Source organism: Thalia democratica, chromosome 2 (assembly GCF_965202585.1).
Source record: "Thalia democratica chromosome 2, ktThaDemo2.hap1.1, whole genome shotgun sequence".
Lineage (NCBI taxonomy): Eukaryota > Metazoa > Chordata > Thaliacea > Salpida > Salpidae > Thalia > Thalia democratica.
In genome coordinates, this window is record NC_139166.1 from 85,039,346 (window position 1) to 85,111,434 (window position 72,089).

Below are 72,089 nucleotides of genomic sequence, written 5' to 3' on the forward strand. Positions count from 1 at the left end.
GAATTTTGTATTGACATAATAGTGTAACATCGATTTTAACTTTAAGGGTGTTTGTTGAACGAAAGTATTTTATTAAAATTATAAAACTTTATTTTCCTATCAATAATTAGATAATTTGTGATAGCCAATAACAGGCTTAGTTAAAATACACATTGTGAAAATTTTTACGGGTTATCAAATAGCTTAACTACTAAAAATATAAAAGTTATGCATTAAGCTTTACACTAAAAAATATTGTTTTTATGATCTTTTTAAAATTCAACAAAATGCTGTTTTACGTTTAGAAATAAATAACAAGTAAGCAAAGTAACTGATAATAAACTAAGCAGTAAAGGTTTTTCTTGATGAGGTTAAAACTAGTTTGATGAAAACTAAATATAATGACTATGGACTTAGTTCTTGGTAAGAGATTTAGAATATTGAGTTTTGTATATTACTATTTTTAGTATTAATTGTAATAGAAATAATGATTATGCATAAATAAAAAAGGACTGTAATGTTTTAATTATCAAGTTTACAAACATTTAACTGAATACGATTTTTTTTAGGTAACATTACAGGTTTTTGATCTCCGCTTAATAAAACCATTAACAATTAAAATAACAAAAACTAGCTTGTAGTATGAAAACAAAAATTATTTTTATTTGACTTAAAATTTTGCCAAGGAATTGATAGATAATTTCTTAATAAAATGAAATATACTTAACTATTTTACGTACTTTTTATTTTATACTTAAAAATGATGGATAAAACTAAAACTTTTAACGAGAAAGAATAATTGGAGAAAAAATAACATAACAATAATGAACATAACTAAAATTAATACTTCGAGGTAATAACTTTAACTGCTTATATTTAAGCCTCTAGCGAATAAAATAAAAACTAACTAAGTTTAATTGAAAACTTTGGTATAAATATTCTAAACATATTTCAACACGGTTGCAAAGGTAACTTTCTGGGGGAATAATTTATAGCTGTTGTAAATGCAGTGTTCATAAAAATTAGTTAGTTAACAATATAAGTTTAGTTTTAGCAAAGAGAAAAAGAATAATTTACTTGTACTTTATAAATTGCAGATTAATTTTGACAAACAAAAGCCATTTAAGCGGAAATTTAAAATATAGTCAAAATAACTTGAAAATAGATAGTTTTCGAAAAAAAAAACTGGAATTTTGAATAAAAGTCATTAAAACCCCGAAGTTTTGATCAGCTTTTAGATGTAAACTTTTGAAATTTAGTTTATATAAAAACTAACTGTTATACACTAAAAATTTTTCATTAAACACAATTTGAAAACTATTACTGTATACTTTCGGTAAAGTTGCACTACTAAACACAAATTTAAACTTAAAAAAAACTTGTACTTTGTAAATCTGGAAGAAAACTTGTAAGAATTTTTTAAAAACGGTTGGTAACCATAAATATTATTTACTAACAAAAGAGGATACAAATCTTTAAAAAACAATCTTCTACTTTATATGTGAATTTATTTGAACTATACAAATGTAACTACTGTTTATTGAGTTGATAAGATTATGTTTGAAAACATCGAACCTCTAAAACATTCAGGTATAAAACATGTATAAAACTGAACAAAAAACTTTCTACAATAAAGTTTGTTGATTAATTTTAATTAAAATATTTCAATCATTGACTAGTTGCATTTATTAGCAATAAATAACATTTGTTTTAATCGTGTAAAAATCTAGTTAAAAAATAAAGTTACCAATGGTAGTCTTAAAATTTTTTAAATATAAAAAACCACAAAAATAACTTTATGGCTGGAATAAAGATTAAATTGAAGAATAATTTGAAATTTTACAAAAAAATTCATTGTAATTGTAAGCTAAAAACATTTAAATACGAAATTTAACAACTTATTGTATTAAATATGAATTTTGAACACAGCACAGTTAATCAATATAAAAGATATCTTATGTTACACAGCTGTTGTTAATAAGATTGATATAAAAAAAGTATTTGGTTAAAATTAAACGAAGCAGCATTTAAGATTACTTGAAATTTTTCTAACAAGTTAAAAATGATCTATGAACAAAATCCAAGTGGAAAAATCTGGATATATAGAAAATAAATTATTTTTTAAAAGATTGTCACAGTAAATTGTTTTTTTTCTTTCACAACAAAACTAATAATAAACTTTAAAACGATTAATCACATACAGATTTTCTGCTAAATACAATAAAATATTACAAGTATAGACCAATTAAAATAAACTATTGAACATTTAAACCAATACAAAAAGTAAAAATATTTAAACCAATCAGAAGTCGTCGTTATACTCATCATCGTCATTCGAATCCCATTCTGATGTTTTCAGTGCAGACCCGCCAAAATCTACCTGTGAAAAGTAATAAGTTGTTTAATAAATCAGCTAAAATTAAAAAAATTATAACTTAAAAGGTTACTGCTTTTAAGAAAGTTTATAAAGTTACTTGTTTACTTTGTCAGTTAATAGAAGTTTTGTTTTATAAATAAATTATTAAATAGAACTAAATTTATAAAAACTAAAATTTTATACTTTTCTTTATAAAATAAAATGGAGTGATCATAAAGGTATATTTGAAAAAATATGTCATCTTTGAAAACAATTTTAAAAACTAAATTTAAATATCTTATTTACCTTTTAAACACTGTTTTAAAAATAAAAATTCAAACTTATATTACTAAGGTAAAGTTTAACTAGAACTGAACCTATATAAAATTTTAACATCATTTTCTACTTTTTTAATTATGAAATGAAGTAATCGTATAGGGATTTTTGAAATAAAAAAATTATGGACAGAAACATCACTTTTTAGCTTTACTCTTTAATTTCATTCATCTTTAAAAATAAAATAAATTGGAAAACTTAAACTTTGTTTTTAACAATAAGATATCATTATTAGCATTTGAAAGTAAGAAGTTGTATTTAGATTAAAATTCAAATTTTTAAACTTAGTTTTTAAAAACTTAACAAACATAAAGAAAACATTGTTTAATAAAATTCAAAAATTATAAGATAATGGATTTTCCAAAAGCATGTAATTAATAAACCTAAATAAGTATTTATTAGTCTTTGTTGTAAATGTTATATTGATTTTTAGAAAACATGAAGTAATTAATTTATTTGTATGTCATAATAGTAATAAAAGTTTTACTTTGTACTTTAAATTGCTTTTTAATGTCATATTACTTTTAATTTTTAAGTATTTTTAACAAACTGACTTGTACATCATATTGAAAGTTTTCATCATCGGGTTTTATTTGTTTCTTTTCAAACTTTTCATCCATTATTCTCTTTGCTTTCACCACCTTTTAAAATATTTCTATAACTATTGACACATAACGTTTGGATATATTAATGTGTACCAAAAAAATAATGAGAAAATTAATTGTAGAAAAAAATAATTACTTATTAACCACAAACTGAAGTAAAACTAAAAGTTTATAGAAACCAAAAACTAAGCTTTTTGTGTTTTTAGCTAAATTACTTATTTAACTTTGCAAGAAATCATTTAACTTCAAAGTTATGTCAACTTTAACTTATATAAATTGTAGCTAAAAAAAAGAACAATTTTTTCTAGATTTTTCAATTTAAAAATCAGGCTTTTCTGTTGCAAAAATAAAGGAATTGTACACATTTTTTAGGTATATATTAATGTTACAAAAAAAACAAGTATTTTAGCAAAGTTAGTTAAAAAACAAAAATAGTTATTTGGTGCATAAAACTTTAAAACTGATTTTCTTAAGTTAGTTAAATTTTACTTTTGTCAAATATTTTTTTTAGTTTAAAATATAAATGCAAAAACATTCTCGAAAAATACTTATTCTTTTGTCATCTGGCTTCTTTTTGAAAATAATTTTTTTAATTTAGAAAAACAACTTAACTAAGTAAATTTTCTTTTGGTTCATAAAAAAATTGTAGATTTTACGAGTTCAACTAACTTAAAGAATATGAAATAAAATAAAAGCTAATTTTTTACAACAACTAAACATATAAGTATCAAAAGTAAATTACTTCAGATGGATCAACTTTATTGAGGTCGTTGTCAGGATCAACCGACATTTCTTTGTTTGCTTTTTCTATTGACTCCCTCACTGAGTTGCCTGAAATTTTATAAAATGCTTAACAAATTATCAAACAAAAATCAAGCTATTTATAAAAACAAAGTGAATTATTATTCGAGTTGTTTTTGTTTATGAAAAAACTAAAATAGATATCGACATATATTTGTTAGACTTTTATAGTTTACCTAACAACTAATGAAGTTTCACATATTTCTTATAAAATTCACAATTTGGGTAGCTTTTAAACACTAGTTTTTTTTATTTTTGTATTTGTTTATTGAAGTAGTATAAACACTTTTAAGTAACTTTGCAGTGCAGGCGGTTCTGTTTATAAAAGTTTTTATTGTGACGTCATTATTCAAATATGTAACTTTATAAATATAGAACACTTCCAATAATGATGTCAATATAAAGTAATGAAATATTAACTATTGTAACAAAATTTAGCATTTAGACAAGAAGTTTTACTCAACAGTTCCCTTATCATTAATATTATGCTACATATACGTGTCGGTAATTTAATGTTCATGTGTTAGTTATAAAAAACAATGATTTTTAATGAAAATAATTTTACATTGTTTGTTATACCTATTTTTTATTTAAAAAAACTGCATCAACTATTTATGGTGTAAAACTAATTTCTTTAATGTAATGATTAGTTATTTAAATTTTGAAAACTGTTTACAGTACATTTGATCACTGAAGTAAAACTTGTGAATAAAAAAGGTAACTATAGCTTAGACAAAAAATTGCAATCACTAAGGTTTTTATTTCAAGTTGGTAAAAATATTTAAAATGTTGAATACTGCATAGAATTAAGATTTGATAAAAAATAAGAGAAATCAAATATGGAAAGCGAAATCAATATTATAAACTTTAAAGATAAAAAGTACAATTTGTTGTAATCAGATTCCAACTACGCTAAATAATTTTTGTACAGCGAAAACAGAAAAGAATAATAAGATCATAAAAAAAAACATAGTTTTTCTCATAAGTTAAAACTTAAAAAGCGAATTGTTGAAAGCTTTTTTACAGTGTATTTTAAAAACATTAAATCTTATAAAAAATAAAGTTTGAAATAGTACAAAAAAATAATAAACTATAAATAAGTGAATATATTAGAAAGTTTTTAATAAAGATTTGCTAATTAAACAAAAACTGTACAAAATAAGTTTGAAACATCGTTTCCTAAAAATAAAAAACTTTTTAATGTAGTCAAAAAGTGTGGAGACGCCGGGGATCGAACCCGGGGCCTCAAACATGCAAAGCTTGCGCTCTACCACTGAGCTACGTCCCCACTTGACAGTTAAAATGTTATTCGCTTTATAAACAAAACGTCACTAGAGTAATTTTCTACTTCAGAGTACTTATTGGTTTTATAAACAAAAAAGATGTTAATTCGCTTTACAGTAACATTACCGGAAGCAAGTAGTTTTCATTCACAATAAACTTGACAAAAGTTTAAAATGCCTTTTGTTTATAAATTTTTGTAAAAAAACTAAACATTATATTCTATTATACAACTTCGGTGCTTTTAAACTTATGTTGACAAAAATAAAACATAAATGTGTAACAAATTAAACAAGGTAATGACTTTATAGTAAGTTTTACTTCAAGTATATAATAAAACAAGTATCAAAATTATGATTATTACTACGTTTTAAAACTTAAATAGAAATATAAAAAGTTTTACATTTGAACATTGATAAAACATAATAATTAGAGAACAAAAGGAAATAAACAAAACAAAATAAATAAATGGTCAATTTGCCAAAACATTTCTAATTATTGTTCTATTATTTAGTTTAATTTGATTGGGTGGTAAAATGCTAATTTGAGAACCAAAACACCAGTAAAAGCTACTACAACTTCTGACCAAAAGAAACTGTAATTTTTTACAACACATAAAACATTAAAAACCTTTTACAAATTTATTCTAACTCAGTTTAGGTTCAAAAACAACTTAGTAAAGTGGCAACTAGAACTAAAAATCAGATTGTTAAATAGTGTTGAAATTTTTTTTTTCATAAACTTTTAAACAAAATTTATAACCAACCCAAAAACAAAGTATTATATAAATATAATAGTACTATAATAAAAATTCATTGAAAAACGCTTAAATACAAGATATTCTCGGTCTTAAAAAATGATAAACAATCTTATGTAATTAACAATCTAGTTTGATAGGCTGCAACAAAATTTAGTTGTAAATCATGATGCACTTATGTATGCTATTAAAGATACGTATTTATAAATAAGTTTAATAACAAAACATTGCGTATGGCTTACACTTAAAGAATATGAAAGTGTTTGGCTTGGTTTGTATTTTCCATAAAAAAAACCACTACATTTTAGCTGTAAAATAAACTTAATTAAGTAAATTAAAAAACTTAGTATTCCAAACAGATAGTTAAATATATCTAAAATACAACTATACAATATTTAAATATATAATTAATATAATAATAATAAATCAAAAGGGTTGCCTTTTTTTTTTTGTAAAATTCTACCAGGTTTTTTAAAAACATGCTTTTTGGTTCATTTTCAGAGTAATAAACACTAAAGGTAACAAGTTAAGTTTAACAAAAACATCTAAAACAAAAACTGTTTTATATAATATAACAACATTCAAAAGATACATTAAAGTTTACCATAAACTTAAAATGCGTTTTTTCATGTAAATTTTTATAGATAAGAATTTAAAACTGTTACAAAGTTTATAAAGCTTTTTTTTTCCTTTTTTAAACTTAATTTTTACATCTTTTAATAAGTTTACAAAGTATTATGTAAATATTTAATAGTTCTAAGTACTAATTAATAAATTAATAGTTATAAGTGTGCAAATACTAATACAACTAAGAATAAAATACAAACAAAATGATCTTGAGAATATTTAAAAGTTTATCAAATTGCTTTGATAAAATGAACAACTACATTAAAATATTTGTTTTTACAATTTTTCAAATAAAACACTTGATACTTAGAGAGAAATTTGAAGTTAAATTAGTTTGGTAAAACATTTTTAGTAACAAAATTTTATTTAATTATATATAATGAACAGCTGGTACATAATTAGCTTTTTATACTTTCTCATTTGATACAAATGGTAGTTAAAACAAATTACACATTAAATTCACAGATTACGTTTTAATAAATGCTAAACTGTGTTTTATGTTTTTATCCATACTTCTAAAGGTTTGTTTACCATCTAATAGCATGTTTATACTTTTTAATACTTGAACAACTAAAAAATGTGCAAACGCTTCCATTGGCAATTATAAAACATCAAGTTTATAAAAAAGAGTTCATAATTATGAAACATTAAAAATAACCAATGATTTGGAAAAAAATCTGAATATTGATATAATATTAAAGTTGACAATACTTAGACAATTTAATCAATTTAAATATTTAATTAAAATGTATACAAGATTTTAAAAGGAAACTATTAAAGTTTTACTTAAAAATAACTTAAGTTTTTAATAGTTTTATTTACAGGTTAATAAAAATAAGAAGTAAAATATATAACACAAATGTTTATACAAATTCAAATAACTACAAGAAAAACTGTTTTATTTTTTGTATAGTACAGATTAAACAACAGTATAAAATTTAAATCTAGTACAGGGTTTCCCAAACTCATTTACTAAATCGCCCCCTTTTTAGAAATCTGAAAAATAATCGCCCCCCACGATTTTAAAAACTATTTTTTCTCTTGAGTACAAACTTTTGAGCCTAAAAAATTGTGTTCGAAATGTAATTTAGTCTGGTATTTCTTATGCACGCACTTTTGGGCTTTGTTCAAAGTAGTTTACAGGGCTTGAAAAAATAAGATACTGTTTTTTTTCTTATAAGCCCAGTAAAGTGTATTAAAATACTTAAATATTAAAAAGCCTTGTGTAATCAGTAATCAATCCTGATGAAATATGAATTGTTTTAAAACTAATTAAACTTTTAGGGTAGTGGTGGACAACTGTTGTAGTCTGCAATTCATATTTACTAAAAAATATTTTCTAGTTTCAACTCGTAAAAAATGTAATTGCAGGCTGCATAATTAAAAAAATTAAAAATATGAAAATTAAGAAACTCCAGCAAAATTGAATAAAATGATTTACTATTATTGTGATCTAGGAAATACTAAAGTAACTGAAAACCAAATTTAAAGTGTATTTCAAAATCATAAGCATCATAAAACTAAATTTTGTTTACTTTGCACAAGTAGTTTTCAAGTTACTTAGCGGGTCGAAATTTGATTGGATCTGGACCTTACGTTACCCATCTGAAATCTTAACTCAAACCTGACATTATAACTATCTCTCATTTAACGAATTTCGGACATTTAGAAGCGATTACTAAGTAACTTATTTAAGCCGCACAAAATACTTAAATTATTTTATAAATAGGCATATTCTAAAACTAAATACCAGAGATTAAAAAACTAAAAAAGAATGAACAGCTTATTTTACACATAATGAAATAAATATTGAAACATCATTGCTTATATAGTTTTAGGAAGTTTGACCGACTCGTTTATTATCTCATGAATAAGGGTTATATCAATAGCTTCTGTTAATGTAGTAAAATTATTAATTTCAATGCTAAGATATATTATAAGCAAGTTAGTTGTAAAACTAAAAATATAATTTTGAAGTTTTTAAACTATATGTTTTGTAGTAGAACACCATTAAGTATTATTTGACTCGGAATAACCTTTAGGAAACTAAACCTTAATTTTATTTTTTTTTCTTAATTTAAATTCAAAAAAATCATATGTTTTACAGTTAATTCTGTGAACAGAAAGTAATCAATTAAAAAATTCTTTTATTTATGTTAAAACTTTGTTTTGTAACTGTAACAGTCTTTTTGATGGATTAATTAATACTGTTTAATTTTATTTTTTCTCTAGTTATTAGCCTATAATAATTTACCAGAAGAAAATAGTGAAAAAATAAAAGCTAGTGTTGAACTATTAAAATAAACAACAATAATAAATCAAGCTAGAAAATAAATTGAGTTTAATAATCTTTTAAATGAAAAATTTAAAGTCATTTCAAATAGAGACATCAAATCTATACTCTTTTAAAACCAAAAAATAATTTTTGAAATAAAAACTTTAATTGATATCAAGGTGTTTTTTATTTATACAGATTAAACAAGTAATAACAAAAATTTGTCAAATAAATTTCTTTCAAGCAAATACTTTAACAACTATGCTATAAAAACTTTTAAAGTAACGTAATTCGACAAATATATACTACAAAAATAACCAGGTCAAAACAAAGCTATTAACATATTTAAAACATAAACCATTTTATAAATACAGTAGACTTCCTCTTCAGTTCGCACTTTGAACAAAATCAAAAAGTTTAAACTAAAAAATTATTATTATTTTTTTTACAAAATGTTAAATTTAAATATGTTATATGCAATAACGTTATGAATAAACATGAAATCAACTAAAACATAAAACAAACATTCATAAAAAAAATGAAATCTATAAAAGCTATTAAATATTGTGAATTTCTTGTTTTATTAATAGTTAGTTAGTAATAGACTTTATTTAAGTTAAATTTAAGAAAATATAAGTTTGCACTTTTTTTTGGGTAAAAAGTGCGAACTCAAGAGGAAGTCTACCGTAATTAATATTTATTAGGCATTATGCAAACCTTTTATAGAATAAATAAGTTAAAAGAATTTTTAATATAAAAAGACTACTTAAATACAATACAAACCAGGTTAAATAAGAAGTATTTTAAAAGATCAAAAAAAAAAAAAAAACTTTCATAAAATATTGTCTGCTACTGAATTCTAAAATAATGCGAAGGATGAGGTTCAAGTTTTTCTAATCTGATTCTAAATCAGTCAAATAACGCTTCAAGTCACCTCCTTTACAAATATCTAGATTATATATTTTGCTTAAGATCTTGATAACTAAACTGAAAGCTTTCTCAACAACATAGCTAGGAGGAAAAACTATACACAATAATCTAAATTCCTCTCAAATGGTTGGATACTTTTGCCTTAGTGTTTGTTGAGTCAAAAAGTTTTTATATCGTTCTTTGGAAAAATTTACTTTAAGTTCAAGGTCAGTTTGTAAGTCTAGGAGGGTTTCCTGTGAGTCGTTTACTTCAAAAAGATCTGCCACGAAGGGATCCATATTTTTATCTATATGATAGCATTTTTGTGTCAAATCGAAATTTTACTACTTAATATGTTGAAATTGTTAAAAATTCCAGATTTTTTAGATTTTTTTTGTCTAAATTGTCAAATTCCAGGTTTTTCTAGGTAAATTGGCAACCCTGTATAGTTTTATTTCGAAGTCTAACTTAGTGACTTTTCAAAAAACAATTGAAAATATCATGAGGTGATAGTTAATATAGAAAACATAGATTTTTACAAACCATTTGTGATCCTAAATAACATATATGTAAGGTTAAAAAATAGTGAGAGGAATTCCGATCGTCTATGATCTATAAAATTGTTAAATAAGAAAATATATGAATGAAAATATGTAATTAACTTGAAAGTAGGAGTCATAAGTACTTGACTTATTTTTTCTATATTTTACATAAACACAATAAACTTTTTTGTTTAAGTTTTACCTCAGGGTCAAATATTTGTTAGCAAGCTAAAATTAGTAAAATAGCAAGATAAAAAGTAAAAATTTTATGACAACACCAAATTTTAAAATCGCCCCCTTTTCGCCCCCTTACTAGTTATCGCCCACCCTTTCGCCCCCTTACTAATTATCGCCCCCCAAATTACTAAAATCGCCCACTTTGGGAAACCCTGATCTAGTATATCACTTTGATTTAAAAAAAAATCATAATTCGAACAAATAGAAAGACAGTAAGTAAAATTAAAGAAAAGTATCATTTTTAAAAGCTTTAGACGGAAAACAACATATATAAACAATGAATTACAAGAACTCACCATTCAGGTAGTTTTGTATGATGAGAAGATTTTTCTCCAACTTGACGACTGAAACATCTGACAACAGACTTCTGTGGCGCTGATTTTTCTTCAACTCTTCTGCAGTGTCTTTTACGTCTGAAAAAATTGTTTTATTTAAAAGGTGTTTATGTGAGATAATGACTCGAAATCTATATTAAAGGAAAAAAAATCACTTTTAATATTTAATACTGATAATCAATTACAGGCTTGTGTGCATAAAATTGGAACTTATTGTATATAAAGTTTTAATATTAGTAAGCACAAAGCTGTAAGAACTTAAAAGAATCTTTTTACTTCACTATAAAATGAATAAAATTATCATCATGATTTAATACACTTAAATTTATTATTATATAAAACTTAAATTCACAAAGCTTTATCATAGACTCAACACCAAAAACTAAAGTTTAAATATTCATGTTTTTTAGTTAACAATTTCAAACTTACTCGAGTTTTTCCTGAAGTTTCTGACTGGCATAGACCTGTATCTGTTCTTGTTTGTTGACTTGTCATTGTAGGTTACTATCAATGTAGGAGGGTCCACTTTAACACCAATCTTTAGTACTTTGTACATTGCAAATTAAAATAATATCCAAATTTCTGAGAATTTTCAGCTGATAGTTGTATTACTACTTTAAAAAGTAATAATAATAATTTCAGTATTGCACTTTAAAAACACTTGACAAAAAAAAAAAAAAAAAAAAAGCACCAAATTTAAAAGAACCACTGAATAATCTGAATTTTTGTTACTTTAGTGAGTTTCATGTTTATTTTGAATTATGTTATATTTTAACAATATATTTTGTAGTTTAACTTTAATTAATAACATTTTATTATACTACAGTTGAAATATGTTTATGAAAAAGCTCATAAAAAATTAAGAACTGAAACATTTTATATTTAGTTTAAATAAATCGTTTTAAAGATTTAATATTATAATACTTTTACAAGTATATTGTTAATTCTAGCAATAGCATTTAATTATAAATATTAAACTTATTAAGTTTTTAAAAAACTAAAACTTTTAAGCAGTTGATCTTTTTTATGAAGCTATCACTGTTATACAAAATTTGAGTAATTTAAAGGCAATAGGGAAGATCCTTTTTTTTTTTTACAAAAAATAGCACTGGCTTTTATATGAAACATTCAAAAACAAACTACAAGTTAGTTTTTACAAAATTGAGAAATCATATTTACTTTATGGATATTGTAATTTTTTTAAAGAGTTTCCCATGCAAACATATGGACCGCAAATTTTTTGGGTCAATTTTCTCAGAAATTTAAAAACTTACTATAATCTATATTCTTAATTTTCTGAGCTAGAGACCTCAAACTTTCAGAAAACACTTTTTATAGTTATAAAAATTTCAAATGTTGCAATTTTAAAAAATGCTATAAAACAAAAATAATAGTTGTTGGTTTTTATAAATTTAAAATTTATATTTCAAAAATAAAAAAATCCTGCTTTCAATCTTTTTTTAATTCAATAATAGACTTTCTGTGAAAATTTGATGAATATTGGTTAAAAATGAAGGAGAAGATAGATTTTCAATAAAACAGTCTTTTTTTGCCTTCCATTAGGAAGCTTTTAAGGTCACCAACTTTGATTGCTTATATCTCAGAAATTACTTTGAATTTTATTTTTTTAAGCAGTCAAAAATGTCTGACAGGTCAGATAAAACACTATAAAATAAGATCAACTGGTAAAAATCAAGGTGGACCTCCCTATGCCAATTACAAAATGTTTACTTTTGTCTGATCCTTTAACAACAGGTACTACAAAGTGTAGAGGTAGTTAAAAATCCAAAATCCTTAGTTGGATGTATAATCTGGTATCACAATTAAAAGTTAAAAAGTGTAAAAGAAAAACAGTTATGTAAAATTTTAATGCCTAAGTTTCCAGCAAGTTTTCAAAAACATTAAAATAAGGTTTTCAATTGTTACTGCTAACAAAGAATACTCCGCAACATTTTTTGTAACTTTGCTAAATTATTTTCATAAGATTTTAAAATTCCAACATGTTTTGAGAAAACAACTTAATTGTATTTTTGGCTGGTAATACAAGACCATAAAGTAAATCAAAAATAATATTTCTTATGTAACTAAAAGTTAACAGATTAACAAATCAAAATGATCTGATTTGGTTGTTTTTGAAAGCCCAACCCGTTGATCCCAAATAGTTTTTAGTTTCTTTATCTGATCTGATTGTTGCTTTAGATCAACTTCAATAACTGATTGTTGCATTTATGACATCTTCAACTAAGCATTTGTTACTGAAAATACTTAAAAAGAAAAAACAATGAAGAAAACAAAACACTTTGCTACTGTCTACAAAAAATAAATGCCCTCTCAATAGCAAATGCTTATTAATAATTAAATTAACAATAATAATAATTAATTGAATTAACTACATTTTTTAAGCAATGTTTAATTTTTTAGTTAACTAGAAGAAAATAGAAAGCTCTATATAGCTTTTTATTGTTATTTTTGTTGTTATATTGATTTTAAAACTTATCTAAAATTTAAACTTTACCACAAACTCAGTCTTAATATTAAACTTTAATTTGTTTTGTTTTCAAGTAAAAACTTTAATTAATTGTTTAAATGCTATTTTCCATGACTGTTACATATCTTTTTAGATTTTTTATTTAAGAACTGACAAGGTCTTTGACCAAAACTTAGTTTGCAAAATAAAATCTTGAAAAAATAAATTATGAAATTTTTGTATAGTATATAATAGTAATAAATTTTTAGTAATAAATAATAATAATTTAAATACTAAGCTTATTAGTACATCAGCAGCTTTATATGCTGGTAAAAACTACTGTTTTTTTTTATAATACCATATAATATTATTATTTTTTATTTATACTATTTACTTAATCTTTAAAATAAACTGCTTTATGGCAATGTAAAACTAAAGAACCTTGTAAATTATAGATAAAGTTGCCAAAAATTTTTTTGAAACTTTTTTATGGGTTTTCTGGATTTCTTCCAGGTTTATTAAAGAACAAGCTATTTGGTCCATTTGTAGTAAAAACTGACTTAATTAAAAAATGTAAAGATACTGTGAAGGTAATTTAAATTAAATGTGTTTTTCAATAAAATATTTTAAATAGTACTTTTTTTATATATTTCCATATCTGAACAAAATGTCATTATTCTACAACAGCAGTTCTCAACCTTTTTTCATGTTTTACCCCTTTATGGGTGGTTAATAGAAATTTTATCCCTATTATTTGGAAAAGTGTTTATTTTTGAGGAAAAAAAAACAAGATTGATTGAACCTCAGGCTTATTAATTAAAAAGTTGTAAAACTTAAAAAGTTTATTTAAATTTAAATAAAACTAACTAATAAATTTTAAATTAAAAAATCAATTGATAAAAATTAATTTACATAACTTGTAATAAAAAAATTACCCCCTAAAACAAGAGTAATTTCCCCAAAGCTTTGCAAAGGATAGATTTACCCATAGGAAAGAGTCACTGCTACTCTACACCTTTATATAGTCTAAAACTCCTGGTTTTCAAAGTTATTTGGTTATTTATTTCAAAGTTCAAGACTTTTTTTTGAATTTTTCAAAATCCAGGTTTTTACAGGATTTCAGGTTTTTTGGCGTTTTGTAGAAAGCATTTTTTAATAAAAGTGCTTCTTTCTGTTTTAAGACATGTGTATATTCATAAAAAGTTCATGGTGAACAACTAATTAATTTTAAAACTTAACCAAACATTGCAAAAAAATCTATGATTTCACAGAAAAATTCTACAACAATTCAGGTTATTTAAAGTTTTTTAAAAGTACACTATTACATGTTTAAAAAAAATTTTCAACTAAAATTTTTTCAGGGTTTGACATTAGATGGAAATCCTGTCCTGACATTAAACTGTATCATGGTGTATTGCCGGACAACCAAAATGTTTTACTCTACACCAGGTCAAACATTCTTAGTGCCTTTTAAGTCGTACAATAAACTTGACTAATAAATAGAAGAAAAATGAGCAACATATTTATAAAACAATATAGACTACACTTTATAATGAATATTAGTAAAATAACTGTTCAAAATATAGGTTTAATTGTTTGCTAGAAAAAGATCCTAATGAAGTAACTTCACTGGAATATAAATAAAAACAAACTGTACAGTAATCTTCCTTTATTGTACCAACATATGTTTCTGTGTGTTAACAAATCAACACACTTCAACTGGGTTCTGTAAAAAATAATTACTGTAATGAAAGAATAGAAGCATAGAATAAAGTGGGTGTATACATGTTTTTCATTAAAATAAAATAAATTCTACAGATAATAGCTAATAATAGGTAAAATACTTAATATTAATTCCGACTGTTATAAAACTTTATATACTATAAATTACAAATACTATATAGTTTTATAACAGTCGGATTTAATATTAAGTATTTTACCTATTATTAACTATTATCTGTAGAATTTATTTTATTTTAATGAAAAACATGTATACACCCACTTTATTCTATGCTTCTATTCTTTCATTACAGTAATAATTTTTTACAGAACCCAGTTGAAGTGTGTCGATTCGTTAACACACAGAAACATATGTTGGTACAATAAAGGAAGAATACTGTACAATTTGGTTTTATTAGTAAAATATAAATATTATAAACATTTCAAAAAAATACTTTGTCTTAAACAATTGACTTGTTGAAAATCATTGGTTTTGTTTTATTAATACTAGATACTTTTTATTATTCTATAATTTGAGTAATAAGTTTTTAATGGTAGGGTCCATATAATTAAATAACTATTATGTGCATTAATCTGTAGGTATAACCTTGAGATCTTAGCTATTTCAAATGGGAACCAGTCAAAGTTGCACAAGGGGACTAAATCGCACAAAGATAAATTTGCACAAATGGTTAATTTTGAACAAAGATATTTTTGCACAAAGACAAATTTGCACAAGAAGACAAAATTGCACAAGGGGACAAAACTGCAGGAAGAAAATTTTGCACCAAGGTTCAATTTTGCACAAGTTTCAATTTTTTACAGAGGGTCATTTTAGCACAACAGTAAAAAAAACAGTAACATTACTGACCAAAGGTAAGGGTTAGGGATAACAGTGATAGTAGAAATATGAATTAATGATAAAAAAAAAGAAAAATAAATAAAAATAAATTAATTAAAAAGATAAATAAAAATAAATTAATTAAAAAGAAAAAGTTACCAACCTAGGGTAAGGGTTAGGGGTAACAGTAATAGTAAAACAAATAATTAAGAAAAAAAAACAAAAAAATAAAAAGTTCAACCCAAGCAAAAATGTCTCCATGCAAAATTGTCTTTGTGCAATTTGTCACTGCGGTCTTTTCAGCCTCAAAAAACCCAGCCTCAAAAATGAAAAAATACCCTAAAAAACATGGTTTTTGAATTTTATGAGTCTAAACTCAAAAATCAATCACGTTCACAGTTCTCAATTAATTTAAACAAAAAACGTCTTAAACGATAGTTTATGCTTTGTAGTTATCAGAACATTTACTTTTATTAATTATAAAAGCCGAAAAATATTATTTTTTTCCATCACAAAATCAAGCATATTTTTACTAGTTTTTCCTTATAAAAGCGGACATGTTTTTTCAAAAATCAATCACGTTCACAGTTCTCAACCAATTTAAACAAAAAAGGTCTTAAAAGATAGTTTATGCTTTGTAGTTATCAGAACATTTACTTTTATTAATTATGAAAGCCGAAAAATATTATTTTTTTCCATCACAAAATCAAGCATATTTTTACTAGTTTTTCCTTATAAAAGCGGACATGTTTTTTCAAAAATCAATCACGTTTACAATTCTCAACCAATTTAAACAAAAAAGATCTTAAAAGATAGTTTATGCTTTGTAGTTATCAGAACATTTACTTTTATTAATTATAGAAGTCGAAAAATATTATTTTTTTCCATCACAAAATCAAGCATATTTTTACTAGTTTTTCCTTATAAAAGCGGACATGTTTTTTCAAAAATCAATCACGTTCACAGTTCTCAACTAATTTAAACAAAAAAGATCTTAAAAGATAGTTTATGCTTTGTAGTTATCAGAACATTTACTTTTATTAATTATAAAAGCCGAAAAATATTATTTTTTTCCATCACAAAATCAAGCATATTTTTACTAGTTTTTCCTTATAAAAGCGGACATGTTTTTTCAAAAATCAATCAAGTTCACAATTCTCAACCAATTTAAACAAAAAAGGTCTTAAACGATAGTTTATGCTTTGTAGTTATCAGAACATTTACTTTTATTAATTATAGAAGCCGAAAAATATTATTTTTTTCCATCACAAAATCAAGCATATTTTTACTAGTTTTTCCTTATAAAAGCGGACATGTTTTTTCAAAAATCAATCACGTTCACAGTTCTCAACCAATTTAAACAAAAAAGGTCTTAAAAGATAGTTTATGCTTTGTAGTTATCAGAACATTTACTTTTTTTAGATATGAAAGCCGAAAAATATTATTTTTTTCCATACAAATACTTAGCTTAATACACATTATGTTAGTTTCACTTTTTTAAATAAAAAAATTCTTATTAATACGTCATAATCGATTTGCTAGCTTTCGCGGTTTTCTTTTTAGCCGCGGTCATTTTAAATTAGTTTATAGCAAGCTTGTTTGTGTACAATTCAACAGTATGCCTAAAACAAAAAATATTGTCTTTCATTTACTTCTTATTTTAAAGATTTTAACAAACTTGTTAATATCATGGTGTGTTCCAATTTTAAGGAAAACTTTTCAAGAGAAGCATCTAAAAAGATAATACAAGTTTACAAGGAGAAAAAATATATCCAAGAAAAAGAAATTAAGATGTTAAAAAACGGTTGGAAAAATAACACTAATGGAATTCATGATATGTATGAAAAGCTTGTTTTTTTGTATGATAAGATTTCATTGTATGAAAAGCTCTTTTTTTAAGTTGTGAAGTAAAGGTATTTAATATATTTTTCTATAGTTATCAAGAGAAAGAGTCAGACTAGAAAAACCAAATGCAACACACACAAAGTGTGCAACAATAGCAGATGTAAGTTATATTGTTTTAATATTAGTTTTTGCTCACTGTTTTACAATCTTAATTTATCTTTACGTTCTTTTTTATACAGATATATGTTATAGGTTAATATACTAAAAAAGTAGATTTTATTTAGAGAAACTATGTGTGGAGCAGAAAAAGTTCTTTTGTTTTAGCAAGTGTGGCTTATATAAACAAAAAGAAGTTTAGTTTAGCCCAGGAAGACTTCAAAACTTTAAAGCCTGGAAATAAAGCTAATTTAGAAGTTATTAAGTTTCTGTTAGGATACAAGTGCTTTCCATGTTAGTTAATATTTAGAGTATAAATTTTGACAATGTACTAAGTAAGCATTATTCCTAGATGTATAAAGTTTTTTTTATATAAATCAAATTATGATATGATTTTTTAGCGGAAAGTGTTTGCTGTTACAACGATTTTGACGTAATGTCAGGTTCAGCATTAATGAACTTAGATCAAAGAACTGCTGAAAGCCTTGTAGAAGGAAAATTTTGTATTTTTTTCATGGAAGCTCAGCAACCTAAATTAATAGTGAGTTAGTATGTTTTTTTTTAAATTATATTTTATACAATATATTCTTTTTTACAGTTTGTAAACAAGATCAAAAATGTCTGGATGTATCTCAATCCTTTTTACAAAGAAAACTATAATGAACAACTAGAAGAACGTGTTGAAGAGCTAACATGTTCTGTTGAATTAAAATTTCAACCAATTAGTCATAATTTCCTCAAACAAAGCCAAAAAAATAATGAGTATTTAGTTTTGTTCGATGTAAGTTGCGATTTAATTTAATAACTAAAAAAATTAAACAGTATTTGAAAAAAAAAAAAATTAGTTTGCAGAAAAACTTATTCAAAATTTGAATAATGAGATTAGTAGTTTGAAGTTAGAAGGGGATGAACAGCTACTAAGTAAAAGAAAGCTTATTGCAGATGAAATATTGTTAATTGGAGGTTAGTACTTAGTATACATACTAAAGGTAAATTAGTCTTTTCTAAAATAAAAGTTTTATAGCGTATATAATCTTTGTTATTCAGGTCCGCCAAATGTCGGTCCAGACCTAGACTATTGCTTTGATTGCGGTAATGAAGACTTGGAAACAAAAAAAAACAAAAAGTTTTTGTGGGTGAGTTCAACTTAAGGTTACAAATAACAATCATTAAAGATTTAAATAAAGTTTTTATTTATAAAATACGTAAACAATTTTTTTAAAGATTCAGTGCGGAATTGAGAAGTGCCGACGGTGGTTCCACTTGAAATGTGCCGGACTAAGAACCAAACCAGCAAAAGGGTTTAATTATAGCTGCTTAATGTGTCAAAATTTATGATTGTTTCAGTTTATGAATTTCGTTGTTTCGTTGCTACTATTTAAAGTTAAAATTAACGACAAGTTACTTTTAAATTTTATTTTTATCTACTGCTTTTACATTATTAATCGTTTGCTAAAGATCCTTTGCTTTAAATTTACTTAAGTGTTTATTTATTTGCAAAAATAAAATGCTAAATAAAAGTTTTAACCACTATTTGTATTTGTATTCTTAACTTATAACAAAATACTTAACACTAACTAAAATACTTGCTGTAAATTGACAATATTCGCTTTAAAAGTACTCCTGCATTACCAAAAAAATGCAAACAGTATATTTTAAGGCCATAATCTTTTATCAAGAAGGTGGTTTTAGGGTAAAATTATGTTTATTATGAAAATACTTCTTAAGACTTTTATTCTATTTTTAAAATATTTTTTAGTTAAGTTGAATGTTTCTTATAATTAGACTTAAGAACTCAGTTATAACTTATTAAAGTTTTTTGTATTTGTTTTAAAGCTTTGAATTAAGATTTAAACAACAATTTTAGTAAAACTTTCCTTGCTTTTATTAACATTAAAAACATATATTTGCAATTAGTGTTTGTATAGTTCAGCAATAGGAGTAAATATAATAAACCTGCTATCAGCCGAATTCCGCAATGCGTATTGTGCGTAGAGTGGTAAAACAATAATAAAAGCTATAAAACAAAAAACTGCAGTAAAACCAGTTATATATAGTATTTTTTTTTCTCTATCTTTAGTTCTTTTGTGTATAGTAGACTTCCATTTAACGCAGTCGTCTGCAAGCAACTGCCCTAATCAGTTTTTAAGTTATTTGTTGTTGTTGATCGTGCAGTGAAGTTCATTGTTTATTTTCGATGGCATAAAACATCTCAACTTGTTGACGATGGCCGAAATACACTAACCTCTCGCTTATTTACGCACATTGTGTCCACAGAAAAAGTGCGTAAAGATATGAGAGATCGTAAAGAAACGAGAGGTACCAATTATACTCACTAAAATGGCTGTTTTCAATAATGCTTCTAGTTAAAAGCAAACTGGGCACTTTCCCATTTTTAACAATTTGTTTACTTTATTTATAAATGTAAAAACAACAGATAAAACTATTTACATATAGAAAAAAGGATTTGAATTTCTATAAAATAATAATACGAACAGAAACAATTTTACTATTTTAATAATAAGTAGAAATTATCTTTATCTTTATTTATATGTGACATTTATACTTTATTCTACTTAGCAAATTCAATTTACAATTAATCATTTCTTTACAATTATAAAATGGTATTAATTAATATATGATGCAAAATTGCTGTATTATTTCTTTGTGTTTTAAACTCTCATTATTTCATTATACTTTCATAATTAAAAACAGTCATGTTTATTTCAGAATTTTGATTTAATCTCTTATTGTTTACAAAATTTCTGATATACTGAGGTATAAATAAATGTCTATTAGTTGTTGGTGTGTTAGCATTCATAAACATATTTTAATTTAAAAATATACATTAAACCTAAATTGTACAATATTGAAAAAAATTAAAAATTTTATTTTCTGAATTTTATAGAATTCTGAAATGCGTAACTAAACGAGAGTGCGTAACGTCGATAGTGCGTAAAGATCCGAGAGGACTTTACCCACAAACGGTCGCTCCAGTTCTTCGTACTAAAGCCCGCTTGGTAAGATCACAACAGCGGTTTCTCGCGACTTCCAGCCTCAAAAATGAAAAATTGTTGCCTTTGTTTTTTTATAAAGAAGGCTCACTTAAAAGCACACTTTAATTGTGAACAATGAGTCTTGATAATTTTCAGCACTTAAAATCATGTAAAAAAGTTGGTTGTCAAGGATTTGAGTATGTGAATAAAATCATTCAAAAAAGTTGCAAAATTTTTCATTTTTGAGGCTGGAAGTTTTAAGGCTGAAAAGACTTTGGTGCAATTTGTCCACTTCTGCAAATTTGACACCTACCCATTTTAAATAAATAAAGTGTTTGGCAGTTTAAGGTAATTATTTATTTAGCCTATAAGTATTAGTACAAAAACACTTGATTTACTTCTTGCAAAGTTATAAAGGAGTTGTGTTTAACTTTTTTTTATTTTTTAACCATAAGAAATTTAAGCCATAGATATGAGCTGTGGTAAATAATAAGTTTATATATTTGTTTGTTTTACTTTTTTAACACGTGTGGCGCTAAGTAGTCTTGAAAAGATTAGTTTTGTTTTATAAGAATGAGAAAACTGAAATATCAAATATAGAAAGTTTAAAGATGTTTTAATTTTTCGATGTAAAAAAAAATAAAAAAATACACGACATGTGAGAGCCAATTAGCACAACTTTGTAGTTTAAAAGACTAATAAACACAACTATATATTTTTTGACACTATTTTATTCAATTTACAAATAACGAAAGCAAAATACTTTGTTTAGATAAATATCATTTAACAAAAGAGTATAAAAAGTTTTCAAATTATGCTATACATGTTTTTAATAAAACAATTTTGATACAATTATCCAAGAACGAATATAGTTTAAGCTAAATTAGTTGAAAACTTTCAAAATAATGCTCTTATAGTATTTAAAAAAATGTAAACTATTATGTAAATTTGTACTATTATATATATTGTAAAAGTGTGTCGTTATTATAGAACAAAAAGTTAGTTACTCTTATACACAAAGAAAAACCATTTAAGGTTTATTATAATGTACTAAATTAAGTTACTAAAATATTTAACCAAATAATGAAAAATGAAGTAAGCGACTATAAATTAGTGTTATGTTTCATCTAAAGAACATACTTTTAAAACGTAACGTTTTGATAACTAAACACATATAACTTTAAATTATACTTCTATATTTACCAACATAGTTACTCGGTACAAAATATTTGAGGTATTTTAAGACAATAATGACAAACACCTCTTGCTCCTTTAAAAGGAACTTCAGACCATTTACCTTTACCAGTATCATAAAAAGCCACAGTTTTCGAATCTCTTCCAAAAACAACAATCCTTTTTCCAATCAAAACCGCCGTGATTCTAGCCGCATGATCCAGTTCAAACTTGAAAGATCGTGGCGCTTTCTTCAAAAGCACAAACTTGTCACATTCAACGTCGTACATTTCGCAGTTTGCGTGGTACCCGACCACAAACATTTTGTCCTTCACCGCGATCAAACTGTGACCGTGCCTGGGCTCGTTCATGCACGGCATGTAAGACCACGAGTTGCTCGCGTGTTCGTACGACTCAACTGTGTCCATGACGTCATTGCTGTTGAAACCTCCCGAAACGACGACTCTCCCCTGGAACACCGCGCACGCCGGACTTGCCTTCGCCACTTGCATGTTTCTGAGTTTCTTCCACTTGTAATTGTTGGTGTCCAAAGCAAAACAAGACGAAGTGGCCACTGCTATCTGGTAATAGTACCCGCCCATCAAAAACATTTTGCCCATGAAACCGCACAGGCGGAACGAATTGCACGTGATGTTGTTATTACCCGCCACAACTTTCCACGTTCTCGATACGGGGGAATATTTCTTCACTAACCAGTTAAACCCGTCCAACGCGTGAATGCAACCGTTAACGTTAGCCATGCCATAAAAGTGGTCGTATTTTGTTATTTTCGCAAACACTCGAACGTTGTTGAACTCAGTTCCGTTGTAGTAGAGCATGTTGTTTGAGTATTTGTAGTTGAACATGCAAACTCTGGCTTGGTTAAATATGAGACTAAACATTTTGTGATCACAATACCGATGTACCTGATAATGACAAGGTTTATTCTGATAAAATTGTTCTTTGTCATCCAGAACACTTTTTATTATCTTAAGACACTCTTCATTTTTGTGAAAAGAAGACTTTTTACATAACTTTTTACTGCAACTTAGTACATGTTTCAAAGCACTTTCCGGTAACAAAGGCATGCGCACTTTCAGAAAAATACATTTTGCAAACTTGCTTCTTTTTTCGTAGTTATACCTCAACCAGTTATTAGCTGCACAATAAACTTCTACTTCTGAGGTTATGTTGAGTTTAGAACTGGAAAGTATTTTTGACAAATTATAGAAGTTCAATTCATAAAAGCAATCCGTTTTACAAACTGTTGTGAAACAGCAATCAATGTAGTGTAACAAGAACTTTGAAGTTTCAAGTTGCTTGAAAGTATTAAAAAGCTGGTAAAAAGTTACTACATTTTCAACTTTTAGGATTTCTTTGATGCACTTGGTAATATTGTTTTCTACATTGCTATTTAAATGGAAACAGTTTTCTTTCAAAATTGTTATTAGGTTGTGTCTGCCTACGCTTGTTTTATCTATAAATGTTGATTGGTTTTTGTAATATTTATTATTATTTCAAACACATTATAAAGATATTGTGAAACTTGCTTTATATAGTATGTGCTTTTTCAAACTACAAGAATACTTTTCTAAACAGTTCAATTGACAAATAAAAATTGGGTGACTATAATTATAGGTTCAATAAGAGAAGTTAAAATAATTTAATATGAAATTAAAGCTGAATTTTAAAATAATTTTTAAGCTTTTTTATGATGAACATTTTCTGTTGTTAGATACAGTTGTTTTAAACAAAAATAAGAATAATTGTTCTTAACCTGATCGTTTAGCAAAATTTATAGGTTTCAATTGCGATGCCTTCAAACACTGTGATAAATTTCCTCTACATGATACAACAAAATTGAAGTTTTCATTACAATTTGTAGGTTCCAGATCTGCATAGATTTTATTGTTAGGGGATACTTCTGTGTTTTTGTGTTTGTCATCTGACAAATTTCTCTTGCTCATGTTTTGAACCTTTTTTGACTTATAACTAAAACTAAATTTAAGTTTGTTATAAATAGCTACAAAACAGCTAGAGAACCTAAAAATTTGAAGTTTACTTGTAACAAAAAAAATTATTATTTAAACAAAAAGTTATTTTAAGTTAAATAGTTTTCATATTGTTATGTATTTTACAAATATTTCCAGGTTTAAAACAATGAACTATTAAGAATTGTTTTTAGCAAATAATATTAAAATTGATTTATTTTATTTCAGTGCGTACATATTTTAAAACTATCACAACACTCATCTTTACTTAAACTTAATGTCGTTTTAATAACACAGTTCTATTTTTTTCTAATTTAAGTACATCATATATATAAATTGAAACACTATTTTATTTATTATAGTTATATTTACAGAAATTTTAAGTGCTAATACAGTGAAAAAACAACAATGTATTATTATTACGGAAAAATAATTTGAACAACTTTCTTAGCTTTTTATTACAGTAATGTCGTTTAAATTAGCTCATAACAGCTCTTAAATTCATACTAAATAAAAGTTACACATTGTTATTGAATAGCTTAATAAAACTTTATGAAAAACTTTATAGCAAGTAAACAAACTATAAACATTACGTTAGGGTGTAAAAAAAAAACTGCCAGATAAGCTTAGAAATATATTTAAATTAAAATAAAAAGATTTGTTTGCTCAATTTCGTATTTCTATGAGTTTTATGTTTCTAAAAAATAAAGAGGTTAAAATTCTGCTTAGTAATGTTGCTGATAAGTACTAAATTACATAATTAGTTTATAATGAAGTATAAGAATTAAGCTTTTTAAATCACGTTTTACAAGAAAAAATTATGCAAAAATATTTCTAGAAATCTGTTTTGATACAATCCAATAAAAAAAAACTTTCTAAAACAAACTAAAGTTGATTACACACATATATTGTTTATTGAACGATAAAAAAAAGCTCAAAAAGTTTGTTTTAAGGACCTGGTCACTGGTGTACGAAAAAATTTTTCGGTAATCGAGTCGTACACCATTTGCTTATACTATTTCTTAAGAACTAAAAAAAAAAAATTTAATCTGAACTTTTTTATCTTACGAAACAAAAAATCAATAAAATGAAAGAATAAAAAAAAACTTATTTATGTCTACATTTAACAAACCTTTTTTTTTATAATATATTCAAAAACTTGTCATATAAAATAGAAATAAAAATACAGTGTATGTCTAAAACTTAAGAATATTAAAATAGAAGTAGAAAACATTTTGAGAATTAGAAAAAAATTACTTCAACTTAATATATAAAACGAGATGAACAGTATTGATAGCAAACAAGAAAATACTTATAAACTAAAAAAAACAAGGTAAAATCGTAACATGCTGGAATAGCTTTTACATTGAATTTTATCAGTATTTCATGCTAAAAGATTAATTTTTGTTTTAGAATTATTGATTGAAATACTTGAACAGTTTCATATCTAAATAAATGAACATAAATATTGTAAATTTTTATTACCTTACAATAAAGTGAACTTAACAATAAAATTAATTTAATTTTTATAAATAATAATATAGTAATAAGTACTCTAACATTTATACATATGCACTATATAAGAAAAAAGAAGAAAAAAACAATTACATTCAATAAAAAAAAAAAAAAAAAAATTTTCTTTTACTTTTAAAATTTATTTTTCCAAGCCCAAAAACTTAACTATAAGCAAGCAAACTATATTTACAAACATAAAATAAAATTTCTAGGTTTCCTCCGAAAAATTAATCTTGTTTGTTAAAAGTTAACCTAAGACAGTAACCTCAGCTTTCCATTTATTTGTGTGCTTAAGTCACTGAAAAAATTCATTTATCACTTAGTTTTTACATGGGCATACTAAAGAAATATAATTTTAAGTATATATAGAACATAATTTTCCGCAGATCTCCTCCAACTTTACAAAAATTTCTCCAGTTTATTAAAGGGTTAAGTTATTTGGTCTACTTTTAGTTAAAATTTAATTTCAAGGTAAAAAACTGTTTGGAAGATGACAAAAATTTTTAATCTATATGATTGATTTTTTGTAAAAATTCAATATTTACTCTGTAAAAATTGTTTAAAATTTCAGTTTTTTTCAGGTATTTTAGTGATGTTTGTTCATAATTTCTCAAATTCCAGGTTTTTCCAGGATTCCAGGTTTTTAAGCAACCTTGAGAGATGTTTGTAAATACTCTTAAGCTATTTCAAAATAGTAGTTTTAATAGATAATCTAAAGAATAGCCAGATAGGAATTGCTGCAACTTAAACTGAACAACTGTTATTGTAACTAAACAAATCAACATTTGAACTGAAAATTGTGGGTATTAGATGACAACCATTATTAACTCCCTAAAAAAAGTATAACCTTATACTAAATATTATATTTAAATATAACTTAACATTAATAAAATAGCATTGCAAATTCCAAATGTAGTACAAAAGTATTTCAACATCTTAATTATAATTGTAAATTGAAAAAGTAAAGCAAACTAATTTATAGTTTGCTTTTGCAAGTATATTCTCATGGACTTGCATTTTATTATGAAATAATAATTTTTTTTCTATTAGTAAAACCTATAAAAAATAAATAAATTAGTAAAACTTAATTTCATATTTTTGAAACTTTATACCTCTTTTCAAAAGTTTTTAGAAGACAGTTTATAAATTCAATATTCAAATATTGTAAAAAAAGAAAGCAAGTTTTATACCATAGGTAAAACTTCGGATTCTAAAAATTCTTGATGATATTCATCCAAACTTTTTTTTATTTTTCTTTTGTATTAAAAGACTACTTGAAAGAGGGAACGGGTCAAATATGCACGAAGACACTTTTGCACTAGGGTCACTTTTGAACGAAAGGTTATTTTTGCACGAAAGTAGAGAAAAATAAAGAAAAAAAATTCATTGAAAAACAAAAAAAAACAAGATAAAATTAGTCATTCATCTAGAAAAGGGTAAGGTAGGGGTAACAGTGACTGTAAAAATAATGAAAAAAAATATTAGAAAAAAAAGGTATTAAAAAAAAAATAACAAAACTAAATGAACTAAAAAAAAATCAACTCGTGCAAAAGCGTCTTCGTGCAAAAGAGTCCCATCGTGAATACTTGACTCTTACCCCTGAAAACCAGCTTAGAGCCATTCCTGATTATAGAAATTAATATTTATTCTTGGAAAATGAAAAACTTTTATAAACAATTTATTTCTTATATAGTAATACATCATTTAAAAAAAAAGTTTGTTTTTGATGAAAAATTAAAATTTAATGGTGAAGTTTTTTGATAAGTAGTATATGAAAAAAATTCGAAAAATTAATTGATTAATTCAAAGAAATTATTTCTTAAAACTTGATTAATTTTCTGGACATATTTTTCAAGATATTTTACCAGCCTTTGAAAAAAAAATTTTCATAGGACACATAATATCAAAAAATTATACTGAAATAATTTTAAACAGATTTTTAAAGAAAAAGTGTGATAAAAGACCATTACTTAAAACTAACATTAATTTGAAGCAGATGTAAGAAACATCAAACTTAAGAAAAAATTTCAAATGTTGTCAAAACTTTTGCACAAGAATTAAATCTAACAGGAATATACTATAACAAAATAAAATTTTGGCAGTTATACTATATATTGTGGAAAAGTTTTTGGAGTTTAGGTTTTCCACAAGCTGGAAGATGGGGAAACTGTGAGACCATAGTTTCAGGATGGCCACTTATCTTGGAATCCTGGAATTTGACATTTTAGGCTAATAAAAGTATAATTTAAGTAATTTTGATAAACAAACTGGAAGAACCTGGAATTTTAAACTATTTTTCATTTAAGTAGTAACATTTTGGTTTGATACAAAAAAGTCTGTCATATAGACAAAAACAATTTGTAATTACCTAGAAAAAAAAACTAATAAAAAAACACATTTAGAGTAGTGTTACAGTTTTTCAATGTAGTTGTACTACTTAAACAGTTTTTAACTATAAACTTTAAAATAAATATAGACCAAAAACTTTTATTTTTAAAAACCTGAAAGAAATCACTTAAAAACCTGTAACTTAACATATGGGGAGAGCCAAAAAAAGGTGTATTTATGGGAATTTTTTGAGAAACATTGTTAGAGGGAGGCCACAACTCGCTTTACTTCTTTGAAGGGACCTTAGGAAAAAAAAGTTTGGGAACCCTGGTCTAGTCAGTGACATTAAGAACAAAAATCTAAATAAAAAATCAAATATTAAAAAATATCATGTTAGAAATAACGCGGTTATTTGCTTTAAAATATACAAAATTAAAGTTAAAGTAAAACCTTCTTATTCTTTTTTTTTAATATCTAATGTTCATAATTAAATTACTGAAACCAGTTTATAGATTCAACATTCAACATTTAGACAAGTAGTAGGAAAGAAGAAGCCAGAACAGACTATTAGTTAAGTTTCTTGTTATCATAGCTTTTGAGTAAATAATTTAAATATTTTGTTTAATTTATATGTATTCTAAAATTTGTAGCACATACTCTGTAAATATAAACCTAATACCGTCTTTGGTTTTAACAACTTTTAATGTGAATCTAACTAAACTACTAATAAAGTTGATAAAAATTAATGACCGTTTTTTATAATATACCTGCTTTCGCTTAGCAGCTTAAAATAATGAAGTCGCTATAAAGTTACAAAAAAACTGTTTTGTTTTTGATAGATTTTTATTATAAACAAAGATATAAAAGTATTTTTATTACAAAGAACTCTACTAAATATTTTATTACATATACAAAGTTAAAAACAAACTATTTAATTTGTTTCATAGTAGATTTACTAATTTTTAAAACTCTCTAATTATAAAAAAAAAATAAAAATATTTTGATTACAAAGAACTCTACCAAAAATATTATTATAGGCAATTGTTCGTCAACAACTACATAGTATAATAACTTTAAACGAATTTGAGTATTAAAATAAAATATAAGTTTTCAAAAGTAATACAAAGTAGCTGCTTTCATTACTAAGTAGAAAAAAGATAATTTGTTTCCTATATTTTTAGATATATAACATTAAAAAAAAACGTTGCTATATATGAATTTTCATAAAAAAGTAAAGAAAACTTAAGTGCAAACTGAAAAGTAGAAACATAAATTAGAAAAAATATTGCAGTATGTAAAAAAAGTAAAAGGATCAGAACGTTTTCTTATAAAAAAATTAACTCACCAAGGTAAAATAAAAGTTTAGAAGATATATCTATACAAAAACTTTTTAAAAGTAATCTTGAAAATTTATATTACCATTTGAACTATTAAAAAAACCATAAAAATGTCAGTTTTTATTCAAACTATCCACCTCCTGCATCAATCTGAGACACATTTCATCTTTGTACGGAGCTGCCACACACTGGACTCCCACCGGCATCCCTACACTCTTCCTTGATGCCTGTTATGTGTTTTATGGTTGTAAATTGATGTTAGTTATTAGTAAGATCAAACTGAGAGTTTATAGCTATATATAGTTGACTCTACTGAAATGCTGTAATTTCCTTTGAAAATGAGTTAAAACTAGTTTAAATACGTTGTTTTCTTTAACCTTGATGTAATTAAAGACGTAGGGTTAAGACTATTCACAAGCTTCAAAAAGTAATAAATAATTGACACTATTTAGTAGTTTTCAAAAAGATAAATCATTTAAGGTTACAAGAGTGTTTGTTACTTTTTATAAAACTTGATTGATTAAGTTAGTTATCTAAAAAAGTTTTTGAATTATAAAACTTTCAAAAAATAAAAATCAATTAACTAGTTTTAAACAAAATATGATTAACACTTAATATAATTTGATATTTAAGTCTACAGTAAAATAAAAGTTTAATAAAACTTATTTGTAGAAACCACCTAGCTTGTGACTTTTCTTCAAATACTTTTTTTAATATTCTACTTTACAGCTAAATATTTATTTTGTGTAATGATTTGACAACAACATTTTGCTTTTATCAATGGCTTAATCAATTGTGTATTCGTATATTGCTTAAGTAAATAGAAACTCGTTTACAGTAGTAGAAACTGTAGGCTACAAAATACAAATAATTTTAGTTAATAAACTAAATATTTTAATCTATTTTATATAAACTCTTTCTGTTGGTCTTAAAGGAAACCTACGTACATGAATAAAACTACGATTTTATATAATAAGTTTTAAACTATAAGAAAAAGTTTTAGTTTTAAAGACACCATTTATTGCGAGTATTCGAACTTAAAATATCTGTTTAAACAAAAAATATAATAAATAAATAAGTGATTAAAAAGTTATTTTTTAGTTTTATGTACTTTACCTATAAATTTGTTTTAAATGTATAAAAAGTTATCTTTAGTTTAACATTGATTTAAAAGTTCGTACTATTTAAACCACTTTTATTGTAAAATTCTTATGTAAATGTTGTTAATAATCTACCTAGGCTCAAAAACAATTTTTTTTGAAAAATGAAATTGCTGTTTTAAAAATTATTTAAAACTTATTTGTTACCTAACTTTGTTTTATATATTATGCTAGCTTAACACACAAAACCGATCAAAAACTAACGTTTTGTATTTGCTTGTCGTAAGTGTCATTGTAGTGTCCCTGGTAATTGTCCAGACTCTCAATATCGTCCCGGGTCACTTTGGTCATTGGGACGATTCCGGCGGGGCAGTCTAGCACGTTGAACATTGTCGTGTAGTTCCAAACCACTGAAATACAGGTTGTAAGTTTGAAAAAAGCTTTATATTAAATTTAAATGATTTTAAATAATTAAACTATAATTTGGCGTTTATGTGGTTGCACGTTTAAAAATGCTATATACTGAGTTAAAATTGTCTTAAATTTACTAAAAAAAAAACATTATGTGGTTGAATTTTTAAAGAAGTTTTGAGTCAAAGTTTAGACTATGTCAGCATTCAGTAAATCTAAAATATGAAAGACGATTTGGGAATTGACTGAAAAATATGCTTGTATGGTAACGTAATTCTTTTTCTAAGTACAAAACATTATATAGAAAGCTTTAAGCAGTGAATTATATTACACTAATAAAATTAATTAAAAAAAATCAACAGTATATTTTGTAGGTCAACTTTCAATTGCATAACAAATGCGTGGTTTAAACTTTATGTGCTATCTTTGTAGTGAAGTTGTTAAAATAGTAATGAAACTTAAAAGTAAGCCAATGAAAATAAACTTAAAAAACATTGAATTATTTTTTGCTTTATATGCTAAATACTACTACAACCAGTTTTTTTTTGTGTTTATAGTTTAAAAAACTTGTTAATTTGTTTGAAAAAAAGTTTAGTTTTTATTGGACAAAAAACTTAGTCTGTAAAAATATGAATTTGTTTCAAAGATAGATTTCTAAAACTAAGAAAGCTTTTTATTAGTTTTAATAACGCAATTATTTTATTACTTATTATTATTTCTTTGAAACTATTTCAGAAAATTTGAAGGAAAAGCTTTTTGTCTTCTATTTCTAACCTTGTTTATATATTTTAGAAACAAATATATTTTTGAAACTAAGTTTGTGCTAACAAATAATACGTTAAGTTTAGAAGGCTTATGTTGTACGTAAAAACCAATTTTCTACAACGCAACTGTATTAAAACTTAAACAGCTTTTAAAGATTATAAAATATACAAAGCTAAAACTTGTTTATTTGATTGTTGCATGTTTACTTTCCAATATAAAATATGAAAACAATTTTACGTGAAGCTATTGTCTTTTAACAAACAAAAAACAAGTTCATAAAATTTTACGACTTGAAAATATTTCATTAAATTCATGCTTTTTATTTGCTCTGTGATTGTAAATTTTAATAAAGCTGTTTAAATAAGTTATTAGTCACACAAACAATCAACATTTCTGTTTTATAATGATTAAAATATAGGTAAATTTCGACGGTAAAAAACAGTTAAAACAGTTTTAAAGTTAAAGTAAACAAAAAAGGTGCATTTTATTGCTTTAATTGTTAAACAATCACCAAGTAAATACTATTTAAGTTTAAACTTGATTTTAGGTTAATAGTTTATATTTATAACCTTTAAGGTATATTTATTTGAAAGATATACAGATACGCTTAGAAATATTGAAAAATAAATTATAAAATAAGCTAAATGTTTGGTTTCGTCTACAGTCAAATTTTTCCTTCAAATGTTCTTCATAATTGAATTATATAATTCCAGCGATGTATTAAAACAAGTAAAGTTTAAACAAAATAAAATGTAAATAAAATTTGAAGAAAAAAAAATAATAAACATTCAGATAGTTGATGAAAATAACAGAAAATAAACCAATAAATAAAAGTTTATATAACAGTATTAGTTTAAAAAGAAATTTGAGAAATGATTCATTCAAAAAATTTTTTTAAACAAACAAGTAAAGTCGATTAAAAGTAATTGATAAGTGTTAGCTAAAATCGGTCTTACTTGTTTGTTTAAGAAAATTGATTTTGAATGAATCATGTCTCGAATTTCTGTTTAATATAAGTAGTACAATAAAGTTATATTTTATTAGTTAAGATTAACATGACAAATAAATTTAAAACGTATAATCAATTTATCTGGCAACATAAATGAGATGATGCTTTCAGAGCTTATGCCTACATTTTATAAAATTAAACAGTGTATGCCTACATTTAAAAACTAATATTTTTTCAATGGTTTAGTTAACAAAACAAACTTTTGTATACAAAATTTATAAAACTCAAGCGTATGTACTTTTTGATATCTATTTATATTCAAACCAACCATGGGGAGGGTCTAACACTTCATCTGGGGATGCAGGAACGGAGAAAGCTGGACAGATCAAACAGTCAAGCTCCAAATCGTCCCACATTTTGAAGTAGTTGGACTTGTACATATCCAAGTAGTGGTTGACCTTGGTTCGCGTCATGACGTCACCGCTTCCCGCCAGGTGCAGGTACGTCATCGCTCTCCTTTCCTGTGACGTCATAGCGTGATTTAAGTCATGTCATAATTAATTTCAACAATTATTAAATAACTTTATTTTTAACGATACAATTATGTTTAGGTTATTTTTTTATGTATTTGACAACATAATAAAATGATAAAATTATTGAAAACAAACTCATTTTTAACTTATTGTAAACAAATAGTTTATAAACGTGGCTCAATGTAAAACTAACCCCGCAAATTTTGAGCCAGTGCAGCTTGATAATTCTCTTCAGCTTGTTCATTTGTCCCATTTCCGATAGGTGGCGCAGCGAGGGGCTCATCTCGTCGTTTTTGAACATGGGAATCCAACCGGCACCTCCGTCAGACATTATTCCTGTTTATCAGAATAAAAGTTCAAAGTTTCTTCAGGCATATAAAAAACTTAGTTAAAACTAAATTGAATAATTTTTTGTTCTCTACCATTGCTAGTTTTTCTGTAAAAATATAACCGGAAACTTGATTATAAAATAACTGCTATTTTCATTTAGAAATTAAATATTGTTTAAAAAATTTTTTAAATACTGTTGTAATTTTTAACACAGACTTGTTAAGTTTGATCATGATAAAATATGTTCTTCTTTTTAGAATTTAATTTAGTTTTTAAATAGAAACGAATACTACTTATTTCAGGCTCTTAAAAGCAAATACATATATTTGCCTAACACTCGTAAACGTAAATACTTAAACACAAATTACAGATAACACAATGATTTGCAACTTCTGTTTTAATGTAATTGAATTGCACAACAGATTACTAATATCTGCTTGTCAGTCTAGACTGAGAGTAGTTTCTAGTTTTTAAATACATAAAACAAAATATTCGTAACGGTTCAGCTATTTACAAATTTTTGTCATAAAGTTTTACTTCAGATTAAACATTTCATATAAGTTATTAAGTATAAGTTAATCTTACATAAACTGTTTTTTCTTTTGCCGTTTTACCCAACTAAAGAAGTAAAGTAAAACAAAATCAATATAACGGCATATGAAAGTTCAGGCTTCGCTTTTGTTTTCGCCAATGTTTTTGTTGATCGCATTCAAAACATATAAAATAATAGTATAATAATGATATATAAAACGTAAGGTCAGTTTTATTTTTTGACAAACTTGCAAAGTTTTTACGTACTCTAGTTACAAAATCGCTTTTTTACAAATTAGTACGTAAAAACCCAACTATTTTGTTTTTTACAAACATTTTATTCAATTTTCAAAGTGAACCCTTTTGTATAATGAGGTATTAAAAACTTAAAAAAGTGTGAAATTTTTAAAGGCTTGTTTTCAAATATCTGAATTTTTCAAATTTGTTAATTTTTAAATTTCAAATTTGAAAACAATTTTATGTGAAGCCGTTGTGTTTTAAGAAACAACAATATTTTTATTAATTTTACGACCTAAAAACATTTCATTAAACTTATATTTGCTCTGTAATTATAATTTTAATAAAAGCTGTTTATATAATTTGACAGTCACAAATACCTTTAAATTTTAGTTTTGAATTAGCTAAAACATATTTAATGATTCTAAGGTAAACAAATAATCTAATTAGCTATCAAGTTAATTTAAACAAAGTTAGTGCAAATAAATCTGTTTTAATTGTTAAGTAATCACAAATTAAAAATAGTTCAAATAAAACTTTACACAAATACAAAAATTTATAAATTTCACTGTATAGAAATATGTTTAAGCAAATAATAATTGCATAATAATTAACAAAACATTCTTTTTATAAAACACTTAGATTAGTTAAATAAGTATAATAAAATTTAAGTAATTTGACGTTTAAAGTTTTGAAATACTGTTAGAGTAAACAAAAACTTTTTCTTTTTCTTCTATGAAACAAAAAAAAAACATTTCAGTTTATGATATTTTTTTAGAAAAAATAAACTAATTATGACGTCGCAATACCTGCAAACATGGTAAACATGAATTTCTCGACGTCAGGAACTTTGAAGGGCACCAAAGTGTGCCCGGCCCCCTCTAAATTCTCCCTGGCAATCCGCACTGCCCTGACGCAAGCCTGGACGGGCGGTTGGTAACCGTCGTCATAGTAATAACCGATCCGCAGTTTCCTGCGTGGTTCCTCCGTGAACAGCTGTGGAAATTTAAATTAAAAATTAATTTGCTAATAATTAATTTAAGAACCCGGTTTTTTTTACAAAATAAAAAACTGAAGTTTATTCAAAACACAATCAAGTATTTCTCGTAAGTTTCAAATATACAAATAAGATGTTTTTTTGATAGTTAAATAAAACAATAACAGTTTATAAATTTCTTAAAAATATTTAGATTAAATTTAAAAACTTTAAGTATAGTATTAAAAAGGTTATTTTATAACTTTCGTATATATATCAGGATTTTTTTTCAAATAACGACTCGAAGAGCTTTTATTAGCTATAAAAACGTTTGAACTTTATTGCCTGCGGAGATTAAAACTTTGCAGTTCAGCTTTTACTCGTGGTTGTAAAACAACGTATATTCAGTTTGATTAAACTTTTTATTTCATAACAAATATTTGTCTTCTTGTGGTTTACGACTTTAAAATATACCACCCAAACAGTAAATCAGTGTCTTAATGTTTTATTCATACTTGGCCTTTGTGCGCAGTGAATTTTCGAGAAAAACCTCAAAAGGCTTTTGAAAACCTCAAATATTCAAATTAACACATCTGTGCTGCATTATTGAACTTTAAACTTTAAGAAACATATTTTTCACACATATATTTTTTAAACCCTTTTTTCTTTGCAGTTTTAGAATATTTATGTTCTTTTTTGTGTAATTAAGTTAGAAAATAAAGTGAATACTTTAAATGTATTTTCAAGTTTAAACACGATTAAAAAAACATTTAAAGTTCCCTAGTTTCTCTGTTAATGATTACTTTATTATAAAATAAGCAAGGTTTGTTAAGTGTAAAAATTAAGAAACAAATATGTAGTTTGTTTTGTGAGTTCTGGATGAGGCGATAAAAAATGGTGTGCGACTCAATAACCGAAAGGTTTTTTCGTGCACCAGGTCCTATGAGTGTCTTTTTTGTCGTTTATTAAACAGTAAGTTTAATATTAAAGTTTAAACAAAAATACTTTTCAAATAAACTTGTTTTTATCACAAAAAGGTTCTACATTATTTCTTAACTTTGACTAAAAAAACTACAAGGAAAAAGTAGAAACAAAATAAAAACAAACTTTTTCATCAAAAGGCAGTGGTGGGAGGGAGCAGTCCATTTTAACCGCCTCCCCTCCCAATAAGACCCTAATCCCTAGCAACAAGGTTGCCATGTCGGTTGCCATGGGACCCACCGATGCGTGAATTATCTTCTGTCCTGGTAACGAAGCTGAAAAAAATTAAGTTTAAGATATTAAAGTTTAAATGAGGTTTAAACTTCCAATTGAAAAGTTTAAACTAATGTAGCGTTATAGTATCAAGTCGGTACAAAATTAAAATACTGTTTTTTTGATAATAAACCATTAACTTTATAAATTATTTAAACATAAACTACATAAAAGTTGTTATTGTTTAAAATCTCTAATATTGTTTATTGAATTGTCTAAAATTGAAGTTAAACAAGATCTTTAGAAATTAACTTTGTTGTCTTAAAAAGTTTTACCAAAAACAGCATTTTGCATTTTTTTCAACAGTTTTTTATCTGTCTTACAGTTTCATTTAGCTTAAAATATAATAACCGCTTCCGATTGTTATTGCAGATAAATCTTTTAATCGAACTTTTGAAATAATAGTTTAAACAATACTCATCGGCTAGGAGACACTTATTATCAATATCCAATCAATTACAGTTATTCTACTTAACTTTTCAATTTCTTTCCCCTACTTGTAAATCGTGTGAAAAGAAGGATTATTTTTAAATCGGATGCAATTAATTGAGGTTATTGAACTGCGTGTTTTTACGAAACTAAACTAAGCTCTCTACTTTGTTTTTCAAAACTAAAAATAATTTATTTTGATTGATAATTGCATAAATAAAAGAAAATTTATGTAGTAAACTTCAGATTAAAAGCTTAAATTAGCAGTTTGTAAATTAAAAAATTAAAATCAACGTGGTATTTAATTATTGATTTTATGTTTAGATTATTGAAATTAACTATAAAGATATTTTTTTTAAATGATAAAAAAAGAAAAAATATTTGCAACACAAGCACAACAGTTTTTGTTAACTGATGAGTCAACTTAAATCGATTTTGATATAAATGTGTAACCAAAAAAAAACTATTAAAAATATATGTCAATTTAGTTAGTTCAAAAACATGTTATCAAAATATTATGTTTAAAACACACCAAAGCTTCTTAAAAATATTTATAAAAATTTTACAACTTAATATAGTAGTAGTTTGAAAAAATAAAAATGATTTTTTAAATTGCTGTCTATTTTTTAAAGATTTTCTATTAGTCACAAATACAAACGAGATTATTTAACATATCAAATAAACTTTTAAAGCTACTTCAAACATTAATATTTTTATATCAAAGAAACTAGTAAGTTGTCATTTAAAAAAAGTATGGTACCAATGTTGTTTTTCAATTGTTTATACAAGAAATAACAAATACAATTTTCTTTAATCTAATGTACAAAATTAAAGATTACAAAGTTTAATAATATAATGTATTTACTAATAAATTTTTAGTACTTTACAGCTTTACTTTATAAAAACAAACGAACTTTGCAATCCTTTCCTTGAAATCCTCCTTGATGTGGGTTTGAAACCATAGCAACCGCAGAAGTGGGAGGGGCACCTGATGGACCCCGCGATATCGGTACCAATCCCCAACACCGACCCCCTTCCCCCCACCAGCGCCCCCTCCCCCGACGACGACCCTCCCGATGACAGGTTTTTGTTGTGGGGATTCCCGGTACGATTGTGGATCGGGTTGTATGAGCTGAAGCTATAAATTTTGTTTGAGTTCAATTTATTAGAGAGTAAAAAGTTTAAGATTTTAAGTTATAATTTGTATAAATGAAAAAAGTATACACTTATATATAGTAATTGTTTTTGTTTTCCAAATAACGTTCTGTGGCATGATAAGTCATTTCAAATGAAACTAATTTAATCAAATAAATGACAAAATAAATTTATTTATAAATAGCTCATTTTTTACATACAACAATATTTTTTGTTGAACTCAAACTTATTTCAAAATAAAGTTCTTTAAGTTACCTAGCGCACATTTGCGGAAGAGTGGTTCTAACAAAAGGTACTCCCCCCTGTTTGATCAATACTTTGTATATGTTGGAGTCCTCCGTTGCCTGGATACCGATTTGGCGGGAAATTCCTCTGTTGTTGTCGTAACCCTATTTTTTTTTCTATGATAAAGTGTTCGAAAATTATATTTTTCTATTAAAAGTAATTTGTACTTGCTGATGTTTAACAACGAGTTTTTTCATTTTGCTTTATCATTTTAAATTGCTAAGCTGTTCAAAATTTTTTCTGTGTACAAACTTCAAAAAATTAGAAAGTAAAAAACAAAACTTTGAGTATATAATCAAAATAACTAAACATTTTCAAACAATTTTAATTTTTTTTCAAAGCTAGCTGGAAAACGATTAAAAAAATGTGTTCAATTATGGTTAAATATAATTGACCTTGTTTTACAGCTATCAACGTATGTGTCGTTTATTTTCGTCAACAAAAGAAATATTTCAATTAAATCAAAATTAAGTCAACCTTCACACCGATGCATTCCTTCACGCTGATTGGAAGTCCGTACAAAAGGCACTCCGATTTATCTTCCCTGCTTTCCAGTTCTTTTGAAGTTTTATCAGCGTCAAGTTTGAAAACGCCGGAAAGGCATTCTGTTCTGAGGTGAACCTCATATGCCTAAGATTATTAAAAACAATATTTTTGCAATGTTAAAAAGCTTTTTTTGTTTTAACTTAAAAGAAAAGGTTTCTGTATATAAAAAAAAATGTTTATTAATAACTTGTAATCTAAATGCATTACTCAAATTTATTTAAGCTCATATGCCTTAGAAATTTCAAAGCTTTAAATTGTTGTATTTTTTTTTCAAGTTGTTTATATTTCTAAAGCCACTAACGGTTATGAAAGTGAAAAATATTTGGTGTTTTAATTCAAGTTTAAATACTTTAGTTATACTTCAATAACCTAATGCAAGTTCGAAATCTAAATTTATACTTAAAAATATAAGAGTAACACGATCTAAATATATTTTTCAAACTTTGACACTTTGTTATAAGTAGGTTAATGTTTGAAATTTTTGTAGGCTCAAAATTAAATTTGCAAATCAAAGCTTGAATTAGGCGAAATGACGAAAAACCTATTAGGAAAAAAAAACAATGTATTGCTGAAAGCTTTAAACATAGATAACACAACAGTATTGAAATTTATTCTAATATTACTCACAAAACAACAGAATATCAGAAATATCTTTATGTTACATAACAACGACGAAATTCTTCAAAACAGCGTTTGGGCCAATAACAAACTAATCAGACTTTTCGCGTTAAAAGGCTAAATTTTGTGTTTAAAGTTTATCAATTAAACTCTTACACAATGATTTTACTAACTGATGTTTTAATTGTAGTCTATAATATAAAAGTTTTAGATCAGGGTTAAAAAATAAAACAAAGCTTATTTTGAAACCTCTTAATGAATCCGACTAACAAACTTCTGAAATATTTCAGCGTTACATAAGCGATGAGACAATAAAAACCGCGTTGAAGCACTTCGTGAGCGGGTAAACAAAAATTTCAGCGAAAACTGAAAACAAATCAACACTTTTACCAACATAACACGTTAATATGCTCGCCAGACTGTGACGGAGTTTGTCTGCTGCACAATTTGATTGATTGCATCGGAAATGAAGCGTGAAGTTTATCGATTGCATAAAAAGCACGTGTTAAAGATGTTAAATCATTTTGTAGACTTTTTTGTGTTTGTACCATACACAGCTCAAAATCAAAATACGAATACAACCTTATAATCGTTTTGGCCTTGAGTAAATTGTTTTCTTTGTTTAATAAAAGTTAAAACAACATTAAAAAATGTTAGTGTTAAAAATTATTTTACATAACTTTTTATGTTCACTTAGTACAGCATTTAAACCGAAATATATGTATAAACCTTTTGTTTGTTACTGTTTTGAGTACATAATTTTAGTGTATAATCTAATAAACTTTAAATATATAAGTCCAGGTTTTAAAAAGAATATTTTTGATACATAACATAAAAACTGGTTATATTTTTGTTACTTTATTATAACATAAATAACTTGTTTGTTTTTAAGTAATGTATAAAAATAGGGAATTTGATTAATGTTTGTTTGATGCAGCATTCTGAAAATTAGTATTATGTTACATAACTTCTTTAAAAAAATCATTAGCCGTAAATTCGTTGTTTGGTTAAGCACATTCTTTCCTAGGTAATTGTAACTTATTTAAAATTTTATAAGCTTTTTGTTATTTTTAAGGGTTTTTAGTGTATCTTATGTAAAACTATTTACGAAACATCACAAACCTTAAATATACAAATGAAAGGTAAATAAATATTTTGAAGTTAAACATAAATATCAATTTTACTTACAAAAGTACAACTAAAAAATAAACAAGTTTCTTATAATAATGTTTAGCTATTATAAAGTTTGATACTTACAAAACCTCCATTCGTTTTCAAAACTTTACTTTTACCTTAACAGTTCGTTTAAACTTTATACAAACATTTTCAAAATTGTTTACAAAATACAATGTGTCAGTATACAAATGTTATAAGCTTCAAAAGTTACAAGAGAAATTTACAAAGTATCAAGTTTGTTTTGAAAAAAGTTGTTTACTAGAAGTTGTTTTGAAAAAGTAATTAATTTTAGTTAAGTACAAATTTATGAGCAGTTAAGAAGTAAGTGTTTAAAACTTCCATATAACTATTGTTTTTAAAACATTAAAAATAATTTTTAACAAAATCGATTTCATAATCGTAAAATTTTATAGAAAAAACTTTTGTTTTCAAACAATCAAACTAGATAACAAACTTTTTTCTGATATGCTTGCACAAGCTCAGTAATATTTATTTCACCACTTTTTGTTTTTTCCACCAATTGCGGCCCGGAAAGACCGTCAAATTTTCCACTGTCTTCTGTCTGTTAGAACAATAAAAAAATTTAAAAAACTAAAAGACCAATAAATTAAAAACAGTTTGAAGGTATGTAAGAAGAGTTTTTTTACACTATGAAATAAAGTAGTGTAATGTTAAGCATAATGAAATACAAATTATGGCTAGTTAGTTTGCTTGATTACATATATATTATAATCAGTTTGTTTTAGCAACATAGCTTAAAAATCTAAATACACTGTTTATTTTAATCAGTAAATCTAATTATCTGAGTTAGTTATTTATTTTTGTATAAACAATACAAGTTTTATTTCCTTAAATATAATTTTACTAAAATAAGGAAAACAAGTTGTTTTTATAACTAAAGTAAGTTATGCCTAGTTAATTTGATGTTTAATGTGTATTTTATGATGCTTATCAGCCAAACAAATACATTGAACAAAGAGGCAAATGCAAATATACTGTATTTGTTTACAAAATTAATAGGCAAAGTCAATTTTTTATTTACTGTGACAAGGTAAAATTAATTTTGTTATTATTCATCGTTTAATAACGACTCTTATTCGTAAAAACTAATTAGTTTATCAATAAGTATTTTTTAAACATATGTAGCAAATAAATCAAATTTGTTAATAATTTAAATTTAAAATAAAACTTTGGTTTCGTTTCCTTCAACTGAAATTTTGTGGCAACAAAATTTTAGCTTTTTCACTTTTTGAATATCATTTCTTTTAGTATATTGATTCAATGTTTTTATATATACAACTACAAAGTGTATAACTACAGTTCAAACCTTGGACAGTGCTTTCTCTATTTCCCTTTTCGCGCTGAGGTGTTTCTGCTTCCTTATGAGGGCGAAATGGTCATGGGGCTGGTAAAACTTCCAAGTGATCGTCATGACGCTAACGGCAAACAGGCTGGTAACAACGACAGTGTTTCCATCCAAATTTTCCAAAATTTCAAACGCCTTTTCGAGCAGGTCTTGCAAAGTTTTCAAATCAATCATGCTTTTTGTGTAAAAATAAATTTATTTCGGATGTATTTCGTATAAGCTGAGAGACTTAGAATAATATAATTTATTTATTATATTGTTATTTGTATTAAATTTTGAGGTATATAAACAGTCTATTTTAAGATGATGTATCAAAAATTCTTTCTTTGTAAATGTTTTTGTTGACATATAAACGTAAAGTAGATATCTGACAACACAACTTCGATTATATCTACAATATCCTATCACTTTATAATACAATAATAACAAATAAGACATTAGTCTAGGCAGAAATCTTAAGTATAACATTTTAGGATTTTTTATGAGCTTTTAAACAACTAAATAAACAGTGTAAAAATATTTTCCTCTACTTCACTAAATAAATTCACTTATAAACAGAATTTATAAATTTAAAAATTTATAATATATATGAATGTTTAGCGCTTTAATAAGTCTACCTTAAAAATGTAAAAAATATTTAAATTTCTTAAAATTTAACTGTAAACTTTCTGTCATTACTTAACAGTTTGAAATAGTAATTTATGTTTAAGTGAATTCCGCTTTTGCTTAGTTATTACTTTAGTTAAATATTTACTTTTTCGCTTAAAACCTTAACAACACTAGTTCAAAATGTTAGATATTAGTAAAAACAAACTTCTAGAAATTTTTTTTTTTAATTTCTGTTAATAAAACTAATTTATAGCATAACAACATAACAATCTGACTGAGTTTACCGATAAAACAAACTATGTTAAAACTGATAACCGATACTAACTTAAACATGCTAAGCTTAAACAAAAACTTTTACGTGTGGTCAATTAACAACAGCCGTGTACACAATACACCTAACATCTGAATTTGTTTTCGGCGAGCTATTTCATATAATTGTCAGCCAAAAAAACGAGAGAGCTCTAAACGAGAGAATAGAAAAAAGTGCTTTGTGTTGTACTGCTGAAGTAACATTAATGTGCAAATATTTAATAGCTTGTTTGGCTGTCCAGTGATGCTTTGTGTTAACAACTGAATTGATTTTTTATAGATTTTTAGAGGTTTTTAAACCAGTGATAAACTTTATACAATTAGTCATCAAAATTACACTATCGTTGAAAAAAAAAAGCTTGGCTTTTGTATCTATTTTAAAACTAAACATTGGTTTTTAAATAGCAGCTTGAGATTTTAATTTCTTTTGCAAACATTAGCAAGTTGTTCTAATTTTACGCATTGAAACACTATTTGTCGCTTTTCTAAATAAAATCACTTTGATACGTATCTTGTACGTACTAAAACGTGCAATAGTTTATATCATCAGCTATGCATTTGAATTTTGAAATTGTATCATTTCCTTTCTATACTTATAAAATTCAAAATAAATCTGATATAAACTACTATATTTTTTGTTTTAATCTTCTTTTAGTTGCTGCAATGTGTATTAAATTAAGATTTAAAATTTTTTACAGCACTAACCTAGTTTTTCAGAAAATTTGCTGTTTTGGCATTCATATAAAAACAAAGATAGAAGTATTACTATTTTTAAGTTTATAACTCTAGCTTTGATTTTAATGTTTAATACTTTCGTTTATAAGTTGCTACGTAAAGTAGTTATGTTAAAACAAGAAAACTTAAAAATAAAATCTGAATAAAAGCTTTGAACAATGTTTAAAATATTTTATTAAAATAACAAAACTAAAACAAAAAAAGTCATTTTTTGCTTAAAAACTGTTTAAAAAACTTTACAAGCATATTTATAAAAGAAAAAAAGAATGAAGTTATTGTAACATAGTAAGTTAAACAAATGTTTTGTTTTACAGTAACCTCTCGCATCTTTACGCACTCGTGACGTTACGCACTCTTGTTTAGTTACGCATTTTAGAATTCTTAAATATTCAAAATATAAATTTTTTTCTGTATTGTACAAATTAGGTTTATTGGTTATTTTTGATTTAAAATATGCTTTTAAATGCTAACCTACTTCTATATGTCATTAGACTTTGTAAACTTATGTTCATTGACTAGTTGATAAACCTTCAGTTATACCTCATTATATTAGAAATTTTGTTAACAGTAAGAGATTAAATTTAAATTCTGAGAGAAATATGATTGTATTAAATAATGAGAGTATAATGAAATAATAAGAGTTTTAAACACAAATAAATAGTACAGCACTCCTGCCCTATGCATGAAAAAAAAATCTAAAAAAGAAACCTAATCAAACTTCCTAGCAAAAAGTAGCAGTGATACTTAATAAATATAGAGCTTACAAGTTTAGGCACCACACCATTAATAAACAAATGCTTAATTATAAATTGAATTAGCTAAGTAGAATAGAATATAAATGTTAAGTATCAAATAAGTCACATATAAACAAAGATAAAGATAAAATCTACTTATTATTGAATTATTAAACATTTTTGACAAGTATTATTATTTTATATAAATTTAAATATATGTATAGTTTTATCTTTTATTTTCATATTAATAAATAAAGTAAACAAATTGTTAAAACTCGGAAAGTCCCCAGTCTGCTTTTAACTAGAAGCAATATAAAAAAACAGCCATTATAGTAAGAATACTAGGTACCTCTCGTATCATTACGATCTCTCGTATCTTTACGCACTTTTTCTGTGAACTTAATGTGCGTAAATAAGCGGGAGGTTACTGTAATTAATTTTTAGAATCCGGAAATGACTAATACTGAATCAAGTAAAATATACTTGTTTCAAAACAACTATAAGACAAAAACATTTTAAAATACATGATTATTTGATCATTTTTTTCTATACGAGATATTAAAGTCTTTTTACTTACAGCGGTACAAACACATATGTGCGAATCAAACATTAAAACTTAAATTAATTAAAAAAAAATTTACACATAGGTTTGTATAAATAAACATATCTTATTTCTTTTGTCTTGAAATTTTACGTTTCAAAAATTATTTTATTTAACTTAAAGTCAATAGTTGAATTTAGTATTTGTTTTAAACAAAATTACTTGCTTACACGTTGACAAATATTTATAACAGCTTTTACAAGCTTCAACTACTTCATATTAGTATTACAACTTAGTGCCATAACCTTTAGTTAAAATAATATTTTATCTAATCAAAACTTGTAAAAACAAGCTATAGACAAGTACATAAAAACAAAGCAAATAAGTCGTACTTTTTGTACAACTTTACAAAAAAGTCTTTTTTAAAGTTTTGTACTAGCACAGGCAATAAAAAAAATGTTTGATTTAAGCTAACGAGTAAAAAGCTAACTGACCTCCTCAAACCAATAGTTCACTGGCTGGTATAAAAATACGACACCTTTAACTTTTTTATGAACTTTAATTTAGTCTTCAGATAAATTTCTGCCTAAATTTTGTTGCAAACACCTTTTTTTCAGTAGCGCATGGTGTTTTGAAGACAGAGTTTAGTACTTGTGGTGACGTTAGTACTCAATGATAAGTAAAACTTATTTAAATTAAAAGATGAATAACATTATAACAGCTTTAATATGTTAAACTAATTTCGTTTGTATGGGAGATGAATAGAATAGCTGTTAAAAAAATATATGGGTCGTTTTACTTTAAAAACTATAACAATAAAGTTTTAAACCTTAAAAAATGAAACTGAAATAATACTATTAGACAGTAAGCACTACGCTGTACGAATTGAGAACACATTTCAAAACATTTGTTTGCAAAGAGCTAACTTTTATTAACTTGCGCAAGATTTTCTACAACTAAAATACACGTCGTTGGCCGGGTCTGGCCGTAAGTTGCCAATTTATAACATAGACAGTGTAATGTATTATTTTATAAAAATATCATAAGCTACACAAAGCTCCCAATTGATCTTAACTGTTAAATTAAATTTACTAAATTGTTTTTAGTTTGTTCTGGCAATTGTTCTTTTCTGTTTTTTCAAAAACCATTAGTCATAATATAAATGAGTGACATTTTTTCAAGCTTCTACATTTTCAAACAAAAACACTAACGATTTAAGTTAAGAAACTATAGCACTTATAACCACTAGGTTTTGCTATAACAATATTCTAGTAACTACACTTTTAATAGTTATAATTTTTTATATACTTCTATATATTGGTATATTAGCTTTCATTCAACACACTATATAGCGAAATCTATTGTTAGTTACATATATGATTCAATATATCACGTGATCAACTTATACCAATTGAATATTTTTAAAAGATGGGTTTTTATATAAAGGATTAATAAAAACTAAAAACAAACAAAATTGTTTACTACAACAAGCTATACTTCATAAATACAACTTGTGTTATCATTCGTATCAAAAATTACACGTGCCAATAGAAATCATCGGTAGTAAACAGCAACAACTGTAAAAAAATATTTCTAAAACGTGTAAGTTTTTCGACAAAATAGTTTTAGTCGTAATTTCAATTAGCTTTTTTCAGTTTTTTTTTAAAGTTGTTCATAAACCAATTGAAAAAGATTTTCTTTATTCTCTAAAATTCTAAACAACAACACTTGGCAAGAAATTTTTCATTATAAAAAAATAACCTTTCAATTCTGCTGCAAAATATTACTTGTAAAGAAATATAACAAAGTGTTAGTTCTGATATGATTGACACGGAATGAAATTAAATTTAACAATAAACTATCAATTTAATTAACTTAAGCTGTCCGATTCTATTTTGCGAAAGACTGGAGATAAGTATAAGCTATTATTTTTAGATCTAGCTTTAAATTAATAAATTAAGAAAAAATTACGTTTTTAGTATTTTAAATTTTAACGTTGTTTTTTACTTGTTTATCTACTAAATAAATACAGTTAAGGACTGAATCCAAATAAAAAACGTTAAGGATATTTTTAATCGGCCACAAAAACAACTTTTTTGTGTAAGAAAAATAAAACTATGTTTAATATTTTGAAAATATGTTAGTTTTCATGACTTAGATGACTAGACATGTTTTATAAATTTTTGCTTTTACTTACATTTAACTAACAGCATTTTATTTTGTTTCAACACAAACAACAAAAACTTTTAAAACCTCAGACTGCACATTTAGTTAAATTGAGTGTCAACTTTAAAATAACATAAAAACATAAAAAAGAACTGTCAAGCAGTATTAATTGTTTTAATTAGTTATTAAAAAGATTTAACTAGTAACTTTAATTAAAACCACTTTAGAACTAGAATTTTTTCATAGCAGAGAATTTATTCTAAAATATTATTTGTAGCTAAGAGAACTGATAGTTCTAGCTAAGGGTTTAAAACTATGAGGCTAAGTTTACTTTATTGTTCTAAATTTTTAATACTAAACACCAAGTTATAAAAAAATAGTCTAATTAAGGTGAACTTAAAATAAAGCTTGTTGTTATAAATAGTTTAAAATTTTTTTACCAGCTGAATTTTTATCATTGCAGTTTGAACAGTAGTTAATTTTTGTAAATTGCGTTTTGAAGATAATTTAGATGTGTTTTTAAAGATCAATTAAAACTATTAAATAAACAAAAAACTAAATTTTCGGCTTCATTGCAGTTAGAGATTTACTATAATCTCAAATGTTATAAAATAAAGGTGTCTTGATATTGCTTACAGAATAGAGTTTTTGTAACAGGATTTTGTATGGCAATTACTTTTTTTTAGATAAACATTATTTATAATATCATAGTATAACATGTTTTAAAAGCTTTCTTAGATATTAATAATTTTTACAGCTTAGGTTGAGCTTATTTTTAACAAAAAAAAAATTTTGTTAGTTGGTACTATGAATTTTAAGTATAAACTTTACTAAGTCATTTACACTGTTAATGAGTCATTTTTCATTGAAAAAATTTATATTTCTAGTTATTTTTAAAAACTGTTTGTACAATTGCTCTTTGTCGGCAGTTACAACTTTTTATGTAATTGAGGTACATAAAAAATAAAACTTAAATTTCTACTTTTATAAGTCCTTGTATTTTTTGATTCATTCTAAGAATTGTATTGAATGGTTTTTTATAACAAAAATTTTGTTACAACAATTTTCGAAGTATTGAATTGAAATGAATTTTTTGAATGTTTTGTCAATTTATTAAGAAATGCATGTTAGTTTAGATAATAATAACTCTCTACCACTTTTCGGCGCTTTCAACTAACCAATGATACCCTTGCTAAAAAGTAGTATGCCAAGGTTATCGATTCGAACTTTAAAAAAAAGTTAAGTACGCATCCGAGTAAAGTAAACAGTAAGTCTCGGCAGTGATTTGTATCAAACACGTTTGCAAAATTAGTTGTTTTTGATGTTTTATAAACAAACAAAAATTAAATGACAAACTTAAAAATATTGATCCAATAATATATAATTACTGTTGCAAAAAGGTATTTCTAAAAACAAAACATAAAAGTCAATACTTTTATTTTCAAAAGTAGATATTTGCAATTATCTGGTGTGAGTTTTTATTTTAACAGTCAAATAATTATTTCACGTAAGGTACACACTGTTTATGTTTGGTGTTACTTGAGGTACTTCCTAAACATTTTCTCTGTTGTATTTTAATCTTAAAAATTTATAACTTTTCTGTATAACATAAAACAAGTCAATAGAAAGAAAAAGCTATTTAAGAACTAATATTACATTTAAATAAAGTATGTTTACTCTACACTAACTGAAAATTGCTAATAGTATACTCTAAAATACATTTCTTTTTCAACATTTTAGTACACATTATTTTGTACACTCAAAATAACGTAGTTCTTAATGTTTATAGTTCTAAGTCTTAGTAAACTATTAAAGCATTTAAATATATTTTAAATCAACTATTTCAAAAAAATAGTTAGTTATTTAATTGCGACCTTTAAAAAGTTCTTCTACAAAAGTGTTGAAACGATTATTAAAGTGTAAAAATTCTGTTTATCGGCTATAAGTATAATAATAATATCTAACTATAATAATAATACTATAATATTTCGAAATATATAAGGTCAAAATTCTAGAACTGTTATCAAACTAAAAATATTTTTAGAAAAATAATTTATTCTCTATCTAGAAAACTACAGTACTGAGTAACGTGCCACGAATAAAACACTAAATTAAACTAGCTCAAAAAATTATTATTAAAAAAAAAAAAACTTATAATTAATCTTTTGCAAATTTAAATGTTTTAAAGGCATTTAGTTTAAGAACCTTTGAACTAGCACTACTTATAAAATGTAGGCTAATCTTAGCTTAGGAAAAAATGTTTAACTTTAAGTCTTAACAAGATCCATACTTAAACTTATTCCTAGCTCTTACTTAAAACTGTTCCGTATAAGTCTTCTTTCAGCCTACACAGGCAATCCCAAACTAGTTTGTAAAACTTTCTTCATAGATAATACCATTTTGCTTCTAGATGTTGTAACTAAGATCTTGTATAGCATTTAAGTTTCGCTTTTTTAGTGGCTTATAAAACTTTTTTGTTAATTTTGATGAAATCAAAGTGGTTTGATGTAAGTCTGGTTAATTTTGGCCACTCAGGTTATTTTGCTTAAAAATGTGGTATTTTTGACAGTTAAAATGAGGTCGTTCGAGTTGAAATGTTTACCTACACTATTAATTTTTAGATAAAATTATTAGCAAATATACTTTAGTGTTAACAAAGCTCACACATTTTCAAAACTTATTTGCACTTCTAGCTCAAATAAATAAACTCCGTATTTAAAAGCACATGATTTAAATGAACAAAAGTATAGGTTTATTTTAATTGGATAAACAACGTGCTTGCTTTTGGTAAAATTAATTTGTTGCATTTAACATAAGCACATACTTGATTTTAATCTTTGAAGTTTTTTGTTAAGCATTATTTTAGAAAGCTTATAAATGTTTAATCTTTTAAGCTTTTGAAAACAGATCTTAAATTTGAGAAAAGGAAAAAAAAAAGTTTAAAGTTTTACTTTTTCATAAGTTCAAAAATGATGTGTATTTAATTAAAAACAAAAAGCTTATTTTTGTAGTTTGCTTAACTTCAAAAAAATCATAATGCATAAATAACTTTTTTCAAAACTTGAGTTGTAAACTATACTCTACCAATAATTTATTGTAAAAAATAGGTAAATACTAGTAAATAAGTTTGGTAGCAATTTTTTGAAGTACACTACAAAAAAAAATTAAATAATGATATAAAACTTTTACAGTCTACCACGACTATAATTTGTTTAAAAGTTTTATTATTCTATTTATCCAGGCTAATATTTTGAAGTTAAAATTATTGCTAAAATTTCGAGTTGGAATACTTGTAGTCAAACGTTTATCGGTATCTCTCAACAAAATATCATTATTCCTAAAACTCAATTAGTTCAGGAAAAAAAATTCGATCTATATTTTTACAAACTGTTAACTTTCAAGTTTGTTATTAAACTTTTTTTTTTTTGGAATACTTAGTTTTAGAATTTTCAATTACTATTAAAGCAACTGTTTGTCAGCTGATTTCATGTGAAACCATAATAGTTAAAGTAAATACAAATGATGTTTTGTTCAGTGCTAAGTAAACATAATGTTATTACATAAAAAATATTATGTAATAATAAATCTCACTACTGCAGCTTTTATTTTTGCCTGCATCTGAATTGAACAGTTTAAACAGTTCTATTTAAAAGTTTTACAATAGAAAATTAGATGATTTTACTTTTTAGCATTAAGTTTTCAATAAATTTATTTTCTTTGTTAAATTTAGTGTTAAAATACAAAACAATCTAAGCTATTTTCCTTTATGCTTTGCTCAGAATTAGTGCATTTTTATATGAAAAGATTTTTGTTGAAAAGTATTTTTTATAAGAAAAATTTTAACTAGTATGTTGCTATGGCTACGAAAGACTTGAGTTTATTTTTCAATTATTATTTCTTATGATCGCTTCAGTACTAAGAATTTTAACAACAATTCCAGCAAATAGTACTGAAGCGATCAAAAACTCCAGAAAGTTAAAAAAAACACGATCAACTAAAAAAAGAGCTGTTAATTTAAAAGAAATTTCAAGAAGAAACGCCTGTGAATTATTTTGATACAAGTTAGTATTTTACTTACATACAGTTTACTTGTGTGGGTCTGAATAGTTCCTGTTACTTTACTGTAAAGCTTACAAAGTTTAAAAAAAAACTTTGTTTTAAACAAAGTACTCAAAGCCTTAAAATTTCTCAGTAATTTAAATAATAAACACCTACTATTTTTACAGTTACTTTGTTGGAAGTCTAGCACAATTGTTGTAATGTAAAGCATATTCTACTCTAGTCTTTATAGAGCTAGTACGATCATGTCCAAATTGCTAGTTTCTTGTTTGTTTAAATTTAAACCACACCAGAGTTTGTAAAAATCTGTTGATGTGCATCTAATATATGAAAATTGTTGGTGTGTTTAAAAAATTTATTTCCCGCAGACTGCACTGAAGATTTAAAGAGCATCATGTGAATTTTCAAACTTTTATAGATATTCTAGGATCTAAAAAGGAATGTAAAAAATAATGTTAATTTTTTTGTACGTGGATTACTTTTCCATTGTTCAAGCTTGTAAACATTAATATATTCATTACTTGCACTATTTTTTTAAATTCAAATAATTGTAATTTTAAGGAAAGTTAAAAAAGTCAATAAAAACTATGTGTATCTAAGTGTTTACAATGTTTTACAAATTGGAAACTAATAAGGAAATTTGATTAACAATAATCTAGTGATAGGAGTGTATTTTAGCCTAATACAATCAATAAAATATGTAACAGCTAAGATAGCTAGAAGTAACAGCTAAGGATGTAAAACTGATGTAAAATGAAATAAATATTACAAAAATCAATTTTTTTTTTTAAATTCTTCTGACAAGTTTAAATATTAATGTTTTGTGGAAATCAGGCACAATTTACAGGAAATTTGAAACTTACGCTGGTATTTTTGAGTTTTACATTAAAATAAAATAATAAAAAGATCATAGGTATGATTTACGGGGTCAAAACTACAAATGCAGCCCGCGAAGATTTTTATTTTCGAAATTCTAGCCCGCATCTGCTAAATATCTGCCGACACCTGGTCTAGTATATAAGCATCTGTAATCGCTCTCAAATGGACGTTGGTTATTGCGCAGTCGGAAGAGCGCTTGACTGGCAATCCAGCGGTCGTGAGTTCGAGCCCCATACCGAGCACATATCAACGAATTGGCGCCCCGGGTTGGTGCTGACGTCGCCGTTTTTATTAGGTATAAAAAAACATTTGTTGCAGTTTGTTTTTAATTAAGTTGGATCTTATTTTTTTTAAATTTGGGTTTTAACTAATACAAGTACATTCTAGTGATTTAGGCTGTTGACTAAAATGCTGGCGCACTTTAGAATGCTTAACTTACTAGCTAAGGTTGTTTATAACTGTGGACAGTTGTATAACAGTTTTAGATTTATTTTTAAACTTAGTGCATAGTAAGATACAGTGTTTGTGAAAAAATGTTGTTAGTTAAAATTTTGATAATATTCTTACTAACACTTGGTTTGTCATAACTTTTAAAAACCGGCTTAAGTTTTAGTTACAAAAAAGTGGCTTTCATAGGTGCTTGACTTTAATGCTGTAAAAGTATATATAATCTCCTAAAAGCTTTGGTTTTGTATTACTTACTACCATAAACAGCTTCTTTAAATAAACACAAGTTGAAGCTTTCCCATCACAATTTTTTTTTCAATTTTAGACAGTTGTTAATAAACAGTTAAAACAATTTTTTTCTACTTTAGCTAATAGCACCTATATTTTATTATAAAATTTTAGTATTATTTTCAAACTATATACCTTGGAAACTTTGTTGTAATACTTACCAAACAGATAAAACTGTTTATCAAACCTTTAAATTTAGTTAAAATTTTTTAAAAAACAAATATCATATTGTAATAGTTCTAAAAAATCTATAAAATATTAACTCTACGCTATTTAACCAAGTTAGTTTTAACTAATTTCTTTATGTTTAGTTGTATAAAAAATCTTATTTATTAGTAACAGCGGTACTTTTGACAGAAATACTTTTTAATTATCTTATTATCAGTTTATTATGTTACATAAAATAATAAAACAAGTTTTTCAAATGAATAAATACATTTTAACTTGTAGTTTATGTCAATAACTGTTGTTCATTAACATAAATATTAGATAAATTTGTACTAAAGTTTGATTAATTATTACTAGAACACAACTTTTTTTCAATATATTCATAAAAAACTATCATGATAAAGGTTAATAAATTACTATTAAAATAACTTTTACCAATTAGTTTCTTCAATATTATAATTAAGTTGATTAATTTTATCTTTAAATTGAGGTTTGATTTTAAATAATACAATTTATAGTAGTTATATAACTAGTTTTAACATTAACTCCATTATCTCAAAATTAAATTATTGGACATAACTTAATTTTTAACTTCTATTTAATTAACACTAACCAGGTCTATTTTCAAATTGACTTATTAGAAAATAGCTAAGTTAGTTAAAAACTGTTATTTTGTTTAAATACTAAGTTTTAAAGACAAACTCTCTTTTTTATTTAATACTAATGCTACCTTTTGTTTTAAAGTTACTATATTGCAGAGTTGTTAAAAAAAATGCTATATAGTAATACAGTAATATTTCATCAGTTTTTTTTTAATAGCCTATAGTAATAGTTTAAAAAAAGGTGTATCATATTTCATTTAAAACTCAACTCAGCTTTTTATTGGTCAATAGACATCGCGCCATGCATAAACAGTTGATGCGTTTAATGTTGCGCGCTCATTAAAGAGTTAAAAATGTGTGAAATGGTACTTTGAAGCTTTGGTGTGAATTTTTATTTTGATTTCAGTGTTAATGATACAGTTTTGTGAAAGTTTGGTTGATTTTTTTTAGATTAAAGTATTTAAGTATTTTTATTAGTATAACATAATCACTTTGCTTTGTTTGTTTGTTTTTTAGAAAACTTGTTTAAGAATAAATTTAAATTATTCTTTTGTGTGCAGATAACTATTAGTTTAAAACTATTTGTTTTTTAATGTCTTTTGTTTAGTTTGACTTAGTATCATTTAAATAAGGAAATGCGTTTTCAAACTACAATTAAAAACAAATTCATAAGTAAGATTATTTAGTTATGATTATTTAACTGATAACTTGAAAAAGTTATTTAAACTATGAAGGCTTTACAGTTTCAACAAGTGCATGTTACATTTTAAAATTAAACAGTTTTTTGTGCTTTAAAGCATGTAGGCGTTTACAAGAGAATAAACAAAAGTTTATCTAATAACCACAGTAATAAATAAGTTAAAAAACTTATGGGCTTGCATAAAAAGTTTACTTAACAAACTCTACTTTAAAATTATAAAGCTAAACAAATTAGACAGTTTTGGAATTTTGTTAATTAAATTAGTTATTGCTTACTTTTCTTTAACAAATAATTTTACTATATGATAGAAAAAACTAGTTTAAAAGTTTATTAATTGTTTTATGTAGTTTATTATTTTATTTGTAATTTTATTTGTATTATTTAGATGCAAGTTTATTTTTTACATAAAATTTATATACAACAGTTTTGTAAAACTAGGTAATGCTTTACACTTCAAGTTTAGATAAACTCTTAGCTTATATCACTAACTTAGGCTTTTTTAAAGTAAAAAAAAATATTTTTTGGAAAAAAAAAAGAAAAATTCTGCTGTAATAGTAATTTAAAAACAGCAAATTAGAAAAGTTAGTGATAGTGTAAATATTTCTTATTGTACTTTTTAACTAGTTTAACTGTTTTTAAAACCTCTGAGCTTTTCAAATAAAATACAAAACTAGAAAAAAACATATTATAAGTTTTTGTTTTACAAATGCTTGAAGAAGTGACATTTAAATTAAAATAAGTTTTATATCCATTGTATTGTAATTATAAATATTAGCAATTAAAAATACATTATTTACAATTAAGGCACTACTTGTTGAAATTTTTTTTTAAATTTTCATTTAAAAAGTTTAGTAAACCAAAAATGTGTTACTAATTGTTTACGTAAGTTATAAATAATTATGTTCATAAGTAATAAAAAAAAAATTATTAGCAAAAAGATATTTGTAGGACATTTTAATTGAAATTTTAAACTATTTGTTGCAGTAGTTTGTTTTGTTGCTATTAAGCAAAGTTGGTATAGTTAAAACTTTTTGATGAAGCAGAACTAAACCTAATTAGTACTTTTCATCAGTCATTAGAGTATTTTTTAATATTTTTAACATCGTTTTAAAAAAACCTTAATTATACATTTGTTGATAGCTATTAAACGCATTATTTAATTTTAACATTTTAAACAGTTTAATACACATATAGAACACAAGGTGTGGTAGATTATAGTAAATGTTTTCTTCTTAAAAGTAATACCTATAAAAAATTTCAGACTTTATAATGGACAAACCAAACAGTGACAATACAACTCGAATGGAAGAATCCAAAAAACTTCTCAGCAAGAGGAACGCCGCAGATTTGTCCTCAAAATACAAAAGCAACATGGAAACCGATCTGAAAAAAAACAATTTGAACTTTTCTAGCGCAAACGAAAAACATTGTAAAAAGAAAAACAAGCAAAGAAAAGAAAACAAAAAAACTGAAAGTTTTGAGTTGAAGGTAAAAACAGACGTTGACATCGAGTTAGGGAATTCCCCACAAAAGTGCACCCACGACTGGAAACCATTGACGTTCAAACAGGTTCCTGATTGGATGCAGGACAACGACTACATCCACTCGTGGTACCGACCCCCGTTGCCATCGGTGCCGGTTTGCCTCGGGTCCGTGTTCAGGATCCACAACGAGACCGGAAACATCTGGACCCATCTAATAGGGGCCGTTGCCATGTTGGCCGCTGCCATGTACTACTATTTGTCTCAGGGTCCCCTGGTTGCCACGGAAAAGCTCTTGCTGCTGCCCTTCTTCATCGGGTCGCTGTCCTGCCTGCTTCTGTCCACCTTGTACCACACTCTCAACTGCCACTCGCGAGACTGCTGCGTTTTCACGGGCAAGATGGACTACCTGGGCATCACGGCGATGATAGTCGGGTCGTACGTGCCGTGGGTCCACTTCTCCTTCTACTGCCAGTTCAAGTTACGGACCTTCTACAACTGCGCCATCGTGGTCCTGGCGGTCGCCTGCGTCGTCGTGTCCATGTGCAAGAGGTTCGGCAAGCCCAAGTACCGGTGTTTCAGGGCGACCGTGTTCGTCGTCTTCGCCTGCAGCGGCTTGATCCCTCTGGTCCACCTCAACGTTTCCATGGGTCCCTACGAGGCCCTGACCGACGGCCACCTCGCGTGGTTTTACGGCATGGCAGTGTTGTACCTGGTGGGGACTTTTCTGTACGCGAAAAGGATACCCGAGAGGTTTTTCCCGGGAAAACTGGACCTTTTCCTTCACAGCCACCAGATATTTCACGTGATGGTCGTTTTGGCGGCGTTCTCTCATTTGCTTGGAATCCAGAGAATAATTGATGACCTAACAACTTGCGAGACCGCCTAGCGGATGGAATGTCTTGTCATGAAGTTAGATGACTCTATGTTTTGAAACTGATATTAGGAAATTTTGCATTTTTTCTTTTTGTTTTTTATTTTTTGATGAATAAATATGCAAACTGTTTTTAAATTATGTGTCAGTTTTTATATACAAATTATTAGAATTTTAAAGTTGTTTCCATAATTCCCTTTGCAAAACGTTTTGTTTCTTTTTTCAAAATAAAGTTTTTTGAGTTGACTTAAAAAATTTTTTTTCATCCTTTAAACTTTGATAAAAAGGTATTTTTAAAATAAATGTTATTTTTACTCAAAAAAAAAGTGCTTTATAGTGAAAAAAAAACTATTTAACTTATATTTCACTAGACTAAGTGTTTAATTTATCTGTGTAAAAATATATCTTAATTTTAATTTTTAAAACTGCTATTTTTGAAATTAGCTAATTTAAGTTTATTAAATATCTAAATGACTTACTTATAACAATTTAATCTGACAACTTGTTTGTGCGTAAATTAAATTAAATTAAGAAACTTAAGTAAAATTTTACCTATGAAATTTCATTTACTTTTTCATTTTGCATATAAGTTAATATGACGTTCATTGATTTCATAAAAATTTACAACGTTTTAAAAACTAGCTATTTGAACTTTGTTCAAAAAACAATTTTTTTAAAGAAACCGAGTAAAACAACTATTTAAGTATTTTACTATTGTTTGAAAACAAATATACAAACTATTTCTAATAACGGATTTTTGTTACTAAAAATTTTAAATATAACTCTTACTCGTATACTACAAAAACCATCAAAACTTTTAAGTTGTAAAACAAATGTATTTTTAAATTCTGGAAAAAAAGATTTTAAGGTTTTAATTTCAAAGCATCGTGAAACCGTTTTATGTTGGAATAGCTTCTACAGTAATTATATCCCGGCAAGCTAAGACTTATACATTATTTCAGTTAAGAACAAATCTAGTTAACAAAATAAAATAAAAAAATTTAATTGATTTTTGTCTGATTTGTTAAACATATATTGCAGTAGTTTTATAGAAAAAACACAAGTGAATTAAATTCTCTCCCAAGACAACTTTAAAAAGTACTATCTAAGATTATAGTCATAAAAAAAATTTTATTCTTAAACTTTTGACAAACTTTCTAAAGACAAAACTGGTGGTCTTTTTCTTATTAACCAACTATTAAAAGGCTTGTTCATTAGCGTTAAACTATACTTAATTGATAAATCCTAGCTAACAAAAAATTGAAATGTGTATATCATCATTAAACAAACAAAAGAACTAAGGACTTAATACTTTATTTAAGTAAAGATTTCATATAAAACATTTAAGTAAAACCAAACTATTGTTTTATAACTAACTTGGTAAATTTAATGAGCTAAGGTTTTTATAGATAATTTATTTTTAATTTTTGTAACATAAAAACAAATGATGTAACGTGTTAATCAAGTAAAAAGAAAAGTTTTAGATTTTTCGTACGTCAAACAGTTTATTGTTTAGAAACAGAATTTTTTTTTTCTTGTATGCGTTTTTTTCTTAATCACATAGATAGATGACACAAAATCTCATCTTTTTCCTAAAGTCATCTTACTTTTTTGTTTCACCTATTTTGAAAAGTAAACTAAATTGTTAATAACTTTAAAGTTTATAAAATAACGCATATAAAACAACAGAAAAAGCATATAACTTTAAAAATAGGCTTTTTAAAATAATTATAAATCAATCCTTAGTGTAAAACTTAAAATAAGTTTTTTTTTTAATTTACTGTCTCCGTGTTAAAGTAAACTTTTATTTCAGTCTGTATCTAAGTATAGTCTTATATTATGTATGAAAATAGTAGTTTGAAAACAATCTTATAATGCTAAGAGATTTGTTTTGAAAGTTACAAATGATTTTAAAATATTCAGCTAGTAGAGTTTGTTTTAATGGTTTAAATCAGGGTTTACCAAAATGATAAGTGATTTGGCCACCAGCGGTTGTATAACAGTTAGGCGGCGAAAAAATTAATGGGTAACAAACTAGTAAAGGGAAGATAACTAAAAAGTGGAAGGAAATGTATATTTAAAATTTGTGCAAAGAGGGTTTATGAAAAAGATTTTGGGCACACCTGGTTTAAATACACTTTCAGTTTCAAGTTTATACAACGTTTGATCACTTTAATTTACAGCAGAAAAAAAAGTCTCACAGTTTAATGTCTTTATTTATGAGTCATTACAATCAAAGTCATAGCTTTTTGTAAATTTTAAAATTTACACTATTGTAGAATAGACTGCTTATATAAAAAGTATAAACAAACGTTAACTTTTTGTGGCCAGTTTTATTGGTGATTCCGGGTCTTGAGCTTCCTTTGATTTCTAGAGTTGTGAGTTTGTTATAAGTTTATATAAAAGAAACAAATAAAAATTATCAGAGATGCTGTTATAAATAAAGTTCAGAATTTTTTTTATATAGATTATCTGTAAACCTTTTCAGGAGTTTTTATAGTTTCCTTGTTTGATGGTATATCTTTACCGTCTTCATCAGATCTTTCTGTTGTTTCGCCTGAAAAAGAATCGAGCATTAAGGACATAAAATATGTACAAAATACACAAAAGAAAGTATTTGGTAAAATTTTACTAAAAATTGTAAAATCCTAATTTAAGACGTTATTCATTTGTTAAATTAAATCTAATATGATTTCAGTTTCACTTTTAATTGTCACTAGCAATAATTTTTTTATTTTAAAGCTTTAAACGTTAGCAGTTAAAACAAAAGTTAATAATGTCTTTTAAAATTTTTAAATACCTACATTTAGCAAAACTTAGCATAGTGTAAAAGTAATAAGTTTTTAGAAGTGTAGTTCATTCTTAAATTTACAATTTTAATATTTAAAAGTATAAATTGTGTTTATCTAAACCAGGAGTCGGCAGCCTTTAATAAATCACAAGCCGATTTTTCCAGAAAAAGTTGCTCACGGGGCCTTCTTTTTGCAAAAAGTTTTTGAGGTCGTAATTATTTAAAAATAGTCATTGTAATTAGTAGAAAAATGCAATTTTAAATCAAAGTATTACAAAAAATCAGTAAAATAGCACTAATTAAGAGTAAATAAAAGATTAAGAGCCTAATTATAAGTTTTTATTGCAAAACCTCTTCTTTAACATGTTTAAAAAAAGTGTGTTTTTAGCTAAAAAGTTCCTCGCGGGCCACATATTTTGGCTTAGAGGACCGCATTTGGCCCGCGGGCCGCAGTTTGCCGACGCCCGATCTAAACAGTCTAGTCTAAATGACCTCGTTTAATACATTGGTTTAGCGTAACTAAATACTTGTTAAAATAAAGAGTAGAACATTAAAATCAACTTAAGAAAAACTCGTTGTATTATTACAACAATAGACATAAAAACTTTAACTGAAAAGTGTACGATTTCTTACATTAGCTTACAAAACCAAACTTCAAAACAAAACAGTGGTAACTTTGACAGGTTTTCCACCTTAACAGTAATCTTTATACAATAAGGTAGAAAAAGTAAAACTAACAACTATACAAAAAATGAATTTTTTAATATGAATTTTAAAACTTGTCTAAATCAAATGGTTTTATTTAAATAGCATTTACTAACTGTTGTAACAGTTACAAAATGTAAGCATCTATTTTTTTGTTCCTAAAAACGTATGCTAAGTAAGAACTACAATTATTAATTATCTTACATTTTAAACTACCGTTAGTTTAATAAAAAACACATAACGAACTAAAAGACTACATAAAAAATTGTCATACGCTTTCAGTAAAAAAAAGATAGTTCTACTAAAATAAAATAATAAAATAAATACTTCAATACTACATTATTTTGTTTTGAAAACTTATCGCCACTTCTACGTTTACTGCTCTTTACTTGTTTTTAACTTTATACATAGAACACTTTGTTAAGGCACGCATCAGGTTTATATTCAAATCACATTGAATATGCCTTTTACAGTTGATAATAACACGACAAGTTTGTTGGAATAACTTAAAAATACTGTTCTTACTTTCGACACTGTTCTCAGAGCTGCCTCCTTGCGCAAAAAATGTGGTTTTTAATTGTTTTTGTAAATCTTGCAGGTTAGAACCTTTTACCATCATGGTATCAATCAAGGTAGAGGCATTATTTCTGTTGTCTGCTGTGGTAAAACTTAAAAAGTTATTTAATTCTTGTCATGCGCTGTATGCGTACACTATGCGAAAATGAACTGCTCTAAAAGTATAATTCGTAGTTTAATAAAAATGTAGGTTTATCAAACCTATTCTTTCCTGTTCCAGCAATTGTTGGTTTCCAATTGGCGATTTTAGTTCGCCCTTGGTTATGTCATTTGCAAAAGACGGACCAGCTTTATCTAAAATAAAGAATTTTTGCAACTTTTATACAAATTTTTTGCATTATACTACTTTTCTTTGTTTAAAAAAAAGTGTTTGAATAAAAATGTTGCTGTACGTCATACCCTAACGTTAGTTGCGTATAAGTATGAACATATATATGGTTTACTTAATCATATTTAAATAAACGAGTCTCACCTAAACTTTGACTTTTTTTCTTGTCATTTTTAGGGTTATCTGTTGGTTTTAAAGCTTCATCAATTTCTGTTTTTTATTGAAAGTAGTTAATGCGTGTTTGTAATACTTTTTTGTGCATAATTTTAGATAAAAACTGTACGATAAGTTTAGTACGCAAAAGTTAAAATCTATGTTTTTACTCACCCTTCCTGCTACTAGTCGTTACATCTTCTGAATTTTTCATGTCTTTTAAAGCTGGTTGAACCTCATCTAGTGTCGACTCTCTGACGTCTGTAATTACGTCAGAAGTTGCAAAAAACTGCCAAGCATTAACTTTGATACTTATACTTAGTCGTGTTTAAAAAATCTACAAAACAAATGTTCGTTTTCAAGTAAAGATCAAACTGTAGAAAGTTTGAGAGGGGTTGTCTAGAGGAGACACATTTGTAATGTAGTAGTTTTTCGTCTTTTTAGTTTAGTTCTTTGAAAGTTTATTGAACTTTTTGACTTGGTACCTTCGTATTGTGTACCTTAGTGTCTCAAAAACTAAAACGAATTTAAAAAACGATAAACAATAACTGCTACCTAAGTTAAAGGTCTTATTAATGAGACCAATTATCGAAAAAAAAAACCTCGATTCCCTATGGTCCTAAATAGTAAGTTTCGTAGATTTATTTTGAAATATGTTTGTTAAATCCTTTTTTAAGATATCGACAAGTAATACTTATGAAGTTGTGTTATCCATTAGACAAAGCATCATAAAAAATATTTTATTACCATTAAACCAATTTATTTTTTTATCACAAAAACAACGTTTCACTCATTAAAAAAGTGTTATCGAGTTCTTCACTTGATTTATAAAATATTATCCAAGAAGAGTCTTAATATTCTACTTTAAATTTAGAATGTTTCGATTTTTTACACTACTTATAAGACTTTGTTAGAAATAAAAATCTTAAAAAATGTTTTTTTTTTTAATATTGTTTGAGCTTTAAGTAAATAAATGATAAACTACTACAAGTTAAAAAAAATTTAATCCTTATACGTAGTTTTGGCAAACCAAAGTGTTTAAAAATTTAGTCTGGCTTAAGATACTAGACTAATAGTATAACTTTGACAGATTTTCCACTTTAACATCAATCTGTTTACAATAAGGTAGAAAGAGTAAAACTAACAATTATACAAAAGCGTTATTTTTTTAGTTTGTATACTAAAACTTGTTTAAACTAGATGATATATTTTAGTAGTATCAACTAATTATTGTGATAGTACAAAAGTTTTAATCATTCTTTTTTTGTTTCTCAAAACATATGCAAAATTAAGAACTATCATCATTAGTTATATCTTAACAATTTTAAACTTCCAGTAATGTAACAAAGAAACAGTTAAGGAAAACTGTCTTTACTTGAGGGTTGTTTTGTTGCCGTAGCAATTTCATCTTTACACTTTTCGTTCTTTTTGTTCCAGCATACATCATAAAGTTTCGGAGATTTCTGGTCATCAGCTGTTTGGTTTGTAATATAAAAAATTAAACTGTTCTAATTTTCACAAGATCCTAATGGTATATAACTAATGAATAAACTCTCTTGTAGCTTTTTGAAAACAAGTTATGTTTCATTGTGTTGAATTTCTTTGTGTTTGGAAACTTATGAAACTATGAAAACTTAGATCACGTTAGTAATTTGCATAAGTAAATATGACAAAATACATCTACTTAGCTATTAATAATAATTAAATAAGATAATAATAATAAAAAAAAAAATAAAATAAAAGTAAAAAAAAAAAAAAAAATGAAATTACAACAATTAATAATAAAGTACTATAATAATAATAATAATAATAATAATAATAATAATAATAATAATAATAATAATAATAATAATAATAATAATAATAATAATAATAATAATAATAATAATAATAATAATAATAATAATGATAATAATAATAATAATAATAATAATAATAATAATAATAATGATAATAATAATAACAATAATAATAAAGTACAAATAGGAATGGCTTATCCGAAATTTGCAACTATTTTTTTAGGTTTTTGATATTAACATAAATATATAAATTTGAATTAAACTCATACGAATAATTGTTAGTCATGAACACTAATTAAATAACTCAAACTCTATTATTTTACCCATAAGCTAGGAGTTTGTTTTTTAATGATAACTAGCTTGTAGATATATAACTAGCTTGTAGAATGTTATACGTATAACGAACAAAAAGATTACAAAAAAAAATTGTCATTACGTTTTCATAAAAATAAAAGCGATATCTTTATTAAAGTACTATAGCTAAATATTTACTTCTGTGACTACATTATTTTGTTCTGAAAGTTTAGCGCTTTTTTTACGTAAACAGCACTTGCTTGTTTGTTAACTTGTTAAGGCACGCATCAGGTTTCAATTTAAATCACATTGAAACTGCTTTAACCAATTGATAAAAACACAATAAGTTTGTTGGAATAAACGTAGAAAGGCTATTCTTACTAGGGAATACTCCATTTGCGATTTCTTCTTCATATTGTGCTTTATAAAGATTTTTTATTTCTGAATTGTTAAAAAAACTCATCATCAAACTATCAAATGAGGTAGAGGTATTACTCCTGTTGTCTGCTGTGGTAAAAATTTTAAAAGTTATTCTGTTCTTGTCATGCGCTGTATGAATGCAGCAATGAACTGCTATAAAAATTTAATTCGTAGTTTAATAAAAAAAAGTATGTTTATCAAACCTTTTCTTTCCTGTTCAGACAGTTTCTGATTACCAACCGGCCATTGTGGTTCGCCCTTGATTTTGTCCTTTGCCAAAAACGGACCAGTTTTCTCTAAAGTTCAAGGTTTTTTTGCAACTTTCATAAAAAAAATTTTTTTTTTACATATTTTGGTTATAAAAAATTATTTAAATAAAAATATCATTTACTGAACGTCATGCTCATGTTATTTGTGTATAAGTAATTTGCTAAATAAAGAATTTGCTAAATCGCATTAAAATAAACGAGTCTCACCTAAACTTTTACTTTTTTCCTCGTCATTTTTAGGGTTTTCTGGTATATTCGAAGCTTCACCAACTTCTATTTTTTATTGAAAGTAGTTTTAATGCGTGTTTATGATACTTTTTGTTGCATATTTTAAATAAAAACTGTACGATAAGTTAAATAAGCAAATGTTAAAATCTATGTATATTCTTACCCTTCCTGCTGCTAGTCGTTACATCTTCTGAACTTTCCGAGTCTTCTAACATATACAGAACCTCATCTATTTTCGGCTCTCTGACGTCTGAAATTAATTCAGAAGTTGCGAAACTTGCCAAGCATTAACATGTTGATACTTATAACTAATCGTGTTCACAAAATAGGAAAATATTTTTTTGTTCTTAAGTTCAGACTGTAGAAAATTTAGAAGTGTTTACGTATTTGTAATGTAGTAGTTTTTCGTCTTTTTAGTTTAGTTCTTCGACAACTAATTGAACTTTTTGACTTATTTCCTTCGTACGTTATACCAATACCTTAAAAACTAATTCGAGTTTTTAAAAACGATAAGAAGTAACTGCTACTGACGTCAAAGGTCTTACTAACGAGACCAACTTTCTAAAAAAAGGCGTTGCAACCCCTATGGTCTTATATTGAATAACCGTATTTTAGGGTTTTGTTTTAAAAAGTTTTGCTTGTTAAATCTTTTTTAAGCTACCACAAAGTCTTAAGATTTATAAAAGTGTGCTACCGCTTGGATGATTTTATCAAGCTTCATTGAAAAACTTTATTTCTGTTGTTTTACTTTAAATCAAGAATGATTTTTACTTAATTGGCTATATCAAACATCAGTGAAAGTAAAAACTTAAAATTTTTGTTTTGAGTATTTAGCTGTATCTGAATAAATATTAAACAAGTTCAAGGTGAAAAACTTTTTTTTTAACCCTTATGCTAAATGTTGGCAAACTGGAGTGTTTAAGAAAAAAATATGACTAAATTTAGAAATCATTAATTTAGAATTTAAAAATAACACAAACTCACTATTGTCAGGAACATTTATATATTCAGAAGGATCAACTATAAAAGGAAAGTATTTTCTTTGATCTGAAACAATAAAAAAATTGACTTCAATATCTGTATAAGGTACGAGTAAAATAAAATCTGTAATAATATGTTAAAACATTTTTTTTTCTTAACTTCAAGGTTTTAAAAGAGTTTTGTTTGAATGACGACTTTTTAGTTCTATTCTATATCCAATTTGTATTTTGTTTACTCTTAACACTATTTAATTTTAAATTTTAACCGATTTTATAAAGCAAAACTTACTATTTAGAATTTAAAAAAATAGTTTCACTTGTTATTTAAAAAAACTTGAAGTGTCTATAAATTATTAAAATATTGTAAAGCAATAAAAGAAATTTATTAAAACTAAAAACTAGAAGTAAATAAAGTGTTATAAAATAAAAACGCTGGTCCAAGTTTAAAAACATAACATAGTTGAAAAAAAGGTAGATGAAAACATCTTTTAAACTGGCGAACCAAGTGCTTTGAGATATAAAGCAACAAAAATTTTCAAAATTTACTCACAAAAGTGCCACTGAGTTTTTCCTGAACGTAAACCGCGCGCTTTACTTTAAAACTCACTGAAGCAAAAGTAGAACATGAGCAGGTGGAAGCAGGTTCTCCTCCTTGCCCTCGTCTTCTGCTTGTCAGTATTCAACTGCACTTCGGAATTGAATTTTTTTGAAAAGACCTCCCGCGTGAGCTGCTTTCCCTTGTTGTCGTAGTTGTACTGGCAAATGAACGCTATCGCCTGCAAAAATGTGGGCAGTGTTAATTTTTCCCGCAAAAAAAAATTAATGAAACACGTATATTTACACTTTCAAGTAACTACTAACTTCAAAATAGTGAAAATTTGATTTTACGCTTACCGGAAAGTTTCTATACAAATTAGAAAAAATAAGTTTAAAATAATTTTTTCTTACTAGCTAGAGTAAACACTTACATACACAAGTTTGTTTCTGATGTTTTGAATTGTAATAGTTACTAAATTTATATTTTTTTACAAAAACTTGATAAAGTTATAATATTGAAATATTGAATAAAGTCTTATACATTAGTATTAATGAGGTCAGTTTAAAAACAAGTAAATTATTACATGAAAACAAACCAGCTGTGAGGATGTTCATCAGTACAAGCTCATTTTATACTCAGTGTTTAGATTGGGCTAATCAATTTAATAAACCAAAGTAAACACACAACACATAAGTTAAAACAATAAAAAAATGAGTGTAATATTTTCAATGTAGACAACTCTATTCAAACTCACAAATCGCATCTCAAAAGTTTATCACATCAACGTGAACTCACCCCCAGAACAAGTACTGTTTCGTTTTTCACCAACACCTGTTCTTCCTTCTTGGTAGCTGACTCTTCGTATGTGAGCTGAAGTTTATCAAGTTTTAAACATAGCATAACAAAGATTTTTATCTGTGTTACATAGAGGACAAGCATGCTACAGTCTAGAATACTAAAACTAAAAGTAAATAATCAATTAAAAATTTTAAAAATACTTAAAGCAAACTTGTGAAGAAGTTACGGCAAACGTTTAACGTTTTTTTTTAATTCGGTGATTCAGTTATAAATTCAAAAGTTAACTTATACGCTCTGCTTAATAAGCTAAACTCGAGTCGAATCGTTTATCGTTGCAGTGAAACTGATGTTTTTTCTAATAAAAAAGAAAAATTAAACAAACTTTTATTTGAACTCTCTCGAAACCCATAGACTGCCCCTTCCCAAAACTGATCTCCGGAGCCCTCCCGTCTTTTCTCTTGTAGACCAGCTGCATGAAGGTCTTGTAAAAATGCAAGAAAGTTTCATTTGGCTCTTCTTCGAACAGGTTTGCGAAGGCCCATCCCAGGGAGAGGGGGAAAGCGTCGTCCGGTTTCTTCAAAATCGCCGTGTAGATGGTCTTGTTGGACAACCCCTGCATTGCGTGTTCCAGGAAGTGCTTGAGTTCGAGGTCCGGGCCCTGCAGTTAATGTTAAATACTTTTTTACAAACTCTCTTTTTTTATTTCTTTGTTTTATAATAGATGACTTTAGATCTTACTTTGAAAAGTTATGAAAAACAGTTGATTAAGCATTGTGATTTTCTCAATTAAAACTGTTAATTTGTTTTTCAATTACAGTGCAGTACGTTTACTGTTATAGCGTTAAGTTTATGGGGCCACGACTTTAGCTTGTTATGGAAATATACCATAGTGGTTTTTAGATATTTAAACTCAACTAAGACAACTTTATTTTTTTAACTTGTAATGTTTAAATCTGCAAAAGTAAAAGTTTAAACGCAGTTAAATTAAGACGTTTTAATTTAATTAGACCTTTTTCTATTGTAATTTAAAAAATTTAAGGTTACAAACTGTGCGTATAAAAAGTTGTTAAAATAAATAAAAAAACTGACGAATTTCTTCTTCATTGCGGACACTTGTTTTTCGAAGTAGTTGTTGTCAAAATATTTCAGGTACTCACCTTGATAGAGATAAAAAATTATAATAAATAAATTCGAAAACCTTTAAGTTTTCAACACTTAAAAACAATAAGACAGTTATTGTAGGGTCTTAAAATATAAAAAAGTCAGTAAATAGAAGAATCGGTAGATAAGTTCTATTGTAAAATACCTATAAAACCTTAATACATTCCTTCGTTCAAATCACTAAAACTATTTTAATATATACAATAAAGTAAACGTTAGTCTTAAGTTGAAATTAAATAAACAGAAAATTAGAACAATAAAAAACAAAATTAAAACAACTAATTACAGATAAAACTAACTTGCTGTAGCAACCTCCTTCCTCTTATTATTTATTTTTAGCTCAATAGGTTTGTTTGTTTTGTTTAGCACGTACCATGGAGCTCCTAAATTTTAACAGTACGTATATGTCCTTTTTATTTTACAATGACAACTAATACTCAATTTGAATAAAAATATTACACTTTTATTGTTGTTGAACATAAAATTGTGAAAAAACGTTGTACGCATTTATTTTATATAGTTGTTAATTTTGTCAATTGAAAACAAATCAAATTTTTTTTGAACTACAGCTGTTTTCTCGTTTCCTACTTCTACATCACTTTTAGCTGCGTTCAAATCATAAATACAAACTTAATATGATATTCGTTTTTGTAGATATTAATCTTTAACTAAAATAAAACATTAAGCCTTTAAATAATTATCTCTTTTACACAATATGGGATCTAGTGAAGATTATGCGCCCGTAGTAATCTATCTACTTGACCAGTTTTAATGTCATTATTATGACTTGAACAAATTTATTTGAATAATTGTTTTTTTTTTAAATTATCTTTGATCAGTTTTGATACTTAGTAGAACTAATAAAGTCGGTTTGTTGTTAAACTTTTGCTTAAAACAATTTACTTGCTAAAAGACTTCTAAAAATGACAACATAGAAGCTTATTTAGAATTTGGTGGTTGGAAAAGATCCTTTTTGTTTTAAACATCAACTTTATTGGATAAAAGGTGTTTAAATAGCATGAATTTTATTTTGTGACTTAACTTTAATTACATTTTTAAATTTAATTTTCTTAACAAATTAATTTTATTTCTTTTTACAAGTTCATTTTATACAATGATTTATATTAAAACATACAATTTTTTGATAATTCATATTTTTGTCATTACATTTAATTTTTTTTGAAATTTAGGATCATTTTTAATTTGATTCCGTAATATTTTACTAAAAAAGTTAATTTATTTAGTACAGTATTTTTTTTTTATTTAACCAAAACGATCTAAATGTTTTTAAAAACTATTTCTAACTGACGGCTAAAAGTAAATTTAAAATTTTGCAGTTTATAATTTTACTTACAGCTAAACTTTTTAAATGACGTGAGTGTTTTTAGAAAAAAAAACTAAAAACATTTTACCTTGCTAACTTATCTTAACCTTCTTATACAACAATGACTACTAAAACTAAAAACGAATAAGTATTTTACACTTAATTTTTAGCTGAATATAAAATGGTAATAAAAAACGTTCACTGAATTTGTTTAATAAAGTTGTTAATTTCGTCAAAAAAAAAACCAACCCATTTTTTTATGAACTACAGCTGTTTCCTCGTTTTTCGCTTGAACACTTTTTCCTGTGTTTAAATGATTAATACGAGTTTAATACACGCAATAGAGTAAACATTAATCTTTAGTTTAAATAAAATATTAAGCCTTTTAAAATTATCTCCTTTATCTAGTGAAGATTATGCGTCCGGGTAGTCTTTCTACTTGCCCAGTTTTAATGTCATGATTTAATTTGATCAAATTTATTTGAATAATTGTTTCTTATTTTCAACTATCTTTGATCATTTTTGGTTCTTGGTAGAACTAATAAAGTCGGTTTGTTGTTTAACTTTCGCCTAAAACAGTTTATTTGCAAGAAGACTTCTAAAGATAACAATGTGTAGAGATCAATTAACTTATTTAAACAGTAGGTGGTTGGAAAAAATTATTTTTTCTTTCAAACATCGACTTTATTAGATAAGAGGCGTTTAAAAAGCAAACATTTTGTTTTGTGGCTTAACTTAAATTTTTATTTTAAAGAAGTAGTAAGAAATTCAGATTTATTTACCTAATAGTTTAATTTTATTTCTTTTTACAAATCCATTTTGTATGATGATTTATATTAAAATAGATGATCATTTGGTAACTAATATTCTTAGACAATACTTTATAGCTTTTGAATTTTAGGATCATTTTTAACTTGATTGTGTAATACTTTACTATAAAAGTTAATTTATTTAATACAGTATTTTGATGGTAATTAAAACGATCTAAATGTTTTAAAATAAAAAAACTACCTAGTATTTATTCGAACTGACGGTTAAAAGTGATATTAAAACTTTGAATATGTTTTAAAAATTATAATTTTACAGTTTATAGTTTTTCTAATAGTCAATGTTTTTAAATCAGTACACTAATTAAATGAATAATTTAGTATATTTTGTTTAGTAACATGAGTTTTATTAGAAAATAAAAAAAATATATTAAATTGCTACTGAAAATATATTAAAACTTTTGTAACAATATTTATTTCTTTGTCAGAAGTTAATCAGGTTACTAAAAAAATTGTCAGTTGTAAAACAAAATTTAAAAAACTAATTACTAATAAAATCTAAACTAACTTCCATAGTGAACCTTATTCTTCTTATTATCATGATTTTTCTTAATAGATTTGTTTGTTTTGTTTTGCACGTTCAATGGAGCTCCTAAATTTTAACAATAAATTTCTAACCTTCCTATTTTATAATGACATCTAGTACTCATTTTGAATAAAAATTTTACACTTTATTTGTACTAAAAAATCGTCCTATCGAATTTCGTGAAAAAAAACTGTTTTTAAATTAATTTCAAACTTTTAAAAGCTTTTTGGACAGATTTTTTTTTAATTTGTTGAGAAATATAACGCATACTCTAAAATATTTGTTATAGCTTTATAGAATATTGTTTTTAATCATTAAAACATAACTAAGTTTAAAAAAGCTACAAAAAATCATTTGAAATATCAGTTTTAGAAAACTTAGTAGGTCTACATCTCAAATTAAATTAATATATTTAAGCTCGTTTTTGAAACCTAACAAAACTTATTGACTTGTTTTAAAAAGTGCTTGTTTTTTATTTGCGTTTATCATATTTAAAAACTTAAAATGATTCAAAATACTTATAAGTCGACATAATAGTTGAAATTGTATGATAAATAAATGCAATTTTTAAGTTATTACTTTCAGTGTTTTTAATGTTAGTACTTGTTTGAGTAATCTTCTTATAAAAACTGCTTTTGTAGTCCGCATTTGTAACACCACCTTGAAAGTTTTAAAACTATTACTTGACAGTTTTTATCTAAAGAATGTTTTTATTATTAGAAAACAGAAAAACGAAGAAATATTTAAAAAAGCATTGAAAACATATGTTTTTATAAAAAAATAGGGTTTTTTTAATAACAAGCTTGCTGAGTATTTTATGTTTCTATTTTTAACTTAGAAAACTACTAACTTGATTGTGTTTAAAAAAAGCTAAATGGAAACTGTAATGAAACTAACATTTCATTTTAGTATTTTAAAGCTCTGAATAAATATGGAATTTTTTGTAACATTAAAAGCTTTTCCAAAACATGTTTCATTATTTTCAAAACAAGCTTTTCCAAAACAGTTTTTATAACTCTTAAAACAATTTTCTAAAACAATAAACAATATTGTTTACTTAAAGGAGTTACATTTATTTCAGTGCTTATAAAACGGAATTTTACTTGCAGTAGCAGTTTCGGCAGAGCATTCGGCAAGTGTGCTTTAAGTTAAGATGCATTTTAAGCACGTTAGATTTAAGAACTAATGTTTTCTTGTGTGTTTAACTTTAGTTCTCGTATAGAGTGATGTAATTGTATCTTTGTGTTGTTTAGTTTATGTAAATAAAATATAAGTGCTGTTTTGATTGTTGTACTAATCTACTTTACTAATCCCTATTACCCCCCCCCCCCCTAAACATCCCTGTAACGAGACATTGGAAATCATATGTGGCCTGTATTTTAGGAATCTTCTGATATTTAGGAATTAGGTGCCTTATCAATTAAAAAACGCAGCGAAAAAAAAAACTTTAGTTTATTACTAAACAACTTTTTAACGAGTTTAAAATTTTGACAGTATAATTTGCGATAATACTTTACTTTGCGACATTTCACTATGATAATAGTAAGAAAAATTGTGTGAATAACTTTCTACTTTGAAACAGCAAGTCTACAATTATAATACAAGTGTGTGGTAGTGGTTTATTTAGTTTTGTTAAAAGTGAAGCTTGATGTCAAGGATTTTTTGCTGGAAGTACTATATAATTTTTGCGGTTATTTCTATGTATAGTTTT

General features: G+C 25.6%; 2 protein-coding genes and 1 non-coding gene across 3 annotated transcripts; all 3 read right to left on the bottom strand.

Moving 5' to 3' along the window:
* Positions 1 to 2,023: 2,023 nt before the first annotated feature.
* Positions 2,024 to 11,613, bottom strand: LOC145829861 (centrosomal protein of 19 kDa-like). The gene is made up of 5 exons (XM_082937736.1): positions 11,470 to 11,613; positions 11,002 to 11,118; positions 4,019 to 4,107; positions 3,226 to 3,312; positions 2,024 to 2,359 (listed from the first exon to the last, which is right to left on the bottom strand). The coding sequence occupies exons 1-5, from the start codon at positions 11,594 to 11,596 to the stop codon at positions 2,282 to 2,284; spliced, it is 498 nt and encodes a 165-aa protein (XP_082793862.1). The 5' UTR covers positions 11,597 to 11,613; the 3' UTR covers positions 2,024 to 2,281.
* Trnaa-ugc (transfer RNA alanine (anticodon UGC)) lies at positions 5,294 to 5,365 on the bottom strand. The gene has a single exon. It is a non-coding gene; the product is annotated as a tRNA-Ala (tRNA).
* Positions 11,614 to 29,023: 17,410 nt separating the features above from the next.
* Positions 29,024 to 42,277, bottom strand: LOC145829435 (fatty-acid amide hydrolase 1-like). The gene is made up of 11 exons (XM_082937219.1): positions 42,031 to 42,277; positions 41,158 to 41,265; positions 38,841 to 38,993; positions 38,334 to 38,467; positions 37,838 to 38,061; positions 36,348 to 36,496; positions 35,074 to 35,260; positions 33,360 to 33,502; positions 32,962 to 33,154; positions 30,773 to 30,918; positions 29,024 to 29,635 (listed from the first exon to the last, which is right to left on the bottom strand). Exons 1-11 carry the CDS (start codon positions 42,241 to 42,243, stop codon positions 29,522 to 29,524), a joined length of 1,764 nt encoding a protein of 587 aa, XP_082793345.1. The 5' UTR covers positions 42,244 to 42,277; the 3' UTR covers positions 29,024 to 29,521.
* Positions 42,278 to 72,089: the final 29,812 nt, after the last annotated feature.

What these genes read in the sequence shown, in the direction of transcription:
- LOC145829861 (XM_082937736.1), bottom strand. Translation starts at nt 11,596, where the DNA reads ATGTACAAAGTACTAAAGATTGGTGTTAAAGTGGACCCTCCTACATTG. An exon ending in AAACTTCAGGAAAAACTCGA is followed by an intron (nt 11,119 to 11,469) that starts GTAAGTTTGAAA and finishes CAATTTTTTCAG; the next exon opens with ACGTAAAAGACACTGCAGAA. An exon ending in ACTTTCAATATGATGTACAA is followed by an intron (nt 2,360 to 3,225) that starts GTCAGTTTGTTA and finishes TACTTTTCACAG; the next exon opens with GTAGATTTTGGCGGGTCTGC.
- LOC145829435 (XM_082937219.1), bottom strand. Translation starts at nt 42,243, where the DNA reads ATGATTGATTTGAAAACTTTGCAAGACCTGCTCGAAAAGGCGTTTGAA. An exon ending in CACTGCCTTTTGATGAAAAA is followed by an intron (nt 35,261 to 36,347) that starts GTTTGTTTTTAT and finishes AAATTTCCACAG; the next exon opens with CTGTTCACGGAGGAACCACG. An exon ending in ACGACAAGCAAATACAAAAC is followed by an intron (nt 29,636 to 30,772) that starts GTTAGTTTTTGA and finishes AACACATAACAG; the next exon opens with GCATCAAGGAAGAGTGTAGG.